Here is a 72,089-nt window from a genome sequence, read left to right on the forward strand (position 1 = left end):
GTTGGCTAACATACAGTGTGCTCTTGGTTTTGGGGGTAGATTCCCATGATTCATCACTTACATACAACACCCAGTGTTCATCCCAGCAAGTGCCCTCCTCGATGCCCATCACCCTTTTCCCCTCTTCCCCGCCCCCCTCCCCATCAACCCTCAGTTTCTTCTCTATACTTCAGAGTCTCTTATGGGTTCGCTTCCCTCCCTCTCTGTTTGCAACTGTTTGTTTCTTTTTCCCACTTCCCTTCCCCCAGGGTCTTCTGTTAAGTTTCTCAGGATCCACATATGAGTGAAAACATATTATATCTGTCTTTCTCTGCCTGACTTATTTCACTCAGCATAACACCCTCCAGTTCCATCCACGTTGCTGCAAATGGCAGGATTTCATTCTTGTTCATTGCCAAGTAGTATTCCATTGTATGTATAAACCACATCTTCTTTATCCATTCATCCGTGGAGTGGATGGGGTGAATGTGTGGAGAGGGCAATGAATTAGCAGGGAAGCTGAGGAATAAGCCAGCGCACACACAACCCGGGCCTGTACTTCTGAGGGAGCTTTTGTTCACCCTCTCCTCAGTAACGTGCACACATGCACATGCACGTACACACAGTTAAATCAGATCTCCTCGGAGAGAGATGCCAGCTCTTCAGAGTGAGGCTAACACACAGGGACACGGAACTTTCTCGAACACGGAGGCATCGTGCTTGCACTTCAGAAGTGATGTTGCCCCACAGTTCATTACCTGGAAAAAGACAATCTCGGTCTCATCAGGGACAAGCAAGTGGCACGTAACTTCAGCTCCTCTCTGCCTGCCCCTAACTTGTAGTCGTTCTCGGGCCTCCTCTGAAAAAAAGTGGGGCTTTTGACAAGGAATAATTAGAAAAAGAGCAGAATATTTATAACTTGCTGAGTGCTTCTCTTGAGGACCAGGACAAGGGCTGACTCATTCTGCCCCTACGTCAATCACACCCATATGGTGATGTCGATCCTTGCACTATGGACTCTGAACACCAACTAGTGAAGCCACAGGATAATCCGGGGAGATGCGGACAGCACTATCAATGGAAACTTAATGAACTCCTTCATGTGAACTTGCCTGCCTCCCTCATAAGGCATTTGAACTGAACAAAGAAAAAACATGCAGTATCTATTTACCGCTTCTGATACTAATCAGACAGAGCAGGCTTCAGCTTCCAAAAATCAAGCCATGACGAGCTCTTCCAAGAACAGCTGAAGATTGGACATGGACATTCCTCCAAGTGCACACATGACCCCTTGGCCACCTGCCTACATTTGACACCAGATCTTTCCTCGAAGAGAGTTTTCTACCACAGCAACACTGGTTTCTTTCTTCCTCAGGCACCTGCTCATAATTGGATGAGGACAAGATGAGAAGGCAGACATTTATGTAAAGTCTGCTTCATCCTCACCAACGACACTGATGTTTGTAACCTTCAAAATAGCCCAACTAGTCACAGATTACAAATCTGAGGGTTTAAAAGGTTAACTCACTGGCTTAGGCTTGGGCAACGACTCAGGCTCACTGAACACTGTCCATTTCCAAACCAACTGCTCCGAGCGGTGTCAGGCATTCTGTGATGACACAGAGAATATAACTTGGAGGACTCCACAGTATGGCTTATTGAAATGTTCTTATTTCAGCTGTGTTTCTTGAAATGACCTATGCTAGCCTCTGTTGTTGATCAGACCAGCCAATTTATTCTCAAGGGCAATCAGAACATCTGACTGGGGACTTGGGTGGGTCTGGATTCGAGTGTCACATCTTGGTGAGACTGCCTTTGGTCGCACATATAGAAAACCACCCACACACGTGAACGCCCAGAGGATAATGGACAAACTTATGGAATCAAGGACAAAAAGTGTAGGATGGCCATCTAAGAGACAGGAAACAGAAGTGGGGACGCGGTTGGAAGTCCAGCAGGCTCCCCTTCCCGACTTGGCTTCACTAAGCAAATGTCCTCCATCCATCTCTCTTTCTCTGCAGCTCAGCCTTCAGGCAAGTGTATAACACATGGGACAGCTGTGAAACCCCCGAGCGACATGTTTCAATCCAAGCAACCAGCCCGCAGCAAATAGTGTTTCTCAATCCCTCCCCCAATTGAGCTCTCTTTGCTTGCAATCTGTAGGCTCTGATTTCAAGGCAAGATGGTTTATAAAGCACATTAATACCATCTCCCATGCTCGAAACACATGGAAATATTACATGACACAGATACATTATCTGACAAATATTTAGCTGAGAACCAAAGCCAGAAAGGAAAGATGCAGGGAAATGAAATGAAGAAGAAACTCAGAATCCTGAACTTATGATCTAAACTGGGGAATCTGGAGGAGACCCAACTATACAAGCTAGCTCACTGGACACCCCTCCAACATTGGGAATGGCCAAGAGTAGCAAGATAATAAGTATAAAGCAAAGAATTGCCCCTTCTGTAAAGTGGGACTAGACTATCTCAGCCCCCTGGCCACAAGCTTGCTGCCTACTCCAAGCCATGATTAGTACAGTAAGTAATGAGAGACGAGGATCCCAAAGGTACACAGCAGTGGGTAGAGAATTCAAATAGAACAGCCCTTGGGGCGCCTGGGTGGCTCTGTCGGTTGGGCGTCTGACTTCGGCTCAGGTCATGATCTCACACTCCATGAGTTCGAGCCCCGCGTCAGGCTCCATGCTGACAGCTCAGAGCCTGAAGGCTGCTTTGGATTCTGTGTCTCCCTCTCTCTCTGCTCCTCCCCTGCTCATGCTCTGTCTCTGTCTCAAAAATAAATAAAAACATTAAAAATATATAGAGAGAACAGCCCATGGAATACAGAAACCCCACTCAAGGGCCCCCAAATTGATTCATAGCCTGTGAATTCTGCAGGGTCTAGACAGAGGCAAATCCAAAATTTCCCAACAAGACACCCCCACACTTCAGGCTATGCCGGGGAAAAAATGTCCACTGGAGATGACCTACATTAAGAATTACAAAATATATGACACCACAAATAATAGTCTACAAATTAAAAAATGGGGAAACTTAGTCCTATGGAACCCTGTAAAGTTGTGAAGTCTGAAAGGTACTTAACAATAAAAATATTTAATACATTCAAAGGTATAAAGGAACACTGCCCCCAAAGCAAGAAATAATAAAGAAAACATGCAGGAAAAAAAAAAAACATTAGAAAGCCCAGGTACCAAAAATATAATCTAATTGAAAAATTTATTTTTAATTTCAATAACTGAGTAAAACAGTGGACTCAACCCAGAAAAGGAGAGAATTGGTAAATTGGAAGATACAGGAACACTAAAGGTATGTCTTTCAGAAGGATTGAGGGAGAGAAAATACAAAAAATAAGTTTAAAAATGTAGGAGCTCCTAAAAATGTAGGAGCTCATTTCTCTCCTTGAAGGCTTAGGTGGAAAGAAGAGACAATTGTGGAAAAGCGATTTCTGAAGCGTATCTAGAAGTGAACACATGAGCCATGATTTGTTTGGAAGGGACTGAGTCAATAGAGGTGTCATTTTTGCTTCTTATAGTTTCTGTTGTTTCTGCCTGGACCTTAAGAGAAGGCTGGAGGTCCGCCCCAATCTTGTGACTCAGAAGTGACCATCAGGCCATTGAAATAGGAGCACAATGAAAGGCCAGGTCCCTGAGTATATATGGTAAGAGCTGTTGCACAGGCCATGGACTGCCTGATTCTGATTTACTGCTGAGTGAGAAAAATTAAGGCTTGATTAGTTCAAGCCACTGTTTTAGTAAGATTTTTTTAGGTTTATTTCTTTTTTATTTTTTAATATGTATTTATTTCTTTTGAGAACAAAAGAGAGCAAGTGGGGAGGGGCAGAGAGAGAGGGAGATACTTTGCACTGTCAATGCAGAGCCTGATATGGGGCTTGAACTCATGAAACGCAAGATAATGGCCCGAGCTGAGGTCAAGAGTCAGACATTTAATCGGCTCAGCCACCCAGGTACCCCTTGACCCACTGTTTTTAGGGACACTCTATTACTCATAGTGGACATCAGATTCAGAACATAGGTTTTCAGACATTTAAAGACTACGAGAATTCCAGCCAAGATCTTCATAGGAGATACCTTAGTAAGAAAATTAAGTCGGAAGGAGTGGGAAGCAAGAAATAATGATTATTAAACATACTGGTAATACATGTCGGAAATGCTAAATCAGAATTGCCTTTAAATAATAATAATACTATCACGATTATAATATATCATACAATTTTCTAATATTGATAATTACTATAGGATATATCATGTTGTATCTAACAAAAATTAGTCTCATTGTTACTGTTAATCATTGGTGCCTAAAAATGGGTTAAAACTAAAATGTTAGATGATAGCTGAGATTGGGGGGAACAAGTGAGATTCACAGTGAATTAAAAGATTTTAAGCTTTTTACTTTGTTTGTAGGATGACTAGAAGTACTGATTGGCTTTTGACTTTGTTTAAAGGCATCAGTTCAAAATGGAAGGGTTAGAAGCACCACAACAACCTGTTGGTGTTCTCCTTCCATGCCTTCTCAGCCTTGACCATTACCCTACACGGGTGTGCACACCTGATTCATATGGCTTGGGCCAGAGAGCACAACTATGGGGTAAAGCCCACCCCTGAGATGGCCACGGGGACAGAGACTTACAGAGAAGACAGTGACAGGTGCCCCGAGCAGCTCGGCAGATGGCCTTCACTGTCTGTGACCACAGGCAGTTAATTTCACTATCATTGAAAAATTGTGTGATTCTGCATGTCATATCACATCTCTCCCTTTATTCCCCTTCCTTTATGCAGTAGGGATAACTCATACCCTCCCATGTCCCATATGGAGGATCGGGTTTTTTTAAAAATGCAGTCACAAGTTTAAACACCCCTTATGAAGAAATGCTATGCAGGGACACCTGGGTGGCTCAGTCTGTTAAGTGTCAGACTTCGGCTCAGGTCACAATCTCACGGCTCTGAGTTCGAGCCCTGCATAGGGCTCTGGGCTGACCACTCGGAGCCTGGAGCCTGCTTCGGATTCTGTGTCTCCCTCTCTCTCTCCCCCTGTCCTGCTTGCGCTCTGTTTCTCTCAAAACTAAACTTAAAAAAAAATGCTGTACAAATGTTCTGTGGTATTGTTATTTTATGTTCCAATGCTTTTTGAGAGTCTTTCTCATTCCAGAAATGACACTTCCTTCCAGAATAAAACCAACTGTTTACCTTTGCACAGAATTTTGCCCTTTCTTCTTGAGCCTCATGTATGATACTTAAGTAGACGCTCAATGAACTTTAACGGAGTCATCCACACTTGTGATAATAGAGCGAGATGATTGGCAGGCAATTGTTGGCTTCCTCCAAAGGAAGAGAACAATCTACTTCAGGCAGTGGGAGTGAGTCACTGAGAAAAATGCAGGAAGCCCAACTTGTGGCCAAGCGAGTGTTGGGCGCGGCTGTGTTTGGCACGTTGACCCGTGGTCTTGTGTCCTACGAGGAGAGGCGCAGGGGAGCTTTCTTATCCCTCTTTATTTTTCCTGCTCACACATCCCTTACTTAAAGTGACATAAATTTTTCTCACTGTTTTTGAGAATGACTGTCTGAAAAAAAGAAAAAGAAAACTAAGCTTGTTTTACTTTTTGTAACTTAAATCCTCCTAATGCATTCTTTCTTAGCTTGGAACGCCTTCTGGAACAGAAGAGGTGCCAGGCAGTAACTCCTGCTGGCACTGCCTGAGTCTGACATGACTATCTAGTCTCTGAGACCCCAGGGTCCCTCCCTGTCGTCCAGCAACAGCAGCCTCAGTCAGCTCCCTGAACTCCTGGCTTCTGCCTTTCATGACTTTTCACCAAAAGAACTCTGTCAGTCTTTTCTCCTTGTGTGGGTTTGTCCAAGGCTCTCTCCTCCCCGTTCCCATTCATCCCCACATAAAACTTTGCCAGGGTTTTGTCGCCATTTCTTCTCTGACTTGGCTGATCTTTCACAACCTGGATCAGTGACTCAGTGCTTATCTCTTAGCTTTTCTGGAGAAAATGCTCATGGTTGCCACTCAGTCTATATAGCAACTCAAAGAGAAGAGGGCTCACATAGATTGGGCAGGTATGCTGTATTATCTTTCCTGTATGATTATTATATCTAAACCTCCGCACCTCTTTCAGCCATATCATTCATGTCTCAGAGGTAAAGACGAGAGTGCCCTTTAGGTGACAGGACCAGACTTCAAGGAAGTCCAACCCCAAAGTTCCCAACAAACTGTTTTTCTAGTGTCTCTCTTTGTATGGATTTTCTCTCTTCACCTGGATAGCAAGAACCTCAACCAATAGCTAAGCTCTATGGCTACTCTGTGCCAGGATTGCTTATAAACACTCTGAGTGTTAACTCAACCCTTGCTAAAGAGAAGATTAGCACTACTGGTCTACCTACTGTAAAAACAGAAAAATTGAAACCCAGAGAGGTTAAGTCCTGGAGGCCCCAGAGCTAAGAAGGTGAACCCAAGCAGTCTGACATCCATGTCCACTCTTTTGCCATGACTCTGCATAGACCCTTATCCTCCACAGGAGGAACCATGAATCATCCCTCAGGTTCTAACAGCTGCCTTCGTTCTGTTGGATAAGAGTCAGTTTCCTCCATGTTTTTATTTGGATGTATTTGTAAAGTTCTCGGAGATGTGGGGAGAGATCAAGAAGAATTCCACACAGATGGATGTCCCAGGAGATGTCTGAGCTACAGGTCCTAGTGTTGGGCATTCACCCTACCCTATTCCTTCTCTTGGGGTCTAGGAAAACACAGGTTTTACTTCTGAATGGCCCCAAAGTAACAGCGATCTCCAGCATTTTATAAAATCTTAGATTTTACTGAAGCAACTGGAGAAAGAAGAGAACCAAGAGGCTCTTGCCTTGCAGAGGGGCTGGAAAGGGTCTGCATCAAGGCCCTAGAGGAGGTGGCCAACTCCAAGGTCTCAGGAAAGTTAAGACCAGGTGAGCTATGCAGTTGTTCTGGGAATCTCCCATTCACATACGTGTCCTTCTTACTCTACTTAGATCATGGACAAGTCCTACGTGTCTATGATCCTTCTCCCCTTGTGTACATAAAGAACCACCAGCATACTTTTGTGAACAGGGACGACTTCCAGAAAAGGAGAGTGCATGGGAGTTAAGCGGGGGTGCTGCAGGGCGCGCTGGAGAGGCAGGAAGGAATGTGTGTGCGATGATCTAAAGGAAAGGGGAACGAGCCACATCTGGAAAACTCAAAGCTGTGGGTAAGTTAAAGTTCAGAGCGCGCGCATAAGGGAAATGAAGAGAAAAGGTCGGTGACTAGAAGGAGTACCAAGTGATGGAGGATATTGGATTTCATGATGCTAAGGGATTTAAAATTGAATATGAGGGTGATGGGAGCCACTGAAGATTTTCTAGCAAGGAAGTGGTAACATGATTGAGTCCATGGTTTAAATGTAGCACGTGGCATGTGCTGGAAGACAGCTAGTCTGGCCATTGGAAAGCTGCTTGGGAACACACTTGAGCAGTCAAGGCTGTAGATGAGGAGCCCTGAACCAGGCCACTGGTGGTGAAGAAGAAGAAGATGAAGGTAGGCTTGAGAGGTGTTTTTGAAGGGACTTTGAATATGGGGGTGAAAATAAGCGAGGGAATCAAGGACGATGGGTACAGACAGGTGCAGATCAGGTACGAATGGGAATCTGATGAACATCAGCCTTAGGATAAAAATCTGAGAGTTGATCCTGACAATGAATGAGAGCCAACCTTTCCTGAGCTTTATTATATGCCAGGAGCTTTCTGCATGCAACTCACATGTGTGTAACCGTGAGTTACAAACTCATAGTAATGTAACTCACAATAATGGAAGGGTTAAATAACTTGCCCGAGCCTAGGCCAATAGCTCCCAGGCTGGCTAGGATTCAAACCCAGGCAGTTGGGATTTCAAAGTCATTCTCTTAACCACCACGATGTCACTGTCACCAAGCGTAGCTTTCTTGGCCCCATGATAGGTTTCAAGGGCTTGACAAGGCATACAGAGAGTGATTCCCGATAGCCTGTTAGGTTGTGACTACCATGTTCGGGAAGAAAGAAGAGAGAGCTAGATGGATCTGCAGGCTCTTCAACAGTTAGAAATGGAGAAGAGACACCCAGTGGGATGAGGTCTTAGAGAAAGCCCAAGGATTTGGCAATAAAGAGTCTGTTCCCTCATTTGTATACTAAATGACTTACTAATTCAGTTAAACTATTTACTGGATACCTCTTGTGGGACTAAAACTGCAATTCCAGGCCAGATAGCAGGGACTTTATTTAATAGATCAGGAAGTTAATAAAGGAAATGCCAGCTGTCATTAATTTATATACATGATGTAGTGTGTAACAAACACGTGTGATACCTACATACTATATATTTATTAAAGCCATTTTAAATGCGCCTGCACAAAGGGTAGTGAGAAACAACAAAACATCAAGTCCCCTTTGGGTTACAACCATCATCTACTTCTCTATGGTGTTGTAGTACAGTCTGGTCTTCACCATAGGTCCCCTCTTAAGTCTGTAAGTTTGTAGAGGATATGTAGGCATATGTGTAAAATGTATGATGTATTCTTCTATAAAGATAATTATTGAAGCCATATGGACTGAATTAATGCCAAATAAATATCTTCTAAAGTAACCAGCTAAAGTCTAGAAATGCCTTCTAAGGCAGCGTCTAAACAAAGAGACCACTTAATTATCTCCGCCGACTATTCTCACGTGGACGCTGATGGGGAAAATGATCACATGTTTAATGGACCTCATGGGATGTTACTTCTCATACAGATTTTGTTCCTGCCTATGTTAGAAGCTATCTCTTTGGCCTTGCCCCGTGCTGTGTTTGTGGGTACTTTTCTTGTCTGCCACGCCCCTTTTAATTTACAAGCTCCCTGAGAGTTGAGAACCGCTTTGAGGAAGGGAGATAACATGGAAAAGACAAGAGGTGCCGAGGTAAATCTTGCCTTGGCCCCATGATACCAGAGTGATCTTAGGTCAATCACTTATCCTCTCAGGACCTCGATTTCCTGGTAGGTAAATAGGACCACCAGCTCCTAACCAGAGGTAGGTGGTGAGGATTAAATGAAATCATGTGGAAGAAAGGACCCAGAAGCATTTCACTCTAGTTTTCATTGGAATACAGTGGGATGTGAATTTCAGTACGGTGAGGATACTCAAATGGCAGGTTGACTGTAATTAGGCTAATCACACCGTAGGGACACTTGCATAGGTCTTGTAACATTTATGAACCTTTCAAATTGTTGGCAATGTGTTTATCTGTGGGCACACGTGCTTTCTTCTTCTGGGGGAAGGGATCGTTGCTTTCACCATTATCCAGTGTGTGACTACCTGGTACAAAGGGGCAGGTGAAGGAAAGTGTGGTGGCGTCACAATGCTGCCTCTCTCGGATTCCCCTCTAAGCCCAAACCTGCCACCCAGCTGCAAGGGCTGTGGTCTACAAACAGCATCCAGCTGTCAACTTCTTTGGGATCTCTCCCACTGCAGACCATGTGCTGCCTGAGGTCCAGTCCTTGCTAAGGACACTGCATCTTGTGACTGAGCCATGTGTGAATAAAGACCTGTCCATTTCTCCTTGATGTGAGATACTCCGATAGACAACCCTACCCCTCCCACCCCCCCGCCAGAGACACAGGAGTGACCTAAGGCATTGTCGTACCTGCCTTAAAGTTCACCTTCTCTGCACCCCTCCCCTCACAGATGTCGATCCCCAGTAAACATCTTGCTCCCTGGATTCATGTTAGCATATGCTTATGGAGAACTCACCCTGGGAGAGAAGAGAAATAATAAGGAAAATGGAAGATTAGATGAGAATAGAGGCTGGTGCGAGAGTTCCAAGGGGGTGGTTATCAGTTTCAAATACAACAGCAAGTTCAAGATAATGGCAGGAGTGGTTCAGTAGGACTGGCAATTAGTCCTTAGGGCCCACGGAAACCACAGTTTTGTGGGGCTGACATGAAAGCTTTGGGATAGATACTTGATAAGTCGTTGGGGTACGACAAGCAGGAGACAGCTAGTTAGAACCCTTCTTTTGAAGCAAGAATGCTGTGGAAGGTTGGGTGTCAGGGTCAAGGAGAGACCTGAGCACGTTGATCATCTGCAGAGATAATTTTTAAAAAATCCTTTCTTCCAAACCACGTCTTCCCCTTTGGACATGTCTGAATAACCAGGGCAAGAATAGCCTTCAAATCTCCCCCAAATTATTAAGTCAAGTAATGGGCTTTCAGAATATAGGGAGTTCAAAAGGCTGTCAGTTTGGAGCCAGACATCTGAGGAATGTGTGTGCCCCCAAGAGGAGGCGTGCATCCATTAAGACATATCAGGTGGCCCTTATCAGAGAGCTCCATCAGCCAGCAAAGGACAGGTTATTATGTGTGCCGGGACCCTCAGAAAAAGCCCCTCCAAAGTTAACTGAGAGCAGCAGGCCCAGCCCTCCCCTCCGACCCTTGCTCAAACAAAGCACAGAACTCTGTGGTTTGGGCAGGGGAAAGAACCTTGATCCCTTTCGTGCAGCTGAGATATGCCAGTATTTTCTAAGTTATGTTAGGTTGACGATCTGTGGCAAAACACAAGATACCAATGGTCTATGCAATAAGTTGCACAAAAATAATGAGACAAAAAATAATGAGGCCAGGCATCCGCTGAAAAGACTCTATTTCAGCTACAAAAAGGCCGATACCACAGACAGATGCCACGGCAGCGTCCTTTTGGCCAACTTCCTTACCAACCTTTGCGTGTGGCCTCCAGCTGCCATCTTGTTTTCCTGGTTGCACAAGGCGTAGACTATTGGAATTTGATGTTCTTCCCCAGAGGAAACATTGTAACACTCTCATTAAGGATCAAACTCTTTTTTTTTTAATAGTTATTTATTTTTGAAGGAGAGAGAGGCAGAGCATGAGCGGGGGAAGAGCAGAGAGAGAGGGAGACACAGAATCCGAAGCAGGCTCCAGGCTCTGAGCTGTCAGCACAGAGCCCTTTGTGGGGCCTGAACTCACAAACTGTGAGATCATGACCTGAGCTGAAGTCAGACACTCAACCAACTGAGCCACCCAGGAGCCCCAAGGCTCAAACTCTTTTTATACATGCCCATCCCCCTCCAGGCCTTCCCAATTAGCCCTCCCCTGGAAATTACATGCAACACTGGGCAAAGTCTCTCTGGGATTCAAAACAGTAAGGGTGAACTCAATGAGCTTATGATCTTTTAAGGCTTGACAAATACTAACAGTTCCAATGTGCCTGTTTTTCATGATGTAAGTTTTCTTCTGTGTTAGGTTCCTAGTTGAAAATTCTCCCATAACTACCAAATTTCATAGACAGAAATAAGCCAAAAGGAAAAATGAAAAGGCTCAAAGGACTATTTTATAAATAGCTCCATTAGTGAGCGAGAGACTTCAGATTCCAGCAAAATGGAAGCTTTGGAATGGGTTTTTTTCCCAAGAGCGCCCTGCCCTGATCGCGTGGCCCTGATCACGTGGCCCTGGTCGTGTGGCCTGCACACACCAAAGCCACACAGCCCAGGGCACCTACTCAGGAATGCCACAGTGGTTGGGTTTGTAATTTATAACGTGAGGCCAACCAACAAATTCTATTACTTAAATATGTGAAACAAACCTAAGGAGAGGAGTGCTTTAATCTTTTGCTCAGAAGCGACATTTGCAGCTCCTTTCACTTACTTTTCATTACTTCACCACAGGGGAACCGTTTCCAGGAATTATTATGTTAAGCAGCATATTAAAAAATGAGTCTTGGTATTTTTTGCAATAAATAACAGTTCACATTTATTCTGAGAGCAGAAATGCTCACCAGAAGTTACTTACATTGTCTGCTTCCAGAGGTGCCAAACTAGTAGAAACACAGAAACTCATTTCCTGGGAATGCTAGTAATAACCCAAGCCCTCAACTGCTTCATGAGCACTTGCTGTATGCCTGACACTGGGCAGGGCATGGGAGACACAGGTGACTAAGGCAGAGATCTTGCCTTCTGTAAGCGCTTAGCGGGAGCTTGAAGAAGTGACACCACAGGGTAGAAAGAGCGATAGCTTTGTAAATTCAGATGTTGGCTTTGTTGATTCAGCCGTGAGAACTTGGCCAAAGTACATAACCATCCTTGGCCTCAGGTTCCTCCTAGGCAAAAGGAGAAAAATGAGATGTGTTGTTTAGAGTCTTGGGAATGTGGAAATAAACACAGACCACCCAACTGAGAACAAATAGAGGCTGTTGACTTAGAGCTTGCTATAAAGGAGGCAGCTACTGTCACTTATGTTGGGCAGAGACTCAAGGAGAGACAAGGGAAGGCGCAGTGTAAGAGGAGTTACAAGCAAAGGGTTCAGGCGTGCCCCGATGGGAGGTTGCTGGCCTGAGGGTGTTGGAGGTGACTGATGTGGGGCGGGCATCTTATGTGAAACCGTATTTGGCTTTCTCTGGTTGATCCTGAGTTACAAGTAGGGAGCAGGAGTAGGAAAACTGACAACCATTGGCCAAGTTCTGACCAATTGTTCTGCCCAGGTTCTGGGCCATTTGCTGTAGAAGCTGTGGTGTGGTTGCCTGGGCTGCAGAGGTTGTGGCTCAGAGTTCTGTAGTCGTATTTGGTTTGACCATTAGCCATTTGTATACTCAGTCTCTCAGGGAGACAGACAGGTAGACAGACAGACACAAACACACACAGAGTGAACTCATTATATGATGATTACTGTTATGTGACTCCATCAGAGAAGAAAGAAGCAAGTGTTAAATTAGAGGTACCAAGTCCTTTAGATTCATAAAAAAGAAGTTACTAACCGCTTAAGGGTTTGAAGGATTTGGGAATTGTCGGGGCCTTGGATTTATAAGTAAGACTAAACAGACAAGGAATTAAGGACAAGATCCCTATAACCAGATGGAGGGCACATCATGGCCAAAGGCAAAGAGGAAGGCAAGTGGGAAGAAAGCTACAGGTGGTGGCCGGTCCCCACGTGCTCTAGGACTGACAGGGAGGAGCCAAGTTGAAGGGAAGATAGAGTCAGATTGTGGCTGGCGGTGAGCTTTGAATGCACACTGGGTTTTCCAGATACCAGGACAGCATCGACCATAAGAAAGTCGTCCTGACATAAACCAAGAAGGACCATGTCAAGGAAGGCGTAATCATAGGGAAGAACTCATCATTTTCTTACCATCCGGCCAGTGTCAGTTGATCAGAGCCCGAGGCCTGCTGTTTAAGGATAAGGTCTGCCTTTGTCTGTTCATGTCCCTGGGCCTTTGATACTCGGCAGACTGGCACCGGGAGACTATAGCTGCCCCAGCTTTCTGCACTACCAGAGAACCACAGTGGGAAGGACTCTTTCCTCTTCCAAATGGGTTGTAGAAGTTACAAAATCAGAGCTTTCAATCTCAAATTTTGTTGACTTATTATCTAAGCAGGATAAAGTTCAGTTGCAAAGAGCATCACGTTTTCCAGTGAGCATCAGTAGAGAGGGCATAACGGATTCCAAAGAAACTGTGCACACGTATCTAAATCGAGGAGGAGGCCAAAGGTGTACCTGGTGTATCTTAGCTCCATTGGCATATTCACATTTCAACTATGCACTGCAGCAGGCTTTACATGAAAAAGGGCCTCCTAACCTTTGCTTCCCCCATGCTCTTGGTCCTGAGCCACTTGAGTTGACCCATTTGCTCTCCACATACTAAACCGTTGGGATTTCTCCAGCTTTTGACTTGGTGATTCTATTAAAAGTGTAGACTGATGACTAACCCTATGATCTGACTTAACCTCACTAAATGACCTTCTGAGGATAAATTAACTCCCAAGCAGCCACCTGGGAGTGAAAATATTCTGGTTGGAGGATTGTATTATCTACGGTCGCTCATTAGCGGCAATATTTTTCATTTCAAGTTAATATGGTTCCATCCAGGCTTAGAGATCATTCCCATGAGCAAGTTGGTTTTTGGAAGTGTGAAGTTGTCATACCTATAAATTCGATTTCTGAGGACGACAGGATGGAACATTTTATCAAGGCGGTGTCACCTTGTGAGGACCCACCTGCCCCTCCAAGGCCTTCCCCAGTGATCCTGTGCTTGTGGACTCCTTCTTTGAATGCTTCGCCTCAGATCATATCACTCAGATTTTGGATTCCATTCTGCCTCCATCAGCCTTTTAACACCTGGAAGGTATTCATTCATTCCTTTAACAAATATCTATTGAGCTGTTCCAGGTACTAGGAAACAACCCAATCTCTATGGAGTTTATATTACATGGGAGGACGGTGGTAGAGAGATAAATCATAAACAAGTAAATAAACACAAACAATATCAGAGAGTGATGGGTGCTATTAAAGAAAGCTGCCATACGCCTTGGAAGCAAGGAGTGCCTTTCTGAGAAGACAATGTTCATGACATGAGAGAAATGAGTCAAGTACCAGAAGATGAGTTTGAGGACCATTCTAGCAGAGAAAACATCTGGAGGAGGGGCCACGAGGCACCAAATACCTCAAGGATGAGAAGGAAGATGTGTGCTGAAGACGTGTGAGTAAGTGGGGGCCTGGTTTAAAAAGAGTTCAGAGAGTTGGGGCCGGGGAAGAACAAAGAGGATGCAGAGCATACAGTGTTTGTTGTTATTCTACATGCAGAAAAGCCACTGGTGATTTTAAAGCAGGGGAATGTTGTGATCTGAGTTATGTATGAATGAGATTAATTGGTTAATAAATAAAAAAGATGTGCAATGCGTATGCATATATGTGTATGTGTGTGTGTGTATATATATATATCTGTGTGTATATATATGTGTGTATATATATGTATACATATATATATATATATGCAATGAAATATCATTCCACCATAAAGAGATGATATCGTGCTAATTGCAACAACATGGATGGAGCGAGAGGGCATTATGCTAAGTGAAATAAGTCAGTCAGAGAAAGACAAATACCATATGATTTCATCGATATGCGGAATCTAAAAAACAAAACAAATACAAAAGCAGAAACAGACCCGTAAATGCAGACAACTGACCCATGTTTGCCCGAGAGGAGGGGGATAAGGGAACAGGCAAAGTAGGTGAAGGAGAGTGGGGGTATAGAGGCTTCCAGTTAGGAAGTCAGTAAGTTATGGGGATGAAAGATGCATCGTAGGGAATACAGTTAATGGTATTAGAATAGTGTTGTATGGATTCAAATGGTCTCTACACTGTGATGAGCACAGCGTATACACATAATGTTTGGAGACATTGAATCACTATGTTGTATTTGAAACTTATGTCACATTGTGTCAACTACACTTTCGATAAAAAGAAAAAAAAGATTATTTGAGTTGTTGGGTAGAATAGGGACAGGATGACCCGATGAAGGGAGGCATTCTGGACAGCTGTGTTCACAGCCCAGGAAGCGAAGAGGGGCCTGAGTAGGAAACAGTAAGAAGGGTGGAGAGAAGTGGACACGTTTATGGCACATTTGGAAGATACAGGCGGACAGTAAGTCTTACTTACTCTTCTGTGTACCCAGGACCGGGCATTGGGTCTTATATCCATTAGGTGATCAATAAGGAAAAATTTATTTGGGTCGCACTGGATGGAATTAAATTTCAGAAAGACGCCTTGATTGAGCAAGTCAAAGCCGAGCATGTCTTCAACTTATAATTTAAATATGAAGCACTTTGGATAAAAGAGAAGCGAGTCTTTTTCACTCTGCAGGAAGTTCAGATCTAAATCATATTCAAACCCCTCATATAAATATATATATCACACACTTATTGATCATAAAAAGGCTCTTTAAACAAAGCCATCCCAAAAGGAAGCTTCCAGTACTTTGTGTAACTTCCATTTCCAGCCTATTCGTTTCAACTCTGGACAGAGACCAAGTCAGGAAAGAAAACGAGAAGAAAGCCCCAGGGCTGTGTCATTGCTGGTCCTCATGCCATGCCAAGCTCCAAAAAGGAGGAAATGGTCTACACTTTCTAAATCCCTTTTGGTCCTATTTCAGAGGGAAGGGAGCCCAGAGATAAAGCCCTTGATGATGCACTGGCCCTTGTCTTGACCGTGTCATCCAATGGCCAAATTATATTTGACACCATATTCAGAATGGATGACATTAGGAAGAATTCAGCCAAGGAACCTAAGAATATTTGCTTCTGGGTTTCTAGACCGAGAGAAATATGCACAAAGAATTAGGATAAAAGGAGAGCCACTGCTACCTGATTATTGCCTGAGTTAGACCCACAACTGTCAAGTACAGAGAACCCAGTCACTTACATTAGGTCATATATAGCCTACTTTCTAAACTGAGCCCTGGGCCATGCACTACTGTTCGATATTTATTCGACCCTTTTTACCGATGAAGAGACCAAGGAGAAAACAATTCAAATGGATCTTAGAGCTGGTGAACGACAAGGCTAGGACTCAAACTCATGTCTAAAGCCTACTCTCTTTCCACTTTGTTGTCCTACAAAAGGGTTGTTTTTGCACCCACAGTAGTGCCCAGGCACCATTCCAGTTCATTCCCCTAAGAAAGCACTGAGAGAGTGGGCTTCATTCTGAGCACCTGGAGAAGAAAGTGAAAGCTTGCCCAATAGGAGCTAAGTGGCCAGATACACTGAATTCTGTCGTCTTATCCCTAATTATTCACCCATTAGACAGGAGAGCATTTCAAATGATTTCAAGAACGGCTGGGGTCGTCTGAGAAAAAAAATCGCATTCACTCCATACTGTTTAAGAAAATAATGGCTGACCAATTTATAATTTATATTCTCATAAAAAGAAACTACTGCAACATCAACCCCAGGAATTATCCAATTTCCAGCTGCTTGAGGATAGCTCCAGGGGAGTGTTTTGACATCCATGCAACTGTCTAAACTTGATCACCACCCACCCTACTTCCCACTTCCCAAGCAGTTTCTTACAGCGACTTCAACCTTTCTGCAAACAGCACTGTAACCTCCAGGCCACGTGTGTTTGGACCACATAACCTGTGAAGCATTTCCAAGATGGGGTCATTTCAGTAGCACCCAGACCCTTGGAAAGAACAGGGGCAAAGTCACGGACTACTGGAATTTTCTTGAAGCTAGCCATGACTGTTGTTTTATCCTGAGGGTCCAAGAGAATATGAATGTGTGTTTAATTGATTAACTGAGTTCAAATGATGTAATTTTTTTGTAGAGATAAACTATCATGGTTTATATCATCTCATAACTTGGACTAATAGAGAAGAAGAGAGGAAGGAAGGAAGAAAGGAAGAAAGAAAGGAGGGAAGGAAAGAAGGAAGGATGGAAGGAAGGGAGGGAGGGAGGGAGGGAGAGAGGGAAGGAAGGATGGAAGGAAGGAAGGGAGGGAGGGAGGGAGGGAGGGAGGGAGGGAGGGAAGGAGGGAGGAAGGAAGAAAGGAAGGAGGGAAAGAAGTAAGGATGGAAGGGAGGGAGGGAAGGAGGGAGGAAGAAAGAAAGGAAGGAGGAAAAAGGAAGGATTTGACTTCGATCTATTTCAGTATCAATTAAAAACCCATTTAACCCACATTGAGTGAATAACTAGCTGATTGCAGACCCTGTGCCTGGTTGCCACCATGAGGAACTGTAGGTGAAGTCACCCCAGAAAATCACACGGGAGGGGCTGGTGTACTGCACCATTGTATCTGGAATGTTCTGCCTGAGATTGAGACTTGCAGCATAGCCTTGTGCTTCTGATCATGTTTCATAAATCCCCATTGTTTCATTTGCCAAACCTAAAAACTTATTGTTCTTTGCCCCCCCCCCATCCAATAAAATAAAACTAATATCATGGTGTCATTTGAAAATATATTTATGTTTGTTTTCCCTATAAAAAGAGATAATAATGTTATGTTCCAATAATATTAAGTTGCAATGTTATTTGCAAGATTGCAGAGCTTTTAATTTCCTGATTATTTCCACAGTGGGAGTTTCAGCTCAATTTCGACGAAGACACTTCTATCTGTTTTGGTTATTTTTTTATTACAGCTAGAAGCAACAATAATTGCCTTTAGTACAGGAAAACATCATGGAGGAGACAATTGTTGTCCCTAAAGAATAAGATCATCAGGGTGAATTTTGATATAAAAAATTTGTAAATTAATTGCACAGTCCTATAAATATTATATTTACTAAAATTGTGTGGGCTGCTGTCTTCAAAGAAGTCATCTATTTTTGGTAATTCTTTTAAAGAAATAGATTTCTTAAGAGCCACACTAACAGAAGGTAAATACGGCCATCAAAATATTAGTAATTCACAGACATATGATGTCCACAAGGATGGAGTTAACGCTGGTGGAGAAAAAAAAAAAATCCCAGGCAACTGGATTTGAGTTTTGGTTCTCAAACTTCGTACTTATTTGATCTTTACCTAGTTATATAAATATTTCTCAATCTCAGTTTTCACCATAAAAATGAAGGATTAAACTAAATAGTGAGGATGAAAGGACCTATTGCACAGTCTGACATGAAGTAGACACCGATCGGCAGCCGTAATGACAAGGATACTTAGGTGACCGTGCTTCGTCCCTTCATACTACGTGCCCCTCACATGATGGCTCCAACCACTATTCCAGGGACTCAGGTTGGTGATGAAGATGGTGACGATGATGTTGAAGGTCTCAATCACTATGTTGCTATGTTTGCACTGTCATGTGCTGGTCAGTCCTGCTGCAGAGGTCTCAAAGTGGGCTTCTGTTACCATCTCCTAACGATGATGATGATGATGAGGAGGATGGTGATAACACGATCACACTTTGCATGTCCACGGCTCACAAAGTGTTGTCTCACTAAGCACGCAGTCCCACATTCCTTTGGCTGACCTGCCTTCATCAGAGAAGTTAGAAAATGTAAAACTGACACTTTCCAGACTTCTTTATGCAAGAGTCTACTAGGTGATCAAGTGTCAGTCCTTGAAGTATAACAAGATACCTACTGAGGATTTCTGTAGAACTTTCACTTAGATCTTATAGAGGCCCCCTTTCCTTGTTTTCCCAACCTATACAACATTTGTATGAGACATGGAGATGTACTGGAAGACAGAAGCAAGTATTATTCATCTACGTGTTACTGGGATTAAGCTCTGTACCTGATGCATAGTGGATAAAAAGAAAACTGGAAAGAAGGAAGGAAGGAAGGAAGGGAGGAAGGAAGGAAGGGAAGAAGGGAGGGAGGAAGGAAGGAAAGAAGGGAGGGAGGAAAGAAAGAAAGAAAGAAAGAAAGAAAGAAAGAAAGAAAGAAAGAAAGGAGGGAGGAAGGGTGGGAGGGAGGAAGGAAGGAAGGGAGGGAGGGAGGGAGGGAGGGAGGGAGGGAGGAAAGGAGAGAGGAAAGGAAGGCAGGAAGGGGCACCAGATACGGGACAAAGATATAATCTGGAACTGACTCACCCAAAACAAACATGTTCTTGTAAATTTCTGTCATCACCATGATCATCATCAACTCCATTATCATCACCCTTAGGACCATCGTTTGTTGAACAATTACTACAATTATTCTCAACTACTGGATGATATCTCTTCAAGAGACCCTATAAAGGTTTGGTGGAGAGATGTTCTTTCCAAGCTCCATAGAGATTTCAAAAGAGTTTCATTTACACAAGCACAGGTAAAAACTGCTTTTATGAGAGCTATTACTTACGAGAATGAATCAGGCATGCTAATGATGCATGAGTAAGAAAAATTATTGGAATAAATAAATAATGCAACTTGGTATAGGGAATCAGTTTCTTCTTCTAAAGTCCTCTGTAAACAACCTACATCTACCCCAAGTTAATCACTGTTATATTTGGTATTTCTCTTTCTAGACATTTTTCTATGCACTTGCTTCCTTGTAATATGGCGTCTATGCAAATTCATGATTTTTTTACATGTGAGAGAGGGGACATGTATGACAGCTTCACCTAAAGAGTATCATAGGTGACACGGTGAGCTGCTAATTTCTTTTCTCATTTAATAATAAATATGAGAGCACTTTGCCAATCTCGGCCCATGACACAGTCTTATCCAATTTTATCTGATGTGTATGATTCTATTATGTGGCTATACTTTGGTTAAATAAAACATGCTCTTTTTTTTTAATTTTTTTTTCAACGTTTTTTATTTATTTTTGGGACAGAGAGAGGCAGAGCATGAACGGGGGAAGGGGCAGAGAGAGAGGGAGACAAAGAATCGGAAACAGGCTCCAGGCTCCGAGCCATCAGCCCAGAGCCTGACGCGGGGCTCGAACTCATGGACCGCGAGATCCTGACCTGGCTGAAGTCGGATGCTTAACCGACTGCGCCACCCAGGCGCCCCAAAACATGCTCTTTTTTTATTGGCAATAAGGTAGCTCAACATCTATACAGTTTGCCAGCATTTTTTGAAGTGATATGTTTCCCCACACCACCATCAAAGCTTGATCCTCTTAACTTTTTTTCCAATCTGAAGGTTGAAAAAGGTCATGCCATTGTTATCTTAATTTAAATTTGCTTGCTGTTAATTTTATATGGAGTATCTATTTTCACATATTCATTGACCTTTTGTATTTCCTCTACTCTTCATTGGCAGCCCATGAGTTTTGTCTTTTTTATTGTATTACATTATTTATCTGCATGTGTTCTACATATATTTAAATATAATTTCTTTATATTTTGTTACACATGTAGGCAGAATGCAGGTATTTTGTCCTTGATTACCATTTGCCTTTTAACATTTTTTAATAGGCGTTTTTAAATGCTGACGTATTCAGATAGATCAATCTTTTCTTTAATAGCTTTTGATTTTGTGTCGTGTTAAAAAGACATGTCGACACTCATCTACCTTTCCTCTTCGTAGAAATGAAAATATGAGAATAACTCTTCTCGAAGGTATTTCTGTAAAGAGCTTGATAGGAACTGATGATCCCTTTCAAAACATGGCAGATTGACCCAATATCATAGATGAAGCAGACGGTCCTTCTCTCAATTATTCAAAATTCTGCATTTAAGATATGCTAACTTCTCTTATCTCTGCTATTCTGCTTCTATACTCTTTGTTAAGTTTACGGTATATTTTATCTCGTAGATTTTTTTCCTACATCATTCTGAAAAAAACAGTATTGTCTTTTATGTGAAAATTGCTTTGACAAATTTTACACATTTATCATAGCAAACATATTTATTTATGTTTTAAAGTTTATTTCTTTTGAGAAAGAGAGAGAGAGAGTATGACAGGGGAGGGGCAGAGTTAGAAAGAATCTCAAGCAGTCTCCATGCTGAGCATGGGCTTGATCCCATGACCCTGGGATGGTGAACTGAGCTGAAATCAAGAGTCAGATGTTCAACCAACTGAGCCATTCAGGCACCCCTATCATGGCAAATGCAGAATTATCTGCTCCGTTCCTTGGAGAAAACAATCCTGTTTGGATTTGAACGAATTGCCTCAAAATGATGGATTAATTTGGGGCAAAGTTGACATTGATTCTTCCCACTTGTAAATATAGTCTTTTCTTCATTTAGTCAGATCCTTTCATGTTCCTTCTTAAAATGTTACAAATTTCTTCCAAAAGTTCCAGCATAGTTCTTTTTTAAGTTTGGTACTAGACACAATTTAGATATAATGGCCACTGGGAAATATTTTGGTTGTCTGCTCTAATTGATAATGACGTTTTACAGGAAAATGCAATGTTCCAATATCACATTGATTCTGGTAACCTTGCTTAACTTCTTCACTAGCGTCCATAGTTAACCAACTGATTTTTCTACGACTGTTACTCACAAATTATAGCAGTATTGTCACTTTTTCAAATAAAAGTAATTAATTTATTTCTTTTGTTAAACTTCAAAGTGTAAGATTTTGTTATGAACTCTGCTACATCTCCATAACTAGTAGGTATTTAATAAATATTTACTGTATGGGTGGTAAAAGAACGCTATCGTTTGATTTTTTTTATCGTTAAGTATGATATGATGGAGATTTCTGGTAATTGTAATTGAGAAAGGTTTCTATTATATCTGGCATATATATAATATATTAATAAATATATAATAATATATTTATATATTTATAATTTATAATTATATGTGTTTATATATAATATATATAAAAAATATATAATATATGTAAATATATTATATGTATAATATGTATAAAATATATATAATATATACAAATATATATTATATATAAAATATATAATATATATTCATATATAAAAAATATATATGAATATATATTATATATAAAATATATAATAATTATAAGCTAATATATATTATATTATATCTGTCCGTGTTTGACACCAGGTTATAGTGATATTGTAAAATGAGTTTTGATCCCCATCTCTGACAATACAGGAGACTATAGGTAATCAAAACTCCTCCCATTACAGAATCACATAAAAGGGAAGAATACAATGTAGCAGGCATTTCTTACATTCACAGATAAACTGCCAATAATGTCAAAACTAATGACAACAAAACCAAAAGGAAACAAAAATCCAGACAGTAAGTACAGCTGACTCTAGGCTACCGATGAAATTCTCATTTTTGTAATTTGGATACATGAGATGAATGACCCTGTAGAGACAGGCGGAAAACATTGGGCTTTTCAAATAAGAGTTAATTGAGCCTCAAGTGCCAGAAAAAGTTAGCTTCCTCAAAAAATAATTAGAAATCAAGTTACCTGTGGCGACTATGAGTCAACAATGAAGCTCTGTCTGTTTCAAAGAAGGGTCAGCGAAGGGGGAAATGTCAGTTTTGAAAGTTCGCAAACACGATCCCATGTAATAGACAAATACCTTGAAGAAAGGCCGAACCTCTCTGGAGGGATTGCCCTCATCCTGGGTCAAGCAGGGTTTACAATGAATCCCGCGGGACAGTTCACAGTCCAAAACCGCAGAACTCACAAGTAAGACTTGAGCGCGAGTTAAAGAAAACGCACCAACGTATTTACCACTGAGATATTTGTATAACCGAATATTCAGAACGCAGAGTATAAAATAATTGCGTTTTTATATTTTACTTGGTTAAATACATTAAAAGCAAACTAAAAACACACACAAAAAAGAGGAAGGTGCTGTATTAGTCAGCTTGGGCTGCCATGACAAAATATCACACCAGATGGCTGAAATAACAGAAACTTACTTTATTGCAGTTCTGGGAGGCCATTATTCTGCCCACCGCACCTGCAAACAAAAAACAAACAAAAAACAAGCATCAAGCCGTGACGGTTTCATTAGTAAGTTCCAAACACACCGAGGAAAAATCTTACACTCTTATAGAATATATGTTAGAGTTGATAGCATTCAACCTTCATTCATGGTGAAAATTCTTAGAAAATCAACAGCAAAAAGAACCTTCTTCAATCCGATAAAGGGCACTAGGGAAAGATCTACAGCTGCCATGATACTGGGTGGCAGAACGTTAAACATTTTTCTCCTAAAGTCATGAGCAAGGGAAAGATATGTCTGCTCTCATTGTTAAGGCAAGAAAATCCCGGAAAGGTTTAAATATTAAAAAGGAGTCAAGTAAAACCATCATTATTCACAGACAACATGATTGTGTACATAGAAAATCCTATGACATATACACAAATATTACTGGAAATATATTTGAATTTTGTAAAGTTGTGAGACACAAGGTTAATATAAAATTGTATTTTATTTGTATTTTATATTTCAATTATATTTCTATAATCTAGAAAAACTAATTGAAAAATGAAATTGAATATGTTTTCACGGTATTATAAAAATATCAAATAGGGAATATATTTAACAAAAGATGCATAAATTTCCACATTAAAAACCAAAAAAAAAAATTGCTAAGAAAAATTAAAGGAGACCCAGTTAATAAGGATGTATACTATATTTTTGAATCGGAAGATTTAATATTGCTAAGACGGTAATTGTCCCCAAATTGATTTGTGGATTCTTTATATTCCCAAATGGAACCCCAGCAAGCTATTTATTTTTTTCAAAAGTGACAGATCAATATTAATATTTACATAGAAGTGCAAAGGATATCGAGTAGCCAAAATTATCTTTGCCAGTTTCTTAGGAAAGTGACTATATACATATCCTACGAGCCACAAAATTCACTCTTGATCATTTCCCCAAAGACAAAACAAAACGCGTTTTTACTTAAACTCTGATATAAGACTGTTCCTAGCAAGCTTATTCATAATGTACAAAATTATAAGCAATTTAAATACTTGTCGACAATTAAATACATGGAAAAAATTGTTATAAGATAATAATACACAGGGATACGACTCAACTAAACAAAAGAACATACTACAGGTAAATGCAACAGTAGGGATGAATCTCAAAAGTATATTGAGTGAAAGAAATTGGACACAGACCATACATACTGCATCATTCCATTTATAGGAAGCCCACGAACAGGCGAAATTAATCTATCATGTTGAAAACCAGAAAGCACCTCAGGGCAGGAGGAAACTCTCTGGGACAAAGGAAATGTCATCCTCTGTGACTGTGCGTGCATTTGGCAGGGCAGGGCACGAGGAGAATGACAGTAACAAAACGATGTCGAAGCATGTCCAACATCATCACAATGAGCACTTAGGATCTGAACTTCCTATTCCATGCACAGCGTACCTCCAAAATTCACACCCGATCACATCATAATAAGATTATCGACACCAAAGACAGGAGAAAGTCTTCAAAGGGACCAGAGGAATAGGACAGATTTCCTGCACTGCACTGACAATCAGACTCTTAGTGGTACATCCAAATGGCAACATGACGTCAGGAAAGTACAAATCCCCCCTAGACATGTATCATAAAAGAAATACAAAATCAGCACATGATAGTCTGCCTTGAAACAGATCCGGTAGAGTTATCAGAAAAGGGTTCTAAATTTTTATTTATGCTGTAATAAACCACTCATAAGTTCAATCGGCTTTGAAAAAATGTAATTAAGAGATTTTGTAAATAAGATCTCTGATCATTGAAATAAAATACACTCAAGAAATATCATAAAGCAGCCTGGATATGGATAAAGATTAAATGACAAAAGTTGGAAGATTAATATGAGAAATTTCCCCAGAATGCAATGCGAAGAGATTGAAATTTGAAAGGACAACCTTGTTTCATGTGGAAGAAACCCAGAAATGTCAACATCCATACAACTGAACTGTTGTAGATGAGACATCATCTGCAGACACAGTGACTGAGGATTCTCCTTGAATAAAGGAATTCATGATACTTCAAATGGAAAGATTCCACCAGTTATCAGGTGGAATTAATTAAAGCACATAAATAGCTATATTTACAAGCTTCCTATTGAACGTCTGCTCCTCAAGTGAAAATAATGGATATTTAAGACACCAGACCTCTCAGAGCCAGCCCCCCAGGAATCAATTACTTCAGAGTTTTGCACAGTATATAATAACTTCTCTGTCTTCGTCTCTCTGCTTTACGACAACTCCTTGCAAGATTGTGAAGTTATTCTTGCAATTTCTCTTTTTAGCTTTCCAAATGCATTTCCTTATGTTTTATTTCCAGGAGTGTTTTTGAAATTAGTTTGCTTACGGTTCGTTGTTATTTTAATAGAGGCCAATTTCTCCCTGTCCCTGAAGAGTTCATAGTGTATAATGAATGGCAACAATAGTTAGCCCCAAAGATTGGGAAAATGGGCAATAAAGACCCTGTATCATTTCATAATGGAATCAGCTTCTCAGACTGTGTAGTGCATGATGTTCCTCGCTATCCACGAGCGGCATTCGAAATTATGAAAATTCTTTCTTCTCCACAGGTCGCCAACCCTTGTTTCCAGAATCCTAGATTCTCTCCAGAAAAAATATGAGAAGATTTCTGGATCCATTGCTTCAAGGCTTTGGACAAACTGTAAAAAGCGTGTGATATTTTAGTCCAGTCACTGGCAAAAACGAAAAACTAAACACCCCAACACTTGTGTCGTCAAAGCAACAGGTTGAGTGACAGAGTTTCGCACTCTTCAATCACAGCACGGGATCTGGTAAACAACCCAAGAGACCTGAAAGCCCTTCACACATTAGGAAGCACTAGAAGGTTTTGTGGTCGTCCAGACCACATTTCGTTTTTAAGTTCCACACGATTCTGGCAATGCCATAGTAAAGATTTGCCTCACGTTTTAGCCTCAGTTGTCCTCATCCGTAAAATGGATACAATCAGACCTATTTTACACAATTTGGGGGGAGGATTAGCAGAAATGGATAGCCGTGATCAGGATTATCAAATAATAACAGCCGATAGTTTGCGAAAACTTAAAATGTGCCAGGCTTCCTGTTAGGTGTGTTTCCTGCCGTTAATCCTCACACGGGTCTGCAGACGAGGGGCCATCCACATCCCAGATTGACAGATGAGGAGATCAACCACAGAGAGTCTAGGGCCCCACACACTTCCAGGGGGTAGGACGCATCCCATGTAGCTCGTATAAAACTGCACACACTCGCCAGCATGTGGGAGATCAAACCAAACGAAGCCCAAAAACAGAAAGCTTATGGAAATTTGGCTTTCAGACCAAGTACTTGTACTTATTAGAAGCTTGAAACAGTTTTTTAAAGGGCCCCTTCCATTTGTAGAGACGATCAGTGGGTCAGCCACCATTCCCGGTCATCGGTCCAGTGTTCAGGGAGCTTCCTCCTCTCAGGTCCCAGGTCCCTCCTCTGGGGCTGGCACAAATATAAACCAGCTGTTCTTCCTTGCGATCAGCCATGCTTTCCGTTCTTGTCCAATCTCTAACCGTGTGATGGCTGGCCGACCCCTCATGGCTGGAAGTCCGTGCGTGCGGAAGTCATAATCTTGTCTCCTGAAATAAATCATGTGATGGTTTAGTAATGCCCATTTTTTTTAACACTCATTTTTAGATTGCAAAGGTAAGCTGCACATTTCTCTCTCTCTCTCACTGTCTCTCTCTCTCTCTCTTATTTTCTTAAAGATGGTTGGAGATGCCAAAACAGGGAAATGTGTTGACTTGATGATGGACACTTTTATTTTTAAGATCTAAAAATGAATTCTTGTGCTTCTCATTGCCAAGTTTGGGATTCTGTTCCACAGTAGCTCTGACTGCTGAGACTTTCCCAATGCCTGTGGAAAAATGCTATGGGCCTCCTTGGACCTGTGGCCTGCATGATTTGGGGGGCAAGCTGCACCCTGAGACAGATGTGAGCCCAGGAACTCTGAGGGTGTCAGAAACCCCCTGAAGGAGAGTTTGGTTGGGCAGTGACCAGCCTATCACTAACACAGGAATATATAATGACTGCTTTTTTTTTTTTTTAACATTTATTTATTTATGAGAGGGAGAGAGAGAGAGCGAGTAAGAGTGGGGGAGGGGCAGAGAGAGAGGGAGACACAGAATCTGAAGCAGGCTCCAGGCTCAGAGCAGTCAGCACAGAGCCCGATGCAGGGCTTGAACTCGCGAACCGTGAGATCATACCTTGAGCCAAAGTCGAATGCCCAACCGATGGAGCCACCCAGGGTCCCCCTATAATGACTGCTTTTGAAGAGGAAAGGAAAATGAAGTTTGGGAACCTAACCCGTGTTGAAAATGCACTCCAGTCACACTTTTTAATGCAAATCATTGCCACCTTGTCTCTTCTCCCAGATTTCTTTGCACGTAGCTTCATTTTGGTCATGACCTTATATCATGTTTGTTTTATTCTGTTTGGCCAACCGGCTGTTGTTACGGTTGCTTTTTTTCTTGTTGGTCCATTTCCTAATCAGTCGGTCTCCCCCACCAGGCTGTGACCTCTTTCAAAAAGAAATGGAATTGAATTATTTCAGCTCCTCGAGCAACTATCTGAAGGCCTGACACATTCTATTTCAGTAAAGTATTTGTTAAATTACCCGAGTTCAGAAGAGGGTGGCACGTTAAGTCACAAACAGGCCTTCCGGGCTGTGTTCAGGGCCCTCTTCCGAGAGAAAGACGAAGAGGAAACATCTTCGGAGGACTTTACACCTTGTATCTCTTCAGCAAAGTTTCACCTCTTTCATTTCCATTGAGCCATTCTTCCATCATACGTGTCGTCTGCTCAGAGGCGTAGAAGCAAGTAACCACGACCAGCAGGAATTAAAGGCCCCGGCATCTTCTAGAACTGGCCCGGCCTTTGGTGAGCTTTGAAACCCTGGGGATACCACGTCACCTCCTTGAAGCCTTGATTTCCTCACGTTTACAGTGGGAATCCTGGTCAAGGCCATGCCTGCCCCACGGACATACTGCAATTATCTGATGAGTCAGTGTAAGAAAAGTATATGGTGATGAGGGTGACGGCGGATGTCCAGAGAACTCGCTACTCGAACGAACTGACTCCCTGTTTTGCTCAGACAACCGTGATCACGTGTTTCCTTTGTAAATATTTGTGTTCCCCTACTTCACCAAATAGAGAAAAGTCAGCTTTAAAAAAAAAAAAATGTGTAAGGTGACAGCACGTAAAACACCCAGCCATGGCAAGAGTGCAAAGGCAGTAGATGGCTGACTAAAAGCTTGGCCAACTTTGCTCGAAAGGTCTTAATCAACTCCTCATTAGAAGCTCAACTATCGACGTTACAATGCCCGCGTTCAACAAGGGGACCATATGCAGGGGGTGAGAGTCCGTACAAGACTTTCGGGTATTAAGACACCAAGTCAAAGGCAAGAACCATTGAATCCGGGGTTTCTAACGTTAAAACCGGCCTCTATGACATCACCTCCCCGTGGACCGCTTTCATTCATTCACATATTTATTCACTCCGTAGGTCGTGTGATTCAAACCTGCCAGGGGTCCTCCTGGCCCGAGGGGTTCTGTTTCGGGGTGACCACGTTTCTCTTCGTAAAAGGCAGGACGTGTTTTCATTTGAGAAAACTGCCTTCAAGCCTTACGAGTGCAGGGCAGAAGAATTCCCCTCCATACTGTCGAGACTTAAGTCTCTGTCTGGAGAAAAGCCCATCTCCTCGGTTCAAAGAAAAACAGATTCGGAAAGAGGGAGCACTCCGTGCAGCACCGGCAGCATCTTGAACATCAGATATCCCAGAAACCGAAATGCTGATCTGTGAGTAAAGAAATCAGAACCATATGGCTTTTCCCCCCTTAATAGACATATGGGCTTTACAAAATAGGGAGAAACATATTTGGCAGAACGCTTCTCAAATTTTACTCAAACCACAGAACTTTAAAAATATCTTAACATGTCTAATGAACCCAGAATGTGTCCTTGCTCACCCAAATTAATCTAACACCATTCGAGTAAACATTTATACCTACTATGTGCCAGGCGTATAAACACACGCGCGCACACGCACGCTGAGAGAAGGCAGGGAGGCAAGGAAATACATAAGGCGCTATAAGGCATTGAGACATGCTCGCAGGAAATGTCAAGGGACTTCAGAGGGGAGGGCAGCGAACTGTGCCCCCAGGAGCAAGTGTTGCTATCAGAAGCCTGCCAAGACGAGGCGGGGTTTGCGCCAGGCCTTTGCAGATCAGATAGGGAGGAGCCTTCCAGACCAGAAAAGGGAAGAGAGAAGTTTTGCAGGCCAAGCGAGCAGCAGCGAGAAGGAAGGCATCAGGCCCACCGAGGATCCAAGCTTTCCTCGGGAGCCTTCAGTGCAGGGAGCCAGTGCCGAGGGGCCGGAGGTGAGGCTGGCAAGCTGGGCGGGTCAAAACCACCCAGGGAACTTGGACTCAAGCCTTTAAACGGTCGAAAGCGTGGCACATACCTTGCAAGTGGCCCCTCGGTCCTCACCTCCCAGCCAAAGTTGAGTAAAGAGGAAACAACCATTCCCTGTGTCTCTTTCTGGAATATGTACACATATCACAGCCTATGCACGTGTGTACGTGCGTCTGTTTGTATTGCACGCATTGCACTATAAATCTGTTGATATCTAACCTGGTTTCAGGGGAGGCTTAAGCAGGGGGACGACACAGTCACCGCCGTAAAACGTCAAGGACCTCAAAGGGCGCTAAACGAACACCAGGCAGGAGCTTGGGGAGAGCGGGGGTGTCCGGTCCTGTGGAGCCCCACGTCTGGATGCTTCTAAAATCGTCCTCAGACCCGGAGTTGTATGAAATGTGTCTCTTACTCATTTTTTTTTTCCTGCTGTGCTATTTACTTCCATTCATAGAGTAGCTTCAGTTCAATAAATGATGTGTTTGCCATCAGAACAATTTGATTCTCATCCTAATTATAGCAACAAGCCGCTTCCCCTCAGCATATTATGGGTGTTTCATTATTTTAAATTGTTATCTCCCATATTAATTACAGAAACAGTTGATCTTTTCTGATAAGCAGGCAGCTGCAAATTCCCTTTTTATGTCTCATTGTAATAGGTGAAGCATCAGGTAAAAATTAAATCAAACTCTAATACAAGTCATGATGGAAGTGCGTGTGGGTTGCAATGCGCCGTCCCCGCCGGGCTGGGACTTGCTGTTTTGCAGAAGCTTGGAGCTGCCTGGCTCAGCCCGCAGGCAGGACACACCCTCCGGTTCCCTCGGTGCTGCTGACCAAGGTCTTGTAAAATGAGTAAATCAGCTCCCGAAACAGGGAAGGTCAGAGAGAGGGGTAACACCCTGCCCTGACCCATAATTAGGGCCGTCACTCACCGGAAGGAGGGGGCAGGGTGGTGGGACACAAGTGTTCTGGGAAAGCCTCTCCCTGCAAGGAGAGAGGCCAAAGGCTCAAGTGACTCACCTCCGATGTTCCCGATTACCATCAGGAGTGGGGACAGGTGGGGCCATCCCAGCTCAGAGCCCAGAAGCCTGAATATGCCCAGACAGGCCACCAGCCCTCCCTTTCCTGGTGCGGTCGGGTCACATGTCAAGGCCACCCTCAGGGGCAAAGACAACAAGATTCTGAAGGAGTGGCCTCCATTTGGTGTGACCACCCAGCGATGAGCTGGGCCAGCTCCAGCCCCAGCACCTTCACGGTTGCCCCCCGACAGGACCACGAGTGGCTGAGCCATTTACATGTGGTGGTTCATTTCCTCATTCCCGTAGGTTGGTCAGAGGTGTGGAAGGAGGCGTTTAAAACAAACGAGGCAACAATAACAACAAAACTCAAAATGCGACGGATTGAAGGCAAGGCAAAGAGTGAAGCAAAATCACGGCGAGAGAAGACGGAGAGGAGATTCTTAACAGAAGCAGAGCAGGAATGAGTTCACAGCAGTGTATGCCAGATGGGCCTTTATCAGTGTTATGGCGGAGTCGGAAATTTAGTTCTGAGCTTCCCAGAAGCCAAAGCAAAGAAAGAAACACGGCTATATGACCGGTAGTATCCAGAGAAGATAAGTCACTCAGGAGAACTCAAGCCTAAGGTAAATCTCTCCAGGATGTCCTCATGAAAAGAACAGTGCACTTGGGGCTGACAGTATCCCCACCCATAATTCCATAGTGAGCCTGGTTTTCAGCATCCCTATCCCAAGCGGAGGTCATAACACCAAAGTCTACTTCCATTAAAGGCCTTGTACAAGCTACAAAAAGCCAGAGTCACCGTCGATTTGATCTCGAACGTGGGTCCATCTCAAAATACGTCTGCAGACTCCGGGAGATGTTTCTGTTGCACAGAACCACAAGAACACGTGAGAGACATTTGTGGCAAAACTGAAATTTCGCATGTCTGGGAAGCAAGGGGAGAAACCTTTGGGGACTTCAAGGTCAGTGTATAAGAAGGGAAATGATGCGAATAATCCCCTTCCTGCATAATATTGGCAAAGCACAGTGTTTAATGGCCTACTTGCTCTGTCCAACGGAACCTTCTGGGTTGATGGAAGTGTTCTCTACCTGCACTTCTCAGGCTGGCTGCCACCACGAGTGGGTGTTGAGTACTTGAAACATGGCCAGTGCAATAAGGAAACTCAACTTCTAATTTTATTTTAACCAATTTTTGAGACAGACAGAGACAGAGCATGAGTGGGGAGGGGCAGAGGGAGAGGGAGACACAGAATCAGAAGCAGGTTCCAGGCTCTGAGCTGTCAGCCCAGAGCCTGAGGCGGGGCTCGAACTCACAGACCGCGAGATCATGACCTGAGCTGAAGTCGGTCGCTTAACCCACTGAGCCACCCAGGCGCCCCGCATTTCAACTAATTTAAGCTTAAGTTTAGCGATCCCCACATGGCTGGTGGCCGCCATATTGAAGGCACAGGTCCATTCACTTTCGCTGTCCCACTGTGGCTCTTCACCCTCACAAATTATGGTGGGAACATGGTAGATTCCTCAAATGCCCTGATCCTTCATCATTTGAAACAATAACTTTTATCTCTTCCTAAAGGTCAAACAACACTTAAAGGCAATAGTTTGCAATATGTTCAGTGTTAAATGCAATACAGACACACAGATACTAAATAGGTCTAAACACCCCGGAGTAGGGATGAGGGGACAGGCCAGGTGCCTCTCAAGAGAAAGCCGACCTCAAGCTTCCTGCCTTGCCCCTCCTGTTTGCTGAATATCTGAGAGTGTGGATGCTTAAAAACTCTGCCCCAAGTGTTATTGCACCATCCCTTTATTTTTAAGCCACACAAGGGCCCCTGATCGCCCATAGGATAAAATAAAAGCTGTCCAATGGGACATTCAAGTTCCCTCTTACTCTGCCTTCGGCTCGGGAACTTGAGTGTTCTCTCCTGCCTCAGCTCCAGGCCACCTGCCTCCCTGAGGTTCCCAGACATCACCGGCTGCCATCACCCATCCCGGATGTCTGTTCTCTCTGGGCCTTTCTTCACCAACAGCTCTTTGTCCAGACCACTGTCTCTGTTCGGTCCTGAGTCACTTGGGCTGAGCCAGCCCTGCTGGGTCCACTCCCTGGTCTCTGCACACGTTCCACTCATGTGCAAGGATCGATTTCCCTGACCACCTTCCCATGACATGAGGTGCTGCCGGGGGTTGGAGCCCAGCCCTTACAAAAAACTGTTGCTCGCATGTATTAAGTTCTCACTCGGCTTCCAGCACTTGTTTGGAAATGCCCTCATTTCATCCTCAACAATGCATCCCGGTAGCCGCTGTGGCCATCTCTATTTTTTCCCCCGGTGAGGAAACTGCAGTAGAGGCAGGTTAAGCAATGTGCCTGGAGTAACACGGTTTCTAAGCGGCAGAGCAGTGCGGTCTGGCTTCACACAGATCAAATTCACGGGCCAAGTCTTGACGTTCCTCTGCTCCCAGGATCAAGCCTAATGCCTGGCACCCAAGAGATCAACAAATAATGGTGGGTTGGACTCTATAAGCAAAAGGGTAAGAAGCTGAGGGACCCCCAGGCCACGCCCCCGGGGTGCTGGGCGACCCCCTCCTTACACCTCTGCTCAGTCTCTCCTTAACGTGGACCCTCGGCCCGGCAGGGTCAAGCTCATTGTCCAACACCTCAATCTCCAATGGTGTGTGCCATGCCCCAGACCCTGGACCTGTTCCCACCTTCCCACTTCCCTCTGGCTCTACACGAGTCCAGTGATGTCCTGCTTCTCCAGTGATGTCTCCTGAGTCCTCCAGACCTCATGATTCCTCACCTGCCCTTTGAGCCCCAGTTCCAAGGGGGTGCACTGGTCATCACCATGGACTACTCCGACAGGACCTTGTCTGCATGTGATTCACCGAGTGCTCCCCCAAGTCCTAGGGGGGCGGCCAATGTGGTCATCTTCATGTTGCCAAAGGAAAGTGAATCTCAGAAAGATGTCTGCCGTGCAGCTAAAGCTTGACAAGGTAGAGATTCCAGTCTGTGCTTCTGTTTCTAGACCGAGATGTATGTAAGAGACACAGGGCTTGGCTGGCTGGTGTTAATCAATTAGGCCAGGTTGGACTTCCCTGTTGTTTTCCAGCTGTGCTTTTCTCTGCACATTTTTCTTTATGTTGGTTGTAGTTCTTGCAATATTTTATTTCATAACAAACTTACATCATGTACCTCTTTGTCGGTGGGTGTATCGTTCATGGAAGAAGGGTCTTTCCTTTTCTACCATATGTTCTCCTCTACTTTTTCTGAAACGCTTTCCTAGTACGTGGTATGTTCCACTTTCCCCTTAGCTCTGCTATGGGTGCAGTGGCCGTGCACAGGTTGAGCAGACCAATCATCAGAGTTGGGACAGAGCAGGAGGTGGTGAGGACTGTGGCAAACTCAAGAGGGCACGCTCCATCCAAAGGGCATATCTGAGGGGCGTCTGAGGGTGGTTCAGCCGGTTCAGCACCCAACTCTTGATTTCGGCTCCCATCACAATCTCACAGTTTATCAGTTCAAGCCCCGTGTGTAGGGCTCTGTGCTGGCAGCACGGAGCCTGTTTGAGATTCTCCGTCCGTCTCTCTCTCTTACCCTCCCCTGCTTATGCTCTCTCTCAGAATAAATAAATATTTAAAAGGAAGGAAGGAAGGAAGGAAGGAAGGAAGGAAGGAAGGAAGGAAAGAAAGAAAGAAAGAAAGAAAGAAAGAAAGAAAGAAAGAAAGAGAAAGAAAGAAAGACTTGCCCAAAGGCTTAAGGTATCTTGAAAATTACTAGCTTGTAAATTACTTTGCAACATAAGTATCACCTCCAACACCCTGCCTCACTTGAATGATCTACCTCATCCACTTTATCAGTTACCACCCATTCTGCTAATTTCCTACCTCCAACTCAACCCTAAAGCCCTTGAGGGCAGGGAGGGCAGGGGCGCCTGGTACAGCTTTCACAGCCCACAGTGTGGTGCTTCTCACTAAACCGAGCTGTGGGCATTTTTCTTGATGCACTCTGGTTAATTGGTGTCACTCCCTCCGCAGGGACTACAGGAGCAGAGAAGGACCGATTTCCTAATTGTCTGCCAGACGCGCCTCTTTGTACAGATTCCTGGAGACGCACATCATCAGATCTGATCTCAGAGCTTCGCAACAAGGCAGACCCAGTCCCCATTTTAAAGATAAGAACGTCGAGGGGCGGCAAAGCAGAGTCATCCGTGTGTCACACGTCAGCATACCCTCCGCGTCGGCTGAAGTCTCTAAAACACTTTTCTCCCCCTACCTCGTGCCCACACAAAAGCCAACATGTTCCCAAGGATTCTGTTTGAAAAGATGTGCTCCAGTTAAGCGACCTCTGGAAGAGCAAACGTCGAAAGCATGAGTCAAGCACAGCCGCCCTGATGGGAGTTTGCGGCCGCCGGAAGCCGGCAGACTCCTCATCGACAGAGGGGCCACGCTCATCGCGTTGCGCACAAGTGAAAATTCTCCCCTTAACAGGCGGAAAGGCAAATCAAACCCTTTTGGGAGGATTCCAATTCAGAGACTCGTTAAAGCGAATTTCTCTCCACCAGCCAGGGCATGTCGAAGAGACAAGCGGAGAAGCGACAAGTGCCAACCTGGCTGGTCAATTGAGGTTTGTCCCTCAAGAGCGTATGAATTGGGGTCACGGCAGGTCGAAAGGGAGTGCTCTGGAGCCCAAAAACTTCCCCTTGGCATCAACAGCCTCTGCCTTCCAGAGCCCCACCTCACAGCCCTCCAAAGGAAGCTGCCTTTAAAGTAGGACTTGTGCCAGAACATGAGCTAGGAATCTTAAGTACTGCTCCCGATAGTGCTGTGTGGCACTGAGCACATTACTTAACCTCTCTGGGCCTCTTCGTCTTTATAATAAAACCTGCACATGGCAGGGGGGGAACGGGCATGCGTCTAAAGACACTTCTGGTTCCAGATGATCTCATGGCTCCAGATCTCATTGAATTCTTCCCAGACTCAAGCTCTGGTGGTGGCCTTAGTGGCTTCCTCTGGATGCCGGTCTTTTTGGCACGTTGTTCCTCCTGGACACCTAGACATAGAAACCAGGGTCCCATTCCAAGCGCTTTATAGCTATTAACTCATTTCATCTCCACAATTCTATTACAGGGAAATTGTATTACAGGGAAACTGAGGCATAGAGACATCAAGCCTCTTGTCCAAGGTTCACACAAGGATTTGCCCAAAGATTCTAGCAAGCTACAGCCTGGGATTTGAACACTGGTCGGTGTGGCTTCGGAAAATTACTCTTACTACCAGATCAGTGGTCCCCAAGCTTATCTACACCTGAGAACCACCTAAGGGGAAGCTTGGAAAATTTCCAAAGCATAAGCCGTACCCCAGACCAATGAATTCATCATGTCTGGGGGTGGCATGGAGGCATCAGTGTTTGGGGAAACTCCCCAGGTAATCCCGAAGTGCAGACAAGTTTGGGGACGCCGTACCATCTGATAGCCTCCCTCCACCGTGGTGTGTGGGAGATGAGATCATGTAGCAGGCGAGAAGCATGAGCTTGGTCCTGGCTGTGTCATCACTTGCTAGACGTGTGAGCCTTCACAAGGCACCGGGCTGTCCCGAGCCTCTGTCTCCCACCCTGACCCAGCCCGGCTGCTGTCTGTTCTGTCGTTAGCTCAGTGATCTTGAGTGAGTCACCTGATGTTTCTGAGGCTTACTTTTCCCATCTTGAAAATGTCTTTCTAATACCTATCCAGCAGGGTTCTTACAAAGGCAAAGGAAACAAAGTGCCTGGAGACATAGTAACTGCTCAAAACAAAACAAACTACAATGTATCTGACAACAGGGCTTAACCCCAGCAGTGTCAGATACACACACACACACACACACACACACACACACACACACACGGGTACACACAGGTCAGACCACACTCACACACCCCGAGTTCAGCCGGCACGGACACACACATTCACACACAACAATGGCAGGAAGGTAAGTCTAATGCAACTCCCATATTAAAAAAAAATAAATCTCTGAAAGCTTATTTTTCATTTGCGTTTTGCAAAGAAATCATCAGAATCCGCCCCCTTCCCCCATCACCTTTGTCCCTGGCTACCCGTTTGTCTTGAAGTTCAAAGAAGAGATGAACTCAGCTGCAAGTGCTTTCCTGGATGGACTGATGGGTGATGACGGTGGTGGTGGTGGTGAGGGCTCTTTCGTAAATTTGAAACGTAAAAGTGTTTTCATTCTCTGGCCGTCGTGACAACCTTGTGAGAGTTGGAAATGAGAGTCTCGTTCCTCACTGAAATCGTCTTCCTCAATCACAGGCGGTCTTCACACTTGTGGGCTGTTATTGTAGGGTTGCTAATGAATGTTGATCTTTGGCGAGGGCTCCCAGTAGTGTGTTCTTTTAAATACAGCGGTGATGTCCTAAGTCACAGGAAGGTTTCAAGTAAGAGGATGACATACGTCTTCCTTGGGTGGTACTCTTCATTACGATTGTCTTTTTGCCAACAGAGTTAATGGAATGATCCTCATTCAGTTTACTAGTTGATTAACGTCAGATACCAGAAAATTTTCATCCAGTATCACGATGGCTCCTTGCTCCCTCTCCATTGGTCCCTTCATGCTGAGGAGTAATTCTTCTAAGAACCCCTTGAACACATCCCCAACTCCCAAACCTTGATCCTGCTAAGTGATCATCTATCTCCGTCTCTCAAGCTCCTTTTGTCTTGACTGTTTCAATGACCGTCCAGTCCATCCAACCCACCGCCACCAGAATATCGTTTCAAGCGCGGATCCGGTATTGTCCTCTTGATTTAAAACCTCTTCTGGCTTGCCGCATATATAAGGAAAAGCACTGAGCAGAGATCCCTTAGGGATCTGACTCTCCTTCAAGCCCTCACCAGCTCCTCGAACTCTGGGCGATGAGAATTTTCAGTGTTGTCTGAGAACGGCATGCTCTTTTGCTCTCCGATGGCTTTGCTGCTGTAGTTTGTTTGCCTACGCTGAGAAAGGAGGAGTGTAAATTAATCTGGAGCAGCTATGATATGTGTGGTCTTGGTAGGTACTCTACATACATCATCCCTCGCCTACCAAAAGGACCCTGTGTCCTTCAGAAGGAAATGCTAAGTGGCCCTGCTCAGTGCCGCGTTCCTGGAGTCTTAAGGAGTCGTCCTCTCTCTTCCCTGCCCACCATGCATTGAGCTGTATTGTAACACTGTGCCTTTTTTTTAATGTTTATTCATTTTTGAGAGAAAGAGAGAGAAAGAGAGGGGGTGGGGGGGTGAGAGAGCACAAGCAGGGGAGGGGCAGAGAGAAAGGGAGGCACAAAATTCGAAGCAGACCCCAGCATGGGGCTTGAACCCATGAACTGTAAGATCATGGCTGAGCTGAAGTCGGTTTCTAACCCACTGAGCCACCCAGGTGCCCTGTGACGCTGTGTCTTAAGCCAGGTTTCTGAGCTGCAACACCTGAAAGGACATTCTTTTGTAGGTAATCTATTGAGGGAGAGCTCCCAGGTAATTCCTATACAGGAAGGGGCAGGGCACAAGGTAGTTCAGGGAAGATCTGGTTTCAGCTGAAGTCCGCTCTCACACTGATTCCATGAGGCGCTCTGGAGCGTGAGTTATCCCACTGTGAAGTCAGGGGCTGGGCTTTTATGCCCCCAATCAGCTACTCATTAGCTGTAGACCACGTCCTGATTCACAGGTGACAGGAGGTCTAATCCCATAGGCATCACCGGGCAGGACAAGTCCATTGGTCATGATAATTTCCTGGAGAAACACGAAGCTGTGAGCCATTATCAGCCAGTCCCATGGCAGCTGAGGACGGCCACACCAATCTGGTAGGAGTCATTGGTAGAAATCTACCTACAGCCTCTTAAAAACTATGCTTTTTTTTTCTTTTTTTTTTTTTTTTTGGCCCGGATCCCTTTCATTAGCCTGTAACACCCTTGAAAGCAGATCAGCTGAATGTGAATGTGCCTTCTTCATATTAAGTCCTGGGAGTCAAGCCCAGTATTTTTTGACATGTAGTAGGAACACTGTATTATGCTGAGAGAATGACCCATCTAGAGACTACCTACACTCGTCAGAGAAAGGTTCTCAGTTCTAAGAATTTGGTCCTAGATTTCCAGAGGCTTACTGTCTATGTGGAGAGATGGGGCAGATACACAGAAAGTCTGTATGAGGCTGGGTTAAAACAATGACATGTACGGGGACCTGGGTGGTTGAGTCGGTTAAGAGTCTAATTGTTAGTTTCGACTGAGATCATGATCTCATGGTTCGTCAGACTGAGCCCCAGATAGGGCTCTGCACTGACCGCATGGGCCTTGCTTTGGATTCTCTCTCTCCCTCCCTCTTTCTGCCCCTTCCCTGCTCATGCTCTCCCTTTCTCTCTCTCAAAAATAAATAAATAAATGTTATTATTTTTAAATGTCACTAAATTGAGAGACAGAGAGCATGCGAGCAGGGGAGGTGCAGAGAGAGGGAGAGAGAGAGAGCATCCCAAGCAGGCTCTGCCCCATTGGCACAGAGCCTGATGCGGGGCTTGAACCCACAAACCGTGAGATCATGACCTGAGCCAAAACCAAGAGTCAGATGGTTAATGGACTGAGCCACCCAGGCAACCCAATAAACTTTAAAAATACTATTTAAAAAAATGACGTGTACAATATTGAGTTTCACCTGTGGACTAGGCATTGTGCCCGGTGTTTACCACATTGAGTACAAACTTAGTGTATTCTCTGAGCAAAATTATTGATGAATGATTAATGACCATCTTACCCACTCCCCTGACTTCCAAAGGAGAATGTCCCTGTGCACTAAGTTATTTCAAGGACTCTCTTCGGTGGTAAAGAATTTGGGAACCAGGCAAGAAGAGAGAATGTGGAAAAAAAAAAGCCAGAAATGATCACATGACAGAGCTAAGAGAGCGGATGGAGAAGAGATTCAGGCATGATGTGCATGATGTGTGGGTGATGTTTGGAGTTGCAAATAGAAGAGTAGAAATGTTGAGAACTAGCTATTGGGGCATCGAAAATGTGACGTTGACGGAAGACGTGGAATTTTTAGGTACCTGATGTATATTGGTTCCGTATTGTTCCTTCTCTCTTTGACATTTCCTTAAGAGGATAGATAAGATAGGAAGAACTTTCTGGTACCTTTTAGTTGCTGAGATTTGCCTGAATGTAACACTATGCTGAGACAGCATCATACGAGGCCTTGGAATTTGAGTTATACACACAACCTCTCATTTCATGGTTATTGGCATTCGTTTTTTTTTTTAATTTAAAAAAAAAATTTAATGTTCATTCATTTTTTGAAAGAGAGAGAGAGAGAGAGAGAGAGAGAGCATGAACAGGGGAGGGGCAGAGAGAGAGGGAGACACAGAATCTGAAGCAGGCTCCAGGCTGTGAGCTGTCAGCACAGGGCCTGATGCGGGGCTCGAACTCACGGACCGCGAGATCATGACCTGAGCCGAAGTCGGACGCTCAACCCACTGAGCCACCCAGGCGCCCCCATGAGAAAGTGACTGACACCCAGAGAGGTTAAATAACGTGCCCGGAGTCATCCAGCTGGCAACTACTGATTCCAGGGTGTCACTCCAAACCCTGCCCATTAGATTCGAAATTCACAGTCTGGTTACTGTGCCACAAAGCATCTCTGATGAAGAACAAAGCGGATGCCGGCCCCGTGAGAACCTGCTTGGGGGAAATTCGGATGGACTGTAGGCCCATGGTCTTGAGGACGGAGTCCAAAGGAGGGAGAGTTCTCTGTGGCACGAAAGCTAAAGCCTTCTGAGAGCACCTAAAGTTTGCTCCAGGCCTGAGTCTGAATCCAAAATCTTCATCCAGGTGGGCTGATGGCAGACACTGTCTGGGAACATACAAGAGAGAGTTCATCGGAGATAGACATTAAAAGCAAGAGAAAGGCATCGCCCTGCTATTTCACGTAACACTACGGTATTTTGTAGACTCGAAACTAAGATCGACTGATTTCTACACCAAAAGATTAATTCACTTCAAGAACGACTGAGAGGTATTCTTTCTCATTTGTCTCACACGACACCAAATAGCTGGTAAGACAAGCGGGTTTGACTCTCCTCTCTCCGGTTTTGAAGTTGTATTGATAGAGCCATCAAGCTGTCATTCACAGACTCCGAAAGAAGCGGTGTTTTCCTTCCCTGAACCATCCTGTTGTTAGAGATGCTACTCCCCTGTTTCAACAGCTTAGAATTATGTCAGGAGCTAGATCCCACTTGGAATAAAACCCTGAAATTGCTTTATTCTTCAGTTGCGAGGAAAGCCGAAGGCATGAGGAAATGGTAGAACCACTGAATTTGGAGTCAGATGTTGCCAGCTGCCAATTGCGTGACCCTGGGCGAAGCGTCTCCTCTCTTGCGGGCTTGGTTTCCTCCTCTGCAATGTGGGGGCCGACTAATCCTTCCCCTTCCCCCTTCGTAAGATGGTGAGAAAGATGAAATTAAACAACGGGTAAAAGCGGGCTTCCTAATCTATGAATTGTTGTACACATGTAAGTGGTTGTTATTAATTACAGTTTGGATTAGAGCATAAGGTGCTTTACCAAAGCTTAAATAATAAGCACCTAAAGAATCAGGAGAAATATTTATAGAAAAGATGTTTGCTTTCTCTTGCGTGTGTTATCAATTGCTTTCAACTGGTATTTTAATTAATAAGGTGTGTGATTTTTTAATTTAAATAAGATTAAGTCTCTGGAAGAAATAATAGCAGAGGAACATGAAATATGTAATAAAAAAGTCCTAACAATAGTAAAGATGAAGTGGTTATCTAGAAACAGAAAGATTCTTGTTCAGCCTTGGAGGGGACTGTACTGATTAGCTCTATTGTTAAAGTGCATTTTTTTCCACTTTAGATAATAGTCACTTATTTTCATATTCCTTTTAGGACTTTACATCTTTTCCACATTCCAATGCATTTTTTCTTAAACATTTCCCTACCATATTCTATGGCACAGTCAGGAAGCAGATCGGGAAAATAGTGTAGTACATCGCGTGCCCCAAGGAGGCATCTGAAGAGTTCCTTGAGAAGCTGGCAATGATTCACCAGGTCAATCAGGTCAGAAAACTGGAAATCACTTTTCACTTCTCACTCACCGTTCACCTTCGGTCACAGAAGAAGTTCTGTCTTCCTTACGTTTCCAAATTCCCTTCCCTCTTCCCCGTTCTGATTTTCCCAGCCTAACGCAAACCCTTGCAATCCCTGCAAAGACATTTCAGTGGTCTCTGAAAGGATGTGCAGCCTCTCTCCTAACCATCCCAGACCCTACTGCATACAGCAGTCAGAGATCTTTCAAAGAGCACATAGAAATGCTTCCATTTCCAACAAGGAATAACAAGGAGAGTATTTATTCTCTCCTGAACAGATAAAATATAGGAGACAACAGTTTTAAGCACAGAGCAAAAAAGCAGGCATCCTTGAGATATGGTCAATAAATAAAGCGAACCCTGTAATTTCCCCCCAGCTTACTGCTTACGCTTTCAGGAAATGGGGACACTGAGACAGAACCCGTAGTCTCACGTCCAGGTCAGTGGAAACAATGAAGCTGGGAGGCCAGGGGAACACGACTGCCAGAGTTTGCAGGGCACCTGAAGGGGAGAGCTGAGAAGGATCTCCCTCTAGTCTTTTTTTTAATTTACTTTTTAATGTTTATTTATCTTTGAGACAATGCGAGAGACAGAGTACAAGCAGCAGAGGAGCAGACAGAGGGAGACACAGAATCTGAAGCCGGCTCCAGGCTCCAAGCTGTCAGCCCAGAGCCCGACGTGGGGCTGGAACTCACTAACCGTGAGATCATGACCTGAGCCGAAGTCAGACGCTCAATCGATTGAGCCACTCAGGTGCCCCAGATCTCCCTCTAGTCTCAAGCAAAGTGCTGATTGTTATACCCAAGGCTGGAGAAAGAGCCACTGGAAAGGACTGGAGGAATCAGTCCTTGGAGCTTACCAGAAATAGCTTTGGTTCCCATATGCCAGAGTGGAAAACTCGTAATTCAGAGTATCAGGTAGAATATTCAGAACAGTTTTACCCCAGTAGTGGGGGGAATGAGCTCTGGACTAAACACTGCACTGGACCCACCTAATAACATTTAAAGAAGGTACAAAGACCCACGCTTTTTTCAGGTCACATAACCAGATCCTAGAATAATGTCCATAAGGAGTTATTCAGATAGAGAGATACTCAACACCTAATAGGGCTAAATCCACGATGTCTGGCACGCAATAAAAAATGACCAGGCATGCGAAGAAACAGAAAAATATAAGTGATGATGGGGAGAAAAATTAATCAGAATTGACCTGGAAATCTATCCATACACTATACATATATTACAGAATTAGTAGGCAAGGATATTAAACACTTATGATTACATTTCTTACATTGAGAAAGTTAAGTGGAGACATAGAAATATTAAAAAAAAAATCAGATTCTTAGAGGTAAAAGCCACAGCATCTGTGCACCCTTTAAATCACAGCACGTGTTTCTGTTATGCTAGATGAACCAGTCCTAGAGATCTAGCATACAGCATATGCCTACAGGTAATAAGACCTACCGTATTGCACTCGTAGAACTTTGCTAAGAGGGTAGATTTTATGTTAAGCATTCTTATCACAAATAATAAATAAATAAATAAATAAATAAATAGAATGAAAGGAAGTCCTCGGAGGTGAAGGATAGGTTTATGGCACGGATTGTGATGCTAGCTTCACAGATGCCTACTTATCTCCAAGCTCATCACCTTGTCTAGATTACATATGTAGGTACGGCTTTTTGTATGTCGATCACACCTCAATAAAGTGATTGAAGTTTTAAGAGGATGATGTGGAAACCACAAGGTCTAAACTAGCAAACACAGTGAAAGGGATTAAGTAAGAGATTAGATAGTGCAGAAGGAAATATTACTAAACTTGAAATCAAGCTCATTGATCATTTCCAAAATAGAACGCAGAGAAACAAGGTTGGCTTGGGGGTGGGGGGATGCGGCGACCATCAGTGAGCTGTGGACCAGCTTCATCAGCCTAACACGTGTGCAAGGAAAGAGAAGAAAGGGAGGGACATGGTCTCAGGACTTTAGAACTGCATAAGCAGTGGCTCCAAAAAGCTTAAAAAGACATTTATTAGCTCATAGAGTTTCTGAGGGTCAGGAATCCAGGCGTATTTTAACCGGATGGTTCAGGCCCAGGTTCTCTTGTGAAATTGTGTTCAAGCCTTAGGCATCTGAAGCCTCCACTGAGGTAGGGTTTGCTGACGGCTCACTCATGCGGTGGCTGGCCGCCTCAGTCACTCTCCACGCAAGCCTCCCTTTCACATGCTTGAGTGTCCTCACAACGTGGCCCCTCACTTCCGCCAGATCAGAGAAAGAGGGAGCAAATCAGAAATCAGTGTATCCTGTAAGTTAATCTTGGAAATGACATCCCATCCCGTCTGCCATATTGTACCAGTCTGTGGCAGAGCTTGGGGAGAGACCACACGAGAATGTGACTATCAGGAGATAGTGCTTTTTGGGGTCCAACTTAGAGGCTGCCTACCATAAGGGCCTACAGAAATATCTGAAAGAATAATGGTCTTCAGATTTGATGAAAACTATAAGCCCCCAGATCCAAAAGGCCCAACAAACCCCAAACATAAGAAATATGACAAAACCATATCAAGGCCCATCATAAACATATTGCCTAACATCAGTTATGAAGAGAGAAGTCTTAACAACAGCCAGAGAGATTCTTCTACACTCCATAGTGGTTAAAACTGACAAGGCTGATCACACCAAGTATTGAAGAAAATGTGGGGCAATTGGACCCCTCAGACACTGCCAGCGGACTATGCAAGGGTGCCACCATTTTGGAACATGGTCGGGCAGTTTCTTCAAAGGTTAAATATATACCTATCATATGACTGAGACATATGTTTACCCAAGAGAAAGAAAAACATATGTACATACAGAGATTTGAGAAGTGCATAGAGCAGCTTTATTTTTCTCAGTTAAAACCTGGAAACAACTCCAATGTCCATCAGTCAGTGACTAGATACACACTGTGGTATGTCCATACAAATGGATTCCTACTCAGAAATGCAAAGGGGCACCTGGGTGGCGCAGTCAGTTAAGCATCTGACTTTTGACGTCAGTTAAGGTCATGATCTCATGTTCCTTGGTTTCGATCCCCACAGTGGGCTCTACACTGACGGCATGGAGCCTGCTTGGGATTCTCTGTCTCCCTCTCCCTCTCTCTTGGCCTCTCCTCTACTTGTGTGCATTCTCTCTCTCTCTCTCTCTCTCTCTCTCTTTCTCTCTCAAAACTGAATACATATTTTTTAAAGAGAGAAATGGAAAGAGATGAACTACTGATGTTCAACACCATGGATGAATCTGGAGATAAACATGGCAAGTGCAAGAAGACAAATACCAAAGAGTAAATTGATCTGGTGATGGAAAGTGCATCCGTGCTCACCAGGGGGTGGAGCCCAGAGGTAGGTGGGAGGGAGACGCCATTTCGGGGAGTCAGAGTGTGGATACGTCCATTACCTTGATTGTAGTGATGGCGTCATGGAGAATGTCCAAACTCATCAAATTGCACCCCTAGAAAAATGTACAGTTTGAATGTCCATTAGACCTTAATAAAGTTGTTAAAAACGAAGACCACACCCAATATAGGCCTATCCCTTCTGCAGTTTGTGCTTTCAGTGGCTTCCTATAGCCCTTTGGGGTCTGGGCTTTGGAGAAGGGTTTGAGCCTCTTCCAGTTCCTGTTCCGGTTGTCCCTCTCCCTATCTTCCTGTTAACTGTTTGAAACTCCCTGCAAGTCCTGGACCATAACGCTGGCTCCCATCCCACCACTTCCATCACTCCTCCCCCCAGAGTGTTTCTCCCCTGTCCACGCCCCTCTGATAACTCGCTCCCACCTTAAGACCCCACTCAGCTTTTCCCCAACAGATCATTTCTGGGCCCCTTCTTCCTCTCCTGCCTTTGGTTGTTGACCGTACTGTGTTCTACCTTCTGATGCTTCCTGCAGCCCTTCCTACCGACCCCACTCACTTGGATCACCAGGCTTTCAAGTCACTACTGTGATCACATCTAGTGGTAGTTGTCATAATGGCAAGAGTTCTTTCTGTCCCTGCAGTGCTTAGCATGACATTGGATACACAATAGGAACAAGGGATAGGTTTGAAATAGTACATGAAGAAGATGATTTGGAGAGCTCCCCAGAATATGGCTGCAATAACCTGACTATCTGTGCCCCCCCCCACTCATATGTGGACATCCTAATCCCCAGCGCGATGGTATTTGTTGGTGGGCCCTTTGGGAGGTGAAGTTCTCATGAGTGGGATCATCACCCATGTGAAAATGGGTGCTCCATTTCACATTTCCCTCCGCAGGGAGCTCCCCGGCCATCTTTCCGCCATGTGAAGATAGAGAAAAGTAAGCAGTCTATAGCCCAGAAGAGGATCCCACAGAACCTGACCATGCTGGTCCCTGATGCTCTAGCCTCCGGCGCTGAGAGAAAGCAATTTCTGTTGCTTACAAGCCACCCAGTCTGCGGCCCTCTGTTGTGGCAGCTCCAACAGACTACGGTAACGTCTTACCCCAGAGAACCTCAGATTCACCGACGACAAGATCACGTTCGGAGTCTGGCAGAGGACCCGACGGGACAGAGTGTAAGCGCTACACTTCTCAACAGGATCATGGATCGAGGCATCCTGGAGTGGGCGAATGTTCACTTACGAGGGCGGGCCAAGGTCTGGGGGATGGAAGCAGGGAAAGAGGGGGAGGTGTCTTCTCAAGACGGCTTAAAAAAACAACAATGCTTTTAAATCCCCCAAACAGCTGTCCGGTTAGGAAGATACGGTTTATAGTCACAATGCCTATGTTCAGCTCGCTGGTGGTGACGTAGACCAGCAGAACTTGCGTATAACATTCCAAGCCCGTGTTCCTGTTTTCATTCTGATGGGGCCAAATGGGCAATTTCCCGGGTCCGGATACCCAAGGAGGTCAGAGTACTCCCTCCCTTCCCTTTCTTCTGTGGATGACTCTAAACTGTGTCATTGGACAGACACACCAGTGAAACATTCAGGGGCCAATGTCTGCCTTCCTCCCCTCCAACTCTGCACCATGTCTCTCTTTTGCTCAGAGTTTCAATAATGAGCTGATGAGAAGGGTGTGAGGCAACACATCTGTGAGTCTCCTCTGAAATCTTCTCCTGGTTATGTCGCTGTCTGCTTTTCAGCCCGGTGGACAAGGCAGCCATCAGGAGTGAGGAAGAGAGAAGCCTGGGCAGCAGGAGCCAAGCAGCTGTGCCCAGACAAGGGGAGACAAAGGGCAGAGTCCAGAAAGGCCAAGGTTGGGGATGATTTTCACTTTCAAGAAGTTTATAGCTCATTGAGGTATCTGGCACTGAGCGGTCCGCTAAGACTCAACCTTTTCTAGAAAAGGAAAAAAAAGAAAAAAGAAAGAAGAAAGAAAGAAAGAAAGAAAGAATAAAGAAAGAGAGAAAGAAAAAAAGAAAGAAAGAAAGAAAGAAAGAATAAAGAAAGAGAAAGAAAGAAAGAAAGAAAGAAAGAAAGAAAGAAAGAGAAAGAAAGAAAGAAAAAGAAAGAAAGAAAGAAGGAAGAAAGAAAGCAAACAAGCAAGCTTTCCAAGCTTACCAGTTTGGATTCAAAACGTCAGGCAAGTGGAAAACAGGACTGGGGCACTCAGATTCAAATCAAGCATGAGATGTATGAGTTTATGTTTCATAAGGATGGAAAGGAGTGTTTAAAAATTCTTTTTTCTTACAGGAATCATCAAACATACATAGAAGTAGAGAGGAAAGGATAAAGATCTTCACTCATCTATCACTTAGTTTAACCATGGTCAAAATTGTATTTTTTTTAAGTTTATTTATTTTTGCAAGAGACAGACTATGAGCAGGGGAGGGGCAGAGAGAGAGAGAGAGAGAGAGAGGGAGACACCGAATCCGAAGCAGGCTCCAGGCTCCGAGCTGTCAGCACAAAGCCCGACGCGGGGCTCGAAATCACAAACCGTGAGATCATGACCTGAGCTGAAGTCAGAGCTTACCTGACTGAGCCACCCAGGAGCCTCCAAAATTGTATTTTTTAACCAGAGAGAATCAGGCAAAATCTACAGGTACATACCATGGGCATCAGGAGTTTGGAGGTAGAACAGCGTGGACAAAGAAACCCGCGGCTTTGGACTGTAAATCATCCTCCCCTTCTCAGGGTGTACAACCGAGAACCCAGTTCCTTAACTTCTGGCCAGAGTTCACTGCACCAAAACATGTGTGAGCATCTCCGCGTCCCAAAACCCTTGAGAAGTCAAGGGAGGCCCAGGGCTAGTCATACGTAGTACCTGCTCAGTAAACGGTGACGTTTTGCCATGGTTACCATGTTCAAATGCATCAGGCAACCATGCCCGGAAGACAAGAAATTATAACTCTGCCCAAGTCAGGACAAAGGCCTGACTCTGACACATGTGGGATTTTCCCAATGTTTTCTTGGAAACAAGTAATCAATGGCAGAAAACCTCAAGTCCATGCATGTTACAGAGAAAGCAGATGTGTTTTGAATGGCAAAGAATGAGGAAGACAACAGTGATTTTTTTTTTCTTTTTAATTCTGACTAATTTTACAGCAACCGATTAACCATTTGCTCTCTCTATAGCGTCTGTATTGTTCCAGCGCTGAAATCCTAAGGCACGCTGGAGGCAGCTGTAACCCCCAGGGGATGTTTGACAAGGTCCAAAGGCATTTTTGGTTGGAGAGAGTATGGGTTGTCATGTTGGGACAGGAATGTTCCTGGCATCTAGTGGGTAAGGGACCAGGGAACATCCTCTACAATGCATAAAATAGCATCATCACCACCCCCAGCAAAATACTACATGAGTCCACATGTACTTACTACCAAGGCTGAGAACCTCTGAATTCGCTGAAAACAGATCAAGCTTTGGGGTCGGACAGCATTATATTGAATCCTGGCTATGTGGCTTACCAGCTCAACCCTTTTCTGTGAATGCCTCCACTATGATTTGGGGATGGTGACACCTTCATTGCAGGTCTGTCTGCTTCATTAAAGATCATCTGCGGGAAACGCTGACCTCTGCACCCGACACACGTAGGCACTCAATTCGTGGTGGCCGTTGCAATTTTGCATTGATTACTACAGTTTTTGACATTGTGAGTAATCACCCTTGATTTCTTTTTTAAAACATTCTTGATGAGCCCAGTGGAGAGCCAGATCCCGGGAGGAAACAAAGAAGGTCTCGAGTGGACCACGCCATCCCCTCCCGGAAGCTGGGTAGGAAGGATCAGAGACTGTCAAGGGAAAAGATGCCCGTGCGCGTACTGGAGGTGGGGCTGGTTATAAGGAGATGGGACTCCTGGTGGGGAAATGGAAAAAGTAGATTTTTGTCAACCGTGGCACTGTTGATATTTGGGGCCAGATAATTCTTTGTTGCTGGGAGGACGCTGGACACTGCAGGGTATTCAGCATCATCCCACGCCCTCAGTGCCTCACGTCTCCAGACACTGTTGAATGGTCCCCGGGGGGAGTTGAGAACTGACATGGGCCTGCGATGGCAGCAATGCCCTGTCCCTTCACCCTCCACCTTCAGCCCATCCCTAAAGCAGACATCACTCATTTGACGCGACCCTGTGCCACTGAGCACGGACCCAGGAATCTCACCACGTCACACCAGACAGCCCCTTAGGGATCTGTTGCATTAACTCTTCTTACCCACCCTAATGTACACTCTCCTATCTGTGCCGCCCCTTGCCACCCCAATATTTCCAATACCACCTGCCTCTCGGCGAAGTCTGGGGTTTGTTTTTATTGTCGTCGTTTCCTGGATTCACAAAGATCTCGGACATCCATGCTGGCCATCCCATCGTTTCACCTACGACAATCTTTCTGTCTGCTCGATATCATTAAGATGCTCTCTCAGAGAGTCCTGAATTTCCCTCCTGTTTATTAAAATGCACGTTTCTCCAAGATGGAAGCACTAGCCATTATTTTTCAATATTAATGTTATTGTTTTTCTGAAGCTTCTGTTGTCCCGTAACTCAAGGACCCCTTGTCGAATCCCATATGTAGCATGTTTATTAGATGTAATATTTTATCTCTCGGACTCAGTGCCTGACACTATCATTTCCTTCTTATTTCAATAAAAATGATCTCCTTCCTTGCGGTTCTGACAGGAGCTAATGGTTTTCTTTATCACGGGAGAAAGTAAGAATGAGGCAGCGCTAAAAGACAAAATGAACTGTATATATTTGTGCCTTAATTCAATTTATAGCATAAACTCTAATCTTAATCAAGTAACTTCATAACTTCAAATCTAACAACAACAACAACAGCCACTGGGAGAGTCTAGGAGCCTCCAGTTTTTCCGGATTTGCAGTTTGTAGGTTTGAAAAACGATATCCCAACATAACCTCATGGAAACAGAAAGCACTTGTCCCAAATGCTCACATGACTTTGGTTTTTCCTTCCTTCTTTCTGTCTTTTTTTCTTTCTTTGGTGTGTATATTGCAGAATAGGGAGCATTTCTATCAATGTCATTTAATCAAGTGCTAATAGAATCTGTTACAACTATCACCGACAGAACCACAATATTACCTGTTTGATGAGAATCGTTGGCTGCATGTAAATTCCAGGTGGATTCTGCCCAGCTTTGTAGCTTTGTTAGGAATGAAAAAAATAACATATTCAGTGCACAATTAGATCATGGACATTCCAGCAAGGAGCTGAGAGTATTACAACGAACGCCAAACAATTGTGCAAATAAAAGCATTTAAAAACCACCACTGGGTGGGCCACCTGGGTGGCTCAGTCGGTTAACCTTCCGTCTTCAGCTCAGGTCATGATCTCACGGTTCATGGGTTCAAGCCCCGCATCGGGCTCTGTGCTGACAGCTCAGAGCCTGGACCTTGCCTTGGATTCTGTGTCTCCCTCTTTCCTCTCTGCCCCTCCCCGCTCACACTCTGTCTCTCTCTCTCTCCCCAAAATAAGGAAACCTTTAAAAAAAAAAAGATTTTTAAAAAGCACCACCCAGACATCGTATAGAGATGAAGACCCAAGACAGGTGTTGAAACCCTTACAAGTATTGAGACTTGGACTGGTCCTGCTTGAAAAGGCAGGTGGGCACCAGGGGATCGGGGATCACCCCCGGCGTAAGGACCTGCCGGCATTTGTGTGGAGGACCAACATTTTCACCTGATTCAGGTCATACACTGAAAAGAGACCGACGTGGTTCAGGATCCTGAGTCTGCCACTGCCCCTCTGTGTCACCCTGGCAAACATGCCTTAACCTGGGCAAGTGTCGGATCCTGTAGAATGAGGATGTGAGAATGTAGCCCCTCAGCACACTGTCGAAACGAAATGACGTGTCCGAACGGCGTTTAGATTGTGCCTGGTACAGAGTAAGAACCAATACATGGCAACTGCACTCTTACTCTAGTATCTCGTTGCCGTCTTTGGTCAACATTGTTACATTCAGCCCTGGGGGTTCTGGCTTGGAGTGGGCGGGCAGACTCCATTCCAATGTCAAGTTCGCCAGCGCTTACAAGGTGCCTGCTGGGGCAGTGCCCCATGGAAGGTGCTGTAGGGGATTCAGAGATGAGTTTGACATGATCGCTGACTCCCAGGGGCTCATTGGCACTGAGGGGAAGTGTTTGCCACCACCCGTAGTTACACAGTGATGGCATATCTCTCTAGTGTCACTTGGTGAGTCGCTGCAGTGCTGCGTGTTGTGGTTTAGACGGAAGTGTTACTTCATAGACTGTGAGCCCCTTTAGGGCAAGGCAGGGGCCGTTTCTGAACCACTTGTGCAGCCCCAGTGTCCAGCTGGATCACTCATTCATATTTTCTTTCAGCAACATGTTTATCAAGGACCTGCCGGGTAGCAGGTGCTAGTGGGAATGCCAGGGAATGACCAAAGCGTAGTTATGATCTTCGATCCTACGGACTCTGCATTCTGCTCAGAGCAACAGATAATAACCGGACTCTCCCATCGTCACTGGCAGAATATCTAGCACAAAACCTTGAAACCTAATTGGCCCTCAAGAAGTACTTACTGAGTAAACAAATGAAAGTAAACGGATACACGTACACAAAGTTAATCCGAGTAGACGAAGACCTGCAAAGAGGAAATGGGATGCTCTGAGAGTTTACAACAGGAGGGCATGAATTGATGTCGGAGTAATGGAAGCTTCTAGAGGAAATGGTGAGGCATGGGAATATTCCATTGCGTTGATACTGAAGATCTCTGGTGAAAACTTCCCTTCAGCTAAGCTGTGGTTCTTCTAGACTTTCTAGCTCATAATTTCCCCTTCTTGCATTACAGTCTCTGTGTTGTGTTTGGGATGTGTCATGTGGGTGTGCAGGCAGGAATGTGAAGCTCTGCCCTTTGAAAAGGCAGGGATTAAGAGTATAGATATTATCCTTCTTTGGGGAGCCATACAGTTTGCTCCAGAGGGAGTTCTTGAGCGACCTATCCAGTGGGAAGGCTGCCAGTGAGGTCACACTTGGAAATATTAACACATTCCGTGCCTCTGCTCATTTATCTGCCAGTTGCACAAGTAATAATTGTATTTCTCCTATGGGCCAGGCTTTGCTAGATCCTGGGCTCCATGGTTCGGAAAAACAGACAGGCTCCATTGCTTCCCTTGGCCAGGATCATTCTACACCCTGAATACCTCCTTCATGAAGTTGGTCTCTTCAGTAGGGAGATGCTAAGTGAACCCAAACACAGTCTCTGATTGTTGGGAGGTCCTGTCCAGTGAGACAGAGGCATTGGCATCTGAGTTTGATACGCCAAAGTGGCTACAATTTTTGCCCCAATCTTTGGTTTGTCTCTCGCCAGAAGGGGACAAGCTGGCTAGTGCGATTCAGAACTGAGTGGGTCCTTTTCCATCATCATATATATATATATGGCAAAGGGGAGAGACAAGGATATTTATACAGAGATACACAGGAGCTGAATGCCGGGTCCACAGGGCTGCTGGACTGAGCATCACCAGACGTTCCTGCAGGAAAACCAGCACACCCTGGCCATCAGTAGGGCTTTCTGCAACTAGGGTGGGATTCACTTTAGCAAATGTCTGCTGAGTTCCAGTGAGGTTATCCAAACCGGGTTCCAGGCGGAAAAGGCACAAAGGAAATAAATTCAGCCCTGACCTCAAGAAGCTTCCCAGCTAGTCCATCCACTGGCCACAGGTAAAGGTATTCCCTGGTGCTTTTGATCTTTCAATTTTGTTTTGTTATCCACAGTGCCTCCTAGCAAGATCCCAGGGCTAAAATAGCAATGATTATCTCAAACAGCCACCATTTGTTGGTGCCTACAATGTGCCTTCTCTTTCTATTGTCACGCTTATAGTCCTTAATCTACATCTCCTGGGCTGCATGAACTTGGGTGATTTATTACCCCCCCCATCTTAATTTATCCACCTGTATAATGGAGAAAATAATAGTTCTTACCAGGTAGCATTGTAAAGATGAGCAAGATAATGCAAATGAAATTCTTAGCACAAAACTTGGTGCAGAGAGTTGCAGGATCAGGCCCTGTTTGTAATTGATCTTTTGCACCGAAAAAAAAAAAAAAAAAATATATATATATATATATATATATATATATATATAAACACACAACTGTCAGAGACTGCTTTAAGAGCTCCACACCATAAACAGGGATGTTTCTAGAAAATTCTAGAAGGGCATGGGGAACATTTAAATGGAGGAGAGAGGAGCATATAAAAAGCTTACTATTGGAACCTATAGGAACTTAGTGGCTGCTTTGCGTTTGAAAACTCCAATTCCATTTGTCTTGGTGGGGGTCTAAGTGGCAGTATTTCTTTTTAAAAGGCTTTACAGAGAGGGCTAAGACAGTGGGTCTGCCTTTCAAGAAACAATTGTTGAAAGCTTGTACTGTTTATCTGCACTCTCTATTCCAGAGTAAAACAAAAGAGGGGGGAAAACATAAGGGAGAGTGGTGAGGTGGAACAGACATTAAAAGAAAAGAAAGAAAAAAAGAATAAAGTTTATGAAAAATCAGTAGAGTCCATTCAGTGAAACACTTTTCTTCTTTAAAATCCAGATACATATAAAACTTCCATTTTATAACATTCTATCCCCAGTGACCTTGGCATTTGTCAGTCTTTGTCAAACAGTTCATAATAACTTTCACTGTGTATTAATAAGACTAAAACGTATATTCTATGCAACAGGTTCTCTGTGCATTTTTATATAATTTTCTAGCCATTTATTTTTCTCTAAAATGTAGTGTGACAAGAAAAAAAACTATTGATCCTTTTGACTATTTTTCCATTTTCTTGTGGCCTAGCCATTATAAATACAACCAACTGAAACATTCTCAAAAAATTATCATCCCAGTGCCTTGATCATATTCCTAGGTGCATGTGACTCTTGGATTTATTTATTTATGGACTCTTTGAATTATACTGAAAGATGAATTGAATACTCAGTGTCCAATTTTTCTCTATTTGCAAATTTATGTTCAATGCAAAGTATAAACTGATTTATGTTCAAAACAATGTATAAACTGAAGACCTCATTTCCCCCAGAGTGTTCATGTATAAATTCATTAAAATAACTCCCTTCCCCCCACCCCAATGATACTATTTATTACATAAAAAAGGAGCTCTCTTCTGCATTTTTACCATCTTCATTGGCTTGGTGCTTCATCATTTACCAAATGTCTGTGAGTTGAACAAGAAATGATGTGAAATCTGTCTTTTTTTTCCCCTCCTTCTTCTTTTTGCTTGGCCCAGTAAACATAAGACCAAATGGGGAGAGGGAGAAAGAGAGGCATAACCATGCAAGAGGACAAGACGAGAGAAGAAGAAAAACAAGGGGGACTGAAGAGAGAGAGAGAGAGAGAGAGAGAGAGAGCGAGAGCAGGCAGGCGTGTGCCAGGAAGGAAAACTCACTGCGGTAGTGATGGATAACTGAAGGAACGTGTCAGGATGGTATTATGTAAATTACCAAGACAGCCAAGCCATGCACTGATGATTATAGAGGATGTGAGCAATGTTGTGGTCCCCAGACACTCGTGTGCCTTGTTATTTTTCTTCCCTCCAACTACCTTTGGGGTGGATTCTTCCTGACCCTGGTCCTTGGGAAGAAAGAAAGAATGAAAGAAAGAAGGAAAGAAAGAAAGAAAGAAAGAAAGAAAGAAAGAAAGAAAGAAAGAAAGAAAGAAAGATCCTCCAAGAAATAACTTCCCATTCACCAAACTCTCCCAGCCAAGAACGAAAAGAAAAAGAAAAAGGAAAAGTGGAGGAAAGGATGTGACAAGTCTCTCCTCGGATCCTTCCCCTCCCTGGATGCCAACCAGACGTCTTCAAACTGCCTTTTGTTTAGATCAGTGAAGCCTTTGGCTTTATCAAGCATCTTGACTGTGCCTTAGTGTCAAGGACAGTACCCAAAGGGGGCAGTCTGGCAGCAAAGAGAGTGGATCTGAACCCACTGGATGGGAAAAGGCACCATTTTATATATGTACCCCCCCACAGGGGAAGACATATTTTAATATGTTAATTTTAGGCCATTTGCATTCTTATTAGGGGATGAAAGATAGATTCCATCTCTGGGACTTGCTTGATTGCCGGTGAGGGTTTACAAGCTCAGAACTGAAGGTGTTCTACTCAGATTTGCAATTTGTAGCCTCTCCGAATTACAAATATATGCAGAATGAAGAATACCCCAACTAATGCTCAGTATTATTTGGTTTTCATAAATGCATTTATATTCATTGATGTGTATAATATGTGTTGGCTACTTATAGTTTACCAGGTCCTCCCCCACAAATTTTTGGGACCACAGATGTTATACCAGATATTTCTGGCCACTGAGGAATCACCAGCCTCATGGGGAAGACAAACCTGGTAAGAGATCATTAGAGAAGACAATAATACTAGCTTTAGTGGAGGTACCACGGTAATCGGAAAGAGTGACTGTCCTCCATTTGTCTGCGTTGTCTCTCCTCTTGGCTCTTCAGTCCTTGGAATGAACCCATTATGCCTGGTCTCTCTAGTTCAACCCCAGCGCCTGCACCCACGGCATAGTCGAGAACAGGCTGCTTTTAGGAATGTAAGCTTATTTTATGATTATTTCAAAAAATGATGTTAGGTCATGGGACTTAAAAGCAAAAGGTTTAATTTAAGTATCAGACTAGTTCAATTAGTCTTCCTTTTCCCCAGCTCACCTTCCCCGAACAACTACTGTCTGTCAGGCTCTGTGCTGTGAGGTGGGGGCAGCACCATGGCCAAAGCAGATGCAGCCCCAGCCGTCAGGAAGCTCACCGCCCAGTGGAGAAAAGAGACATTGATTAAATAGTCGCACAAATTCACAAGTATGCACTGTGACGAGAGCTGGAAGGAAAAATAGGGTTTGCTAGGAAAGGCTCCTGAGACCTCGTCTAGCCTGACCGTCAAGGACCCTTTGAGGAAATAATGGTCCAATTGCCATCTCAGTGTGAATAGGAGTTCACTTGGTAAATGGGAGAAGAGCAGGTTGGCCGAGCACCCGGGGCTGAGAGAGCCCCATGGGTCAACCCCTGAGGTGAGCAGAGACATACTCACCATAGGAATTTAAGGAAAGCCAGTTGGCTGGAGCAGAAGGAGAGCAGAAGGAATTTAAAGAAAGCCAACTGGTGTGAGAGAGGAGCAACGCGAGGCTGGACAGGTGAGTGGTGGTCTGGTCACATTAAGGCCTTGCGTCTCACTAAGGGGAAGCGATGGAGAGGTTTTAAGTGGTCATATGTGTGGGTCACAGATTGTAGGGCTAGGTGCCTGGAGGAGAAAATTCTGCATAGAAGACCAGCCATACTCCTGTTGACTCACGAGCACAAGGGTAGCCTGTTCCACCACACCACGGGCAAAATGGGGAGAAGTGGATAGATTCAGAAGAGTTTTAAATGTGTGCAATTGACAGAAGGAAGCAAGTGAGTAAACTGGGGAGGACCAGCTGGGGAGACAGCAGTCCCAAGAATGAATGATGTCTTGATTTCTCATATGCTCCATTGGATAAATGAGTCATTGACATAGCACATTGTGGAATCGTACTCATATACTGACTATGTAATATGACTAGAGGACATCCAACTAGAACTTCAGTTGGCCCCTTTTTATCTAACAAACGCTGGCCAGATGTAACCATTTTAGGCACATTGCTAACTCCATATGGAGTACCTGGTTTATTTGTAGTGGAGGGGGGTAGGATTGGGATTTTTAGCTCTACTGGCTTCAATCACTCAGGCTTCCAACACTGTCAAAGAGATGAGGAGGTCAGCCTGTAACATTTCTCAAAGCACAAATGGAAAAGAGAGTCCCACATAGAACACCAGTCAAACCACCAGACTTGGGACATGGATTATGCTTTGCATTTGGGGCTGGAAGATCCCACTGACCCCACCGAGGCCCCTAGCCAGCTGGATGTTGCAGGTCAAGAGGTGTAGCTACACAAATCTTGGAAAGTATGCGAATCTTTAACACCAGCACTGCCCTGCCACAAACCCCCTACGTCGGCCCTCTTCCCGGAGGTAAAGAACCTGTTCTGTGGAAACCGAGGGCTCAGCCAGATGGTCAGTTTTTTGACCAGGTGTTCACCTGCTAATCCTTAGCCCTTTCAGACAGGAGGGAAGAAACAGAGAGAGCAACACAACCCCACATGTCCAGCAGACTCCTGGACTTGGGACTGAAGATCTGATTGTAAGTGTCCAGAAGGTCACTTATAGCTTTTAGGTGTGATTTCTTTGAATATCTTCTTCATGACCTCCCTGTGACGGGGCTCAAATTTATGGTTTTAAAACCCAGAAATGCAGCTCTTTCCCTCTCCCTCTTTGTGATGCTTCCAGAACGTCCAAATTAAGAGCATTCTACCTGCTGCAGTATAGAAATGAACCCCTTTCACACTTGCTTCAGAAAGGATTGTGGAGTGCACAAACTTCTCCAGCTTGTTTCCACTTGCTTCAAGTGATCCCCAACGCTTTATGAGTTCATTGCCAGGATCAGGGCTGAAATGTTCTTCAGGAAGTGTTTAATCATTTTTTAAAAATCTTTTTAATGTTTATTTATTTAGTTTTGAGAGAGAGAGCACAAGTGGGATGATGGGGGGGGGGGCAGAACAGAGAGAGAGAGGAAGAGACACAGAATTGGAAGCAGGCTCCGGGCTCTGAGCTGTCAGCACAGAGCCAGACGCAGGGCTTGAACTCACAAACCATGAGATCATGACCTAAGCCTAAGTCGGTCGCTAAACCGACTGAGCTACCCAGGCGACCCTGGAAATGTTTCATTTTTAAATTGGTGTGTTTGTGGGTCACCTGGGTGGCTCAGTCAGTTAAGCATCTGACTTTGGTTCATGTCATGATCTCACGGTTTGTGAGTTCGAGCCCCGCGTTGGGCTCTGTGCTGACAGCTCAGAGCCCGGAACCTGCTTCGGATTCTGTGTCTCCTTCTCTCTCTGTCCCTCCCCTGCTTGCACTCTGTATCTCTCTCTCTTTCAAAAATAAATAAACGTTAAAAAATTTTAAAAAAAGAATTATAGGACACTTAGTGTGGGACCTGTCTTTAAATTGGTGTGTTTGTTTTGTGCAAGACCATTGAGTCTAAATCCTCATCTCCTTCCAGGTTCCAGTTGTATCTCAGGGCCATCACACCAAGAGGCACACACACAGCGTCCATGGTGGGGGACATGTTACTCTTATTTTTCCTTTTTCCATCATCAGATGAAAAAGAGAATTAGGGGCGCCCGGGTGGCTCAGTCGGTTAAGCATCCAACTCTTGGTTTCAGCTCAGGTCATGATCTCACGGTTCATGGGTTTGAGCCCCATGTCTGGTTCTGAGCCAACAGTGTGGAGCCTGCTTAGGATTCTCTCTCTCTGCCCCTGCTCTCTCTGTCTCTGTCTCTGTCTCTCTCTCTCTGTCAAAACAAATAAATAAACTTCAAAAAGAAGAAGAAAATAACACATAGTCCAAAACCTATAAAACAAAAAAGCAACTGTTACTATGACTCCCATACCCCGTATTCTCAAACATACAAACATAATATTGTATGTTCTCTGAATATTGTATGTTCTCTGTCTCTGTCTCTCTCTCTCTGTCAAAACAAATAAATAAACTTCAAAAAGAAGAAGAAAATAACACATAGTCCAAAACCTATAAAATAAAAAAGCAACTGTTACTATGACTCCCATACCCCGTATTCTCAAACATACAAACATAATATTGTATGTTCTCTGAGTAATGAGTCCCTGGCACAGGAGGCAGAAATCCCATTGTACTTGCCTTTGGTTCCCCAGCACCCAGTCTACTGTCTGGCACAAAGAAGAACGTGATCAAAGAATGCTGTTTGAAGCAGATAACAATGGTAATACCATCCAACTCCTAGTACTAAATAACTCATTAAGGAAAACGTACTTGGAAATGTTAGGAGTTATTACCGTTACTAGTGTTTACTATGTGCCAAACTCTAAATGCTGTATGTGCATGATCTCATCTAATCATTACAGCTCCCTTATCAAGCAGGGTTCATGATCAGGCCCATGTTCCAGATGAAGACTTCAAGGTTCACAGGTATTAGATCTTTGGCCCAAATCCACTGAGCCAGGAAGTGGCACTGCCAGGATTCAGGGTCAACCGTCCTTGCCTCTTTTGTCTGAGTCCGTGAGCTCTTATTAACATTTGTTAGTTAGAATACAGCAACAACTTATATTGGTTACTATTAGCCAAGGCCTTGTGTGTAGCGTTAAAAATGTAAAATATCCTCCGGGCGCCCAGTGGCTCAGTCGGTTCAGCGTCCGACTTCGGCTCAGGTCACGATCTCGCGGTCCGTGAGTTCGAGCCCCGCATCGGGCTCTGTGCTGACAGCTCAGAGCCTGGAGCCTGTTTCAGATTCTGTGTCTCCCTCTCTCTCTGCCCCTCCCCCATTCATGCTCTGTCTCTCTCTGTCTCAAAAATAAATAAACATTAAAAAACATTTAAAAAAAATAAAAATAAAAATAAAAGCAGGGGTGCCTGGGTGTCTCAGTCAGTTGAGCGTCCAACTTCAGCTCAGGTCATGATCTTGCAGTTCATGGGTTCAAGCCCCATGTCGGGCTCTGTGCTGACAGCTCAGAGCCTGGAGCCTGCTTCGGATTCTGTGTCTCCCTCTCTCTCTCTCTCTGCCCCTCCCCCACTCACACTCTGTCTGTCTGTCTCTCTCTCATAAAAAAACATTAAAAAAATTTTAAAAAAATAAAAATAAAAAAATGTAAAACATCCTCAAACGTGAAAACCTTCACAGAAGATAGAGTTGGAGTGCGCCTTTGAAAGTCAGTGATGAGACCCACTGAGGCAAAATGAATCCAAAGAATATATTCAGGAAGGGAGAAACAAAGAAAATTACTAGAAGTGACTACTGAATCCATTTAAACAAAGAACTTCAACCAAACATCTGGAAGAATTTTGATGGTGGCATGCATATCACTGAGCCCTTGACAAACAAATGACTGTGCACCTAACAAAAAATTATAGAAGACAGAGAAGAGGTGAGAAGGCATAAGTTAGTGAATTGTATCATCTATGGGGATGAGTCAGTCAATATTGCTTAAAACCGATAAAATGTTAAATAGAAAAAATGGCTCCAATATTTTAATACTTTGAGAGATCTATTCAAAGGAAATAATCTGAAAACAAATAAAAGTTAAGTTCACAGAGATGTTCATGGAAGTATTAGTTTTAATAAAACACAAGGAATAAGGAAAATCTAAACAAACAATCACAGAGCAAAGCGTAATTAAATTCTGGTACAGTGAAATGGTAATTACAAAAACCGAGAAAGGCTTCTGTGGTTCACGTAAAAGGAGAAAAGCAGAATGCCTAATTACGTGTCCACCATTTTTGAAAGTGTGCAAAAAGTTGCATGCATAGAGAGAAAAAGTTTAAGGATCACTTTCCCACCCCTTCCGCCACATGCATACACACCCCAATAGCTGACGGCGGCCCGGCACTTGGCTTTTCAAACTCTGGTTTCCAAATGTTCGGAGCTGAGCCTCATAGCACAAGCATCCATAGCACGCAGCAGGTTTTCAACAAGCATTTTTGACAAATGAATGAATAAATGATGGCTTGCTTCCCCTCCCCACCCCCATTACACAGTTATGCCCTCTCGCCACATTGCCTGGTGAACCTAGAGCCCAGTGGCTTTCTGACCTCCCTGTCAACATTTTTGGAAACTCCTCAGTGGTTCAGTCAGTAATTGCTTTGCTTTCTAAGACTGTGGCATGTCTTCTATAGCTGGAAAATGGGTCCTTACCGAGGAAATCCTTTAATGAGCGTAAAGGTCTCCATCCAAATACAGTAAATCCTTGGTTTGCGAGCATCATCCGTTCTGGAAACATGCTTGTCATCCAAAGCACTTGTATATCATTCCACAAACCCAAAATATTCATATAAAATGATAATAATACTGTAATATAATGCAAAATAATAAAAAAAGTACAAAATATAAAAAATAAGCAAATTAACCTGCACTTACCTTTGAAAACCTTCGTGGCTGGTGTGAGGGAGACACGGGGGAGGAGGGTTATTGTGTAGGACGCCTTTCAGCATCACTAAAGGATATTGACTACAGTAAAGTATCAATAAACTCTTGTCACAGGCTGTATTTCATGGAACTGGCAATAAGGCAGCAGAGGAAAGGGTCTCTATCTTCAGGCAGCCTGACCTGGAATGAAGCAAAGGACTGTCCATAGGTGCTCGGAAGCGGCCAAAAACACACTAGTGCCAGAAAATCACTGATTTCTGCCAAACACTGTGGCCTCAGACTGAGCATCTGAGGACGGGAGATGATCACCCACAATCCTGCAGAGAGAGAGGGAGAGAGAGAGAGAGAGAGAGAGAAGAACCATTGGCTCAGTTATGATCACGTGACATTCAGCATCACATACTATTCAAATTGCCAGACATCGCTCATTTATCAAGTTAAAATTTATTAGCAGTGTTTGCTCGTCTTGCAGAACAAGTTATTCCCAATCTACTGTTTTACTGTATGCCACAGTAGAGCCGTAGAGGTCGACAAGGAAACCCATACAGACCGCTAGTTTAATCTTGTTTGCTTTAGTAGTACAGAGCCCCTGACCCTTCTGGAATCAGAAATAGAGAATCGAAGGCATGAAAGAGACAAGTTCTGTTGCTTAATCCAGTGCCTTCATTTCCCAGACGAGGAAATAGGCTGAAGACGTTGACTGATTTCTCTAAAGCGACCTATTGTGTTGCGAGCCATTCAAAGATCCACTTTTTAGAGGGCCAAAATCCTCTCGCAGTGTTGGTTTGACAAAAAATTAAAGATGAGGTGCCCTTAGCAGTTAGGTAGCAGAGAGGTAAAGTAGATGTCTGATGGTAAGCACGGACAATGCCAGAAGAGCGCTCGGGGCCGGGGGCCGAGCTCCTGGTTGATGGGGAAGAAAGGCAGGGAGAAGAAGCTGCTGACTGCAAAAGCTGGAATGCAAGTCAACAAGAGAGTTGCTAAATCCACATTGATTCCGAGAATGTCCTGCTCACTGGGTGCCCACACTGCATCTATCACACTGTCACTGGACAGGTAGACACAAGTCAGCACAGTCTCTCCCAGGCAGGGGCTCATGGTCCAGTGACCAAGTCAGGCCAAGCAAAATGGAAGGTCTATGATACCCGGGATCAGAGGATGAGGGGCGCACCAGGCACCAGCTGGCCAGCATCAGGAGAAAAGCACAGTTAGAGAAAATGGTCTGGAGCAACACTGTCAAAGGATGAGGACCCATCTGTTCGTGTGGCTGTCCAGGCTGGTGCCTAGATCAACTTTAAGGTCGTGGTACCCGGTTCTTGGGGCGCAATATTCAGCCAGAATTCTGGGCTCCTGAATATGCCAACCTTTCTCTAAAACCGTTTTCAGTTTTCGGAGCGCCTGGGTGGCTCAGTTGGTTAAGCGTCCGACTCTTGGTTTCTTGGTCTCCACTCGCGGTTCGTGAGTTCGAGCCATGCCTCAGGCTTTGCGTGGACAGCTCGAAGACTGCTTGGGATTCTCTCTCTCTCCCTCTTTCTCTGCCCCTCCCCCGCTCACCCTGTCTCTGTCTCTCTTAAGATAAATAAATAAACTTAAAAAAAAAAAAAAAAAAACCCGGGGCGCCTGGGTGGCTGAGTCGGTTGGGCGACCGACTTCGGCTCAGGTCATGATCTCGCAGTCCGTGAGTTCGAGCCCCGCGTCCGGCTCTGTGCTGACAGCTCAGAGCCTGGAGCCTGTTTCAGATCCTGTGTCTCCCTCTCTCTCTGACCCTCCCCCGTTCATGCTCTCTCTCTCTGTCTCAAAAATAAATAAATAAAAAAAACCCGTTTTCAATGTTTAAAATGCTTATAGTATATGCTACCTTTTAATCTTGAAATGTTCTCGGAGGGTGTGTCTACATAGATGTCAGTATGCTCACAATAAAATTTAAAAAATTACATAAATGAGAGGAAAGTTATGAGAAATAAATCTATCTGTTAGGGCCCACGCATTCGCTATGGCTGTGCAGTATATAAAATATTAACCTTATTGCTGGCTTTTATTTTAATAAGAATCTCTTGGACTAAATAATGGGAACCAAGTACAGCAATATACTTTCCAACAATGCTATGGGCAGCCCCCTGGGACTATCAGGGGGGACTTGGTAAGTGACACTTGTACAGGTTTAAATTTGAAATTGCATTTAATTTGTATGTCCTATTACTTAGTTGAAAACATGTACCTTTAAGGCAAATGCAGACGGAAATGGGCATCGAGCTAAAAATATTTGAGAGGCAATAATTTGCCTTAATGGCATCCACACCTAGATGGGAAAAGTAATGAAGTATCTCAGGGGAGGTATTTCTTTGGCTTAATTTGTTTTCACACTGTTACCAAGTTGTCAACCTAAGGACTATACTGAGAGCCAGCTCCTAAACTTTTCTTTTGTTTCCTCCCCTCTTAAGCACACGCTATCCCATGCCCTTTCCTCCATTTATTTATGCAGCATCCAGTGCTTAATGGCATCCTAGGCATTGTTCTAGAAAACAGAGGGACATGGCAGCGAAGAAGAGAGGTCCACTGACCGGTGGCCAAGCTGGGCCAAAGGCTTTGTCCACGTGGTACCCTCCTCACTTCCTTTCCCAGTGACCGTGGGAGGTGGGGGCAGGGTGTGGAGTGAAGACTGGGTCCCAGAGACTATGGCTGGTAGTCATGTTAACCCAGGTCTGTTAGAAATGGGGGAAAACACAGGAAGAGGCAGGGATCAGCCCTTAGAAAGTGGCAAAGGGTCAGGCCAGGGATGGTGGTTTCTCTAGTCAGGTGCCAGGGATAACCCCAGGGGCCCCCGTGGAAGGACACAAGAGAGAGGACAAGGGGGCAAGCTCAGTGTATGCAGCCCCTTGCCTCCCCAGGACTGGGACACTCAGGTCTGGGTCAGAGCCTGCCATCCATGTGCTAAGAGGGGCAGTCACCTGAAATTGAGGCACGCACTGGCTTGGAAAATTTCTGTGTATGTCAAATATTCCACTGAGTAATTCAAATGAACCCTTTAATTTAAAAAGGAACCCTTAACACCGAACTGGAATGAAAGCCCAGCCCAAACGCTCCTGAGTTTACACATTTGAACCCCTGGGACAGCCACACCAGCGCATCGGTACAGACCTGTGGACCTTCATTATATTCTACGGAAGAGCTAAGCTGGAAAATCTTGTCCCCAGAACCAACCTCCAATGTCACTGACGAGTTTCCTCATGCTCCTTCCCATCCTGTCTACCAGCCTCAACCCTTCCTCACGGGTCATCGCAAGAGCTGAGCCTTCAGGGATGGGGTCCTCCCTACGAGAGGGTACGGGTACAGGAGGTCGTAGGGCGGGGAAGGAAGGAGGCGGCCTGAGGAAAGTGATATAAGCACCCAAAAGATGGCGTTCCTCCTTGAGACCCCCTGGCCCTTGCAGGTGTCCTTGAAATAGGCGTTTCCTTCTACTTAAGGTAGCCACCTGTAGGTTCTGTTTCTGGTAGCCCAGAAGCCTCGCTTAGAAGAGGCCGGTGCGGACCACAGACAAAGCAACATCTTCATCACACGATGGCCATAGCCCACCTCTATGGAAGACACCGCAGTGCTCGCTTTCTCACCACATGGAAAGACAGACGTCACCCGACGTGGGGCGTGAGGGTGGGCACCACACCTGCGTCCCCACGTGCTCCTCGGGGGGACCAAACTGAGCTGGACGTGAAACAGACCCCGTAAGTCTGAAAGAATCAATAAAGGCTTGCTGCTAATCCGGTTGATATCTGTTCCTAAGTAGGAGCACATAACCCCTAGGCTCGAGGCAGAACAAAGGATGTAGAAAAGAGGTTCTTGTGGGGAAGGCAGGGCAGCATCACAGAGGAACAGAGGAGCGGGGGATGGACGTTAGTGACCAAGTCTCGGCTCCTAATCCAACGTCTACCACCTGTACCACCTGTGTGGTCCAGGAAACTCACTTGAACTGTGTGAGGCTGGCTTTGTTCACCTGTAAAATGAGGACAACGTTATTATCCACCTCGTAGCGTTTTGGTGAAATTTAAATGAGATACTGCATGTTCGGCCCTGAGCACAATGCCGAGCTTACCGTAAGTGGCAGGCAATCAGAGCTATTATCAAGAATGGCGGTAGTCTAGAATATCCAAACCCACCCTCTAAACTTTATTAAGATAAGGCTAGACTTGCATGATTGCTCTGGAAAAAGAGCATTGCACGGGAGGTTTATCGCTATTTTTTTTTCAGGGTTTATTTTTGAGAGAGAGAACAAGTGGGGGAGGCACACAAAGAGAGGAGGGCAGAGGACCTGAAGCGGGCTTCCCGCTGACAGCAGAGAGCTAGGCGCGGGGCTCGGAGTCAGGAACCCCGAGATCATGACCTGAGCCGAAGTCAGATGTTCAACCAACTGAGCCACGCATGTGCCCCTGCACAGGAGGTGTTGAAGGACCAGTCCTGGAGGTGGTCCGCATCCACTGGTCAAAATTCAGTGATATGGCCACTTCTAATCACAAGGGAGGCTAGGGACAGAGTAGCATTATCTGTTTGGAAAAAAGAGAAAAGGGGTTTGGCCATCATCGAGAAAGTCTCTCTCGCCTGCTTCGAATCAGCTCACTGTTCTATGAAACTCAAGAGTGAACTCAAACCCCGGATTCTAAATCATGAGCTCTTAACAATCCGAGTGCACTCTGCCCTCCCTTTCTGGGCAGAGAATCGGCTTCACGGGAACGAAGGTGTTGAGGTGGACGTGGGGGCCTCCACACCGCAGGGAGCAGGTCACCAGATAATCTGAAGAGCAGAGAGAGAATCTCAAGCAGGCTGTGTCCTGTCAGCACCGAGCCCGATGTGGGGCTCAAACCCAGGAACCACGAGATCATGACCTGAGCCGGATGCTTAACTGACGGAACCACCCAGGCCCCCGCCCCCCCAAGTGGGCTTTAGTGACAGCATCAAATGCCAGGGAACCGTGGGAGAAACTCTCACTAGAAACAATTACTGGTCTTGAGATCTTAAGCAAGTTACTTAATTTCCAGTTTGTATTTTCCTCATCCTTAAAGCAGAATTGCCATCAGAGAAAAGGATTCTAATGTATCTGGAATGGGGCCTGATGGATAATAAGCACTCAAGAAATGAAGTCATTTGTTCTTATGGTTTTATTTCTACACCAGGACAATGGAAGGACTTTTTCTCTCCTACTTTCCCCTGCTGGTAGTCAGGGATTCAAGTACAACGGAATTCTGAATTGCTGGGTCAGGCCGCTCCCTGACTCTGCCTGCAGCTAGGCACAGAAACAAGGAACGTCGGCCCCAACCCCTACCCCTACTTATGAGAATTAAACTGATTTCAGCTCAGGCCATGATCTCATAGTTCGTGGGATCAAGCCCCAGGTCAGGATCTGCACTCTCAGGGCACAGCCTGCTTGGGATTCTCTCTCTCCTTCTCTCTCTGCCTTCCTCCTGCTCATTCTCTCTCTCTCTCTCTCTCTCTCTCTCTCTCTCTCTCTCTCTCTCAAAATAAATAAATAATCTTTAAAAAGACTTTTAAAAGGGGTACCTGGGTGGCTCAGCCTGTTAAGCATCCAACTTGGGCTCAAGTCATGATCTCACGGTTCTTGAGTTCAAGCCCCGCGTCGGAGCCTGGAACCTGCTTCTGATTCTGATTCTGTGTCCCCCTCTCTCTCTGCTGTGCACCAACCCCCAATGCCCCACTCACACTCCGTCTCTCTTTCCTTCAAAGATAAATAAACATTGAAAAAAAAGGTTTAAAAAAATCTCCTCGCATTCAAATGAACTTTATTGGCTGTTATTCAGAAAGCATACACCATGCTCCTGCCTCAACAGGTGTTTTCACATCGGTTGCCTGTAGCTGCCTTCCACGTGTCACTGAAATTTCAGCTGTTCCTGGTCGTGCGTGCCAATTTTGAAGCAGAACTAAAATAGCCATTCTGGTTCCCCAGAATGGATCCATTTGCACCAAAGGTATAATGAGAACTGCAGATTCCATCAAAGCTTCATACTCAACAACACACCTTAGAAATCCCATCAAACATGTCCACTTGACAAAATCCCCTTTTCTCTGCTACATCATCAAAAGGATCCATTTCCCCACCCTTCCCTCATTACTCAGCTTTGATAGCTCCTGTCTCCTTCTGCTGGTGTCTTCTCCTTGGGAATCTCAATTGGCCCACCTGCCTTTGTGAAGAAAAACCCAGCCTTTTCTCTGCCTCTGTCTTGATAGTGCCATGCCCATACCTTCCTAAGAGTCAGTGGCTCACCAGTGTCCATGATCTACCCTCTTTAGAAGACACTGAGTGACTAGCAAAATAGTCCCACATTGCACTCATGGAAGGGAGCCACGATTCAGAGAGCTCTGGCATGTGAACCAAGGTCATCACTCTCCGAGTGTGAATCTCAAACGAAAGCTTTTGTTTTCTGTTTCTCCTTCAACTAAATCATATGGCCCTTGATTTGCAAATCAGAACTATAGGGTCTATTTTTTCTGTGTAGTTCAGTGCTATGAGGTTGGGATGGTTGAATGCCATGTGCCCTCCAGGGTCTCATCACAGAGATGGCCTGGTTCCCCCAGTCTGACCATGTCTATAGCTTTTAACTTTCAACTACCAACGAATTCATTCTCTGGCAGCTTTTTTTTTTTTTCCTTGAAAATCAATCAATCAAAAAGAACATGTCTCTTAATGAAAGCACTTTAGAACATTTTAAATGCACACCTTCGGGTTCTGAAAGCCCACGGTGCACATTTTTAGCTCCAAGCGTTCCAGTTTGGATGGTTGAAATTTAGTCCCGAAAGAAGTTTGCCCACATGGGAAAACTTCATCAGCTTCATCGACTGTGTTCCCTGAAAAGGAAATCAAGTGGATAACTTGATTGTAATGGATAGAAATATGTATAAAAATGGAAGGATGTGTGTATTTATGTTGCCATTTTACTTAAATTGATAAATGCTGGGATATCATAGTTACAGAGAAGCCAAAATTAAATCACTGGAAATGCCTATGTACAGAAGGTTATTGATGTGTTAAAATCCAAAGTTGCATCGAGAATTCCCCAGCAATGTAGTTACACGCATCTGAATATTCCGAAAAAAATTCTCAGAAAGTGAGATTGGAGATCTCCAAACTTTCATCTCGTCTTAGCTCATTGAAACCCATAACTGTCTAATTTAATTCTTGGAATGTTTATAAATTGAACACGGGGGCGGACAGATAAAAATTTGCAGGGTGCTTTGAAACGTGATTGTACAACTGAAATAAATCGGTTGACTCTAACATGTGGTCTGCAGATCCTGGGGGGTTCCTTGAAGCTCTTTCAGTGGATCCGTGAGTCAAGACTGTTTTTGAAATAATACCAAGACGTTCTTCCTTTTTTTTTTATACAATTGACATTTCCATTGATGATGTAAAGCAACAGTTGGTGGCACCATCGACATCTTAGTGGGAGTCAAGGCAGTGGCACCAAACGCATTGATATTCATTTAAGGATGTCCTTCAAGAAATTGTAACAATCATTAACTGCCTAGACCTGGAAGTACTGGAATGTATTAGTTTTCCTTCTTTTTTTTTTTAATATTCATTTATTTAGCTTTAGAGAGCAAGAGAGTGCAAGTAAGGGGAGGGGCAGACAGAGAGGGAGAAAGAACAATCCCAAGCAGACTCAGTGCTGTCAGCCCAGAGCCCAACATGGGCACTTGTGTGTTCGAGCTGTGAGCTAAATTAGTGCTTTCTTCCTGGAATACCCTTTTTACTTGAAGCAACAACTTATAAACTGTGATTATTCAGATCTCTGGGTTTCATGGACACATCTGTTTTGAAAGCGAATAAAGTGAGCTTGAAGTGTTGATTTCAACAAAAACAACTGATTGTATTTGTTGCCAATAATAAAATTAGAGCTTTCAATTCACAATTAGAACTTTGGAAAACTTGCATGGGATATCATGAGCCCGATCCCTTTCCAATATTAAAGACTTTTCTGATGAGCTCAGTGTTGATATGAATGAAGGTGATGTTTCCGGTGATGCATAAATGAATGTGCAATATTTGGAAGATACGTATCACTCGGTGAACCAGTATTTTCTAAATGACAGATATATGATCTTTCGAAGTCATTTATGAAATCTATCATTGATTAAAGTTCAAGACCCATCACTAGATTTTAATATAACAGAGCATGAAAAGCTCACTGATGTGATTTCAGATTTTACATTACAGCTAACTCTTAAGAAACCACCACTTGTTGGGTTTTCGAGTAATATCAAAGAAGACTATCTCAAGTTATCTGAAAAGCTGTTAAAACATTCCTCTCTGTTTCCACGACACAAATATGTGAAGATGGGTTTTCTTCTTATACTTCAATCAGAAAAACCGATCACAAGATATTGAATGCAGAAGCAGACATGAGAATCCAGCTGTCTTCCGAAAAAGATTTACAGAAATGTAAAATAATGTCACTCTTCTCAGTGATATTTTGGGGGAAGAAACCTCATTATTTTTCATTACAAACATCTTATTTCCATTATCAAATAATGGATGGTATTGTTATTTTTAAATTAATTAATAATTAGCTATTCTAGACATCTGTTTTCATTTCTCATATGCTAAATGCTTATAACTGTAACCCACATGAGCAACGCTATTTCGGTCTTTTTTTTTTTTTTAACGTTTATTTATTTTTGAGACAGAGAGAGACAGAGCATGAACAGGGGAGGGGCAGAGAGAGAGGGAGACACAGAATCCGAAACAGGCTCCAGGCTCCGAGCTGTCAGCACAGAGCTCGACGCGGGCTTGAACTCACGGACCGCGGGATCGTGACCTGAGCTGAAGTTGGCCGCTTAACCGACTGAGCCACCCAGGCGCCCCCCGGTCTTTAATGATTTGTAAGACTATAACGTGAGACTCCAAAGTCTAAAAACCACTGTATGAAATAGCATCAGGGATAAAGTAATTAAATAGAAATATCTCGTGAGTTGCTTCAACCAAGGAGATGATGAGTCTATGTGTCAGCTTACTGGGGAATCCATTTACGTGTAGCTCAGAAAGTGATACCACGCACACAACCACAAAGAAGGGGAATGTGTTGCTTTCAATGGTGAGTGTAGCAGCCGAATTCTGATCTGGCCAGCGATGTTCCAGGGTTCTCTTCTCCAGATCATGCGCCAAGCTGCAGACGCATCAAGAGAAAACTCACTGGGATATTGCACATCCTGGTCTTTGCAGGAATGGAACCTCCTTCTTGGTCTTCCCAGACTTTGTACAATAGGGGCGAGAGGCCTAGAAATGTATTTAGTGTCTGGATTGTCAACTTCTATGGAATAAAGGCGCAGATGAAACCTAAACGTCAAGGGTGTCATAGCATTGAACCATGTTGAGATAGTCACCAGGGCCAAACACCTAATAAGGTGCATCAGAGTGGGTCAAGCGTCCACAGAAAATCCTCAGAGGGTCTGCAAGTGGTGTGCCTTGTGCATATTTTCTGGGAAGTATTCATAGCAGTTTTTTTGTCAACGTGTCAAGGATGTCCTCCAAAGGAAGTTTAAGAACCATTGGATTAATGTTTCATTCACCACATACATTTAGCTCAGTTTTGCTCCCACGGCACTTTGCTTGTTGGTCTGTCACCGTAGTTAACACACTCTGAAGAACGATCTGTGTTATAATTAGTGGGTAAGCCTGACCCCCTAGCCTGTGAGCTCTGGTGAGGTCAGAGACTGTGTCCTACTTATCATTAATCTCCTGTTTTTACAAAGTGCTTCAGATATAATAGGTGCTCAATAAATTCTGTCGATTTAAATTAAACTATCTCATTTACATTTAATCATATGTGCATTCAAAATGATAAATTTTTAAATAAGTCCTACGCAAATGATATACACTCACACAGATACGTATATGTATATACAAATCACTTTTATGTATGTAAAGCAACTGGCCCACATTTATTCATTATCTATTAATTGAGCCCATGTGTCAAGCCCTACAGACAAGTAGCTAAAAAAGACACCCTTTCTGCCCTTGATGAGTTCACCATGTAACTGAGGCTGTAAGTGTAGGGATTCACAAGAATAATACATTGAAACCAGGGACTTTGGGAAACCAGGAGGACTTTTTTGGAACACAAAGTAGTAGAAGGTCACCACCCCACAGATGAAAGAGATCACTAAAACCTTCTTAAAAGGGAAACACCCTTTTAAAAATCTCATAAGGGGAGGGGATATGTAGAAAGAGAGTCAGCGGAGAAAGACTTTCAAGGAACAGAAGGGTCATATTCATTTATAAAGAAACAACTACACGAGAAATTATGGTATACACACACACACACACACACACACACACACACACACACACACACAATCAAGCCAAAAGCCCCTAGCTTCAGAAACACCAATGATTTGGTGAAAATCCTTGGGCAAGTCCCTTCCACTAGTGAATTCTCAATTTTCCCATCTGTTCCCATTAATTAATGGATAAGACTAGATCAGTGTTTCGCACACCTTGCTGAACATTAGACTCACCTGGAGCACTATTAAAAATAGCCTTGCTTGGGGCGCCTGGGTGGCTCAGTCAGTTGAGCGTCCGACTTTGGCTCAGGTCGTGATCTCGCAGTCTGTGAGTTCAAGCCCCGCGTCAGGCTCTGTGCTGACAGCTCAGAGCCTGGAGCCTGTTTCAGAGTCTGTGTCTCCCTCTCTCTCTCTGACCCTCCCCCATTCATGCTCTGTCTCTCTCTGTCTCAAAAATAAATAAAGGTTAAAAAAAAATTTTTTTAAAATAGCCTTGCTCAAGGGGCGCCTGGGTGACTCAGTCTGTCAAGCATCTGACTCTTGATTTGGGCTCAGGTCGCGATCTCGTGGTCTGTGAGTTTGAACCCTGTGTTGGGGTTCTGTCAGTGTAGAGCCTGCTTGGGATTCTCTCTTTCTCCCTCTCTCTCTCTGCCCCTCCCCTGAACTGTCTCTCTCTCTCTCTCTCTC

The 72,089-nt window shown here is 44.2% G+C and overlaps 1 long non-coding RNA gene across 1 annotated transcript; it reads right to left on the bottom strand.

Moving 5' to 3' along the window:
* Positions 1-36,586: 36,586 nt before the first annotated feature.
* On the bottom strand, positions 36,587-47,958 carry LOC113601589 (uncharacterized). The gene is made up of 3 exons (XR_003422884.2): positions 47,721-47,958; positions 45,042-45,169; positions 36,587-37,564 (listed from the first exon to the last, which is right to left on the bottom strand). It is a non-coding gene; the product is annotated as an uncharacterized LOC113601589 (long non-coding RNA).
* Positions 47,959-72,089: the final 24,131 nt, after the last annotated feature.

Source organism: Acinonyx jubatus, chromosome B3 (genome assembly GCF_027475565.1).
Source record: "Acinonyx jubatus isolate Ajub_Pintada_27869175 chromosome B3, VMU_Ajub_asm_v1.0, whole genome shotgun sequence".
Lineage (NCBI taxonomy): Eukaryota > Metazoa > Chordata > Mammalia > Carnivora > Felidae > Acinonyx > Acinonyx jubatus.